At 46.1% G+C, this 60995-nt stretch overlaps 3 protein-coding genes across 5 annotated transcripts; 1 reads left to right on the top strand and 2 right to left on the bottom strand.

The window, feature by feature from the left end:
* Positions 1–3404: 3404 nt before the first annotated feature.
* On the top strand, positions 3405–27708 carry CD80 (CD80 molecule). 3 transcript variants are annotated; one of them, XM_035540353.2, is made up of 6 exons: positions 3405–3816; positions 14903–15244; positions 17807–18088; positions 20077–20202; positions 22988–23111; positions 24769–27708. In XM_035540353.2, exons 1-5 carry the CDS (start codon positions 3732–3734, stop codon positions 23092–23094), a joined length of 942 nt encoding a protein of 313 aa, XP_035396246.1. In that variant the 5' UTR covers positions 3405–3731; the 3' UTR covers positions 23095–23111; positions 24769–27708. The 3 variants fall into 3 exon arrangements, 2 of the variants coding, with proteins under 2 accessions (XP_035396246.1, XP_035396247.1); XR_007708211.1 differs by having other exon boundaries at positions 3461–3816; positions 23008–23111; XM_035540354.2 differs by having other exon boundaries at positions 3464–3816; positions 26924–27695.
* A 1401-nt stretch (positions 27709–29109) lies between these two features.
* TIMMDC1 (translocase of inner mitochondrial membrane domain containing 1) lies at positions 29110–36261 on the bottom strand. The gene is made up of 7 exons (XM_035540355.2): positions 36147–36261; positions 35698–35863; positions 34743–34831; positions 32829–32896; positions 31803–31881; positions 30673–30783; positions 29110–30120 (listed from the first exon to the last, which is right to left on the bottom strand). The coding sequence occupies exons 1-7, from the start codon at positions 36221–36223 to the stop codon at positions 30021–30023; spliced, it is 690 nt and encodes a 229-aa protein (XP_035396248.1). The 5' UTR covers positions 36224–36261; the 3' UTR covers positions 29110–30020.
* An 841-nt stretch (positions 36262–37102) lies between these two features.
* Positions 37103–53097, bottom strand: POGLUT1 (protein O-glucosyltransferase 1). The gene is made up of 11 exons (XM_035540562.2): positions 52961–53097; positions 52358–52448; positions 49765–49908; positions 49184–49319; positions 46472–46593; positions 44892–44951; positions 43870–43969; positions 43019–43077; positions 40540–40707; positions 39951–40007; positions 37103–39320 (listed from the first exon to the last, which is right to left on the bottom strand). The coding sequence occupies exons 1-11, from the start codon at positions 53049–53051 to the stop codon at positions 39164–39166; spliced, it is 1185 nt and encodes a 394-aa protein (XP_035396455.1). The 5' UTR covers positions 53052–53097; the 3' UTR covers positions 37103–39163.
* Between the last annotated feature and the right edge of the window lie 7898 nt (positions 53098–60995).

Here is a 60995-nt window from a genome sequence, read left to right as displayed (position 1 = left end):
GCCTGCCATTGTTTCCTGAAAGTTCTGTTTTTTTCTGTAAACAAGACCATACTTAGGCTCTAATCTGTGCTGAGTTGAAGCATTTAACTTCTTCAAATCTTGGCAGCTTTATAGTCTGAAGGTTGGGGACGGCTAGGGGGAGAAACGAGAGCAAGGAATCTCTTGAGCTGTGGGGTTTTTGTTATTGTTATTTTCCTTTATAAGATGAAAGTGATTTTCTGTAACCCGAAACTGCTGGATTTTCCTCTTTCCCCACAAAGTGTTTCCCTTTGTTATTGCCATTGCGTAGGAGACAGCCTACCTTTGTCTGAACAGTTTAATTTCTCAAGACATTAGGACTTGTTTAGTAAGGCTGCCTTCTGTCTTTCTCTTACAGGAAAAAAAAATAAAGTCATCTACTTCCACTACAGAACAGATGAGTGTTATCAGCTGAATTCAGTTCATTACTCCATGTACCTTTTATTTCACATGATAATGTTGGAGCTATCGAATGCTGAGAAAAAATACTTCCTAGAAATGTTAATCTGCTTTGAAATGGGGGTCATTTCTCAGACAAAAATGTTTTTAGGGCACTTGCACAATGATTTTTTGGTGACGTACATCTCTGTAAACACATCTTGGATACTTCCCATTCAGCCTGAACGTCCTTGTACTAAAAGCACACAGGCGTGCTTTTAATTCAGATTAACAAAGGTGGGAATGTCCATTCTTCATGTTAACACCAACCAAAGGGATCCCAGTGCTGTAGCAGGGAATGTGATTATGAATCCTCACTGGAGAGCAGGTGCTGTGTGTTGTTTTTCACTATTTACCCACTTCTGCTCTTTCTGATATATTTCTGCTGTGAGATGTTGACTGAGAAATAGGAGGAGGTGGTGGTTTGGTTGTTTTCAGTAATCACTAAGTGATGAAAATAGCAAAAGTCTGATTGTGCTGTTTCTGCAATGGAGGCCCTGCCATTCGGAAAAATCCTCAGTGGTTCAACATGAGAAATCTAGTAGTGATGTAACTGAACAGTCTTCCTCTCCAGTGTCAATGATTTCTACCACAAGTGCTGATTAGTGAAGTTAATTTCTTCCACACAGCACATACGCTGCAAAATTTCACTTGTCTTTTCTGCTTTTTTCCTCAACATTTTGTGTGAAAGCAAAGGAAAAATGTGGTATGTATGATGTTCTCACATCTTCCTCTTTTCCACAGCAATTGTTTTTAGCAGAATTTAAAGTCCGTTTTCTTATTAAATACAAGCTTCCCTTTTCAGGCTGCCATGCTTCTTACACATGTTTAAGCTTGACCCTGGAGCACATATAGTTAAAATGCTGAAGGCTTATTAAAGTGCATGAGAAAGCTTATTCCTACGGGACTTCCGCTGTAAATTACTGGGCTTATAGTACCTACTATCGTGCTCACATAAAGGAGCCTCTTTTGAACTGGGACTTCAATACGGGTCCTTCAACTTTGTTAGCACTCCTAACTAAGACTGCCTAACACCCCTTCCTTGAAGGGCTGGCTTCTGAGAATCAAGGACATGTGCTTAGGGAAGCTTTAAGTGATGGACACATTATGACTTCTGCCTCTGATCAGAGCAGAACAAAGCACTTGACTGCTGTGCTGTTTCTGTTATTGCAATCACCTCGCAATCAGGGAGCTTTCTATACGACAAGATACCAACAGCCATGATACTTAGAAAAGGAGAAGAAGCCCTGGCCAAGAATAACAGAGTTCGGGTTTCTGTATCAAATCCAGACAGCCTTAATGAGGCAATGAGCTGCTCTGGATTGCTCGGTGGGTAAGAAGGGGCACAAGGCCTTCTTGCTACAGGCTGGCAGTTGACGAGCGGGACCCAGCAGAAAAGGCAGGGTGGCCAGGAGCGAGGCCTTTCAGGGGCTGGGAAGCTCAGATACTTTCCCTGGGACTGCTCATCTAAGAGCAGGGTTAAACCCCAAGCAAGAAATGCAGATGTGGATGTAACAGGCTGGGGTTTCTTTTTAGTTGTGATATGCTAATGGCAAAAAAAATTTTTTTTGAAAGCTTGAATTTAAAATGAAAGTGAGATGGTAAATTGCGCAGCTATAGCAGGGCTGCCAGTAACTGTATAATGATGCAGGATACGTGATTAGACTAGGAGCAGAAAGTTGTGGGGGCCCATCTGACTTGCAGAGAAGCTCGATCCCAATTTGCCTAAAATGCTGCACTGCCGTATGGGAGTGGTGGGGAGGAGAGGTGGATTGGTAAAGGGAGCGTTGTGACTGTGACTGAGGAAAACAGCCTATGTACAGCTGAGTTCATGGTATGTTTTTCCTTCCCTGACTACCAAGAAAACACTCGTCTGTAAGCATTTGTACGGTCCTAGTGTCATCTGCATTTTCAAACTGTGCTGATGCCCCCATTAGAATATGCATGGGCAGAGTGCAAATGTACAGGATTGAATTCAGAGCCCAAATCACAAAACACGTGTTCAAGAAACCCCACAGCGGACAGGCACAAAGTCCCACTCTGATTCACCATCGTGCTCCTCTGTGCCATTTCATATAGAATATTTTTTTTCCCTATGAAAAAGGTGTAACCTGTTCTTGGTCTGGTATTTGATTTCTCTGTAGAAATACCACCTGTTTTGTTATGTCAAAATAAAACTGATTTGTATTATGGTCCAACAAGCCCAGTTCACTTCTACATCAGTCCCTCTAATCCACCTAATTCAAGGCAGCTACACTGGAGAAAAACTGAAGCAACACAGTGGCAAATCATCTCTGATAAAAAGAATGCATTTCCTTTAAATCAAAGTAATTTGAATCAGCAAGCCAGAAATCTTCATTTAAATAATTGCTTTTAATTGTTTTGTGTATGCACATTATTTTTTTTCCCTGAAGAAAGGCAGATTTCCATCAGTGTCTAAACCTTTCACTGTGATTATTACCACTAAATATAACCCCTGATTCTATATCTGGGTTCATTTTATTTTCCCATAGGCAGGTGCACTATATCTGTACAAATCTACGCCACTCAGCACACATTTACTCATTTGGGCTCTTACTTACTAAGCCATCTGTTTTTATGCTTAGGATTTGCTTCCGAGTGCTCGGAAATCGTAGTTGAGCTAAGACGTACATCAAAAACATCTTTAGTGAAACAACACCTCTCGCCCCTGCAGAGGGTTTGGGCACAAGGAGGGGACATTTATCAAAAATGTGCTTTGCATCTGAAAGTGATAGAAGCAGTGTGAGGAAAGAGCTAGCTGACCCCGACTTGGGACGGCCCTATGGCCCTCACCTCCCTCACCCTCCCCTGGGGCGGGAAGGGGAGCCCAGCATTGCCCCATGCCCCATTTTGGGGCCCTTTCCTTCCCTCCTGAGCCCTAACACCTCCCGGCCCTTTGTTTCTGGGGGTGCCCCGGGGCGCGGCGGGTGCTCGGCCTTACACACGCCCTGTGAGGAAGCCGTGGGCGGGCGTGAGGCGGCTTATCAGGCCCAGCGCCTGCGCGCCGCCCGGCCTTCCCCCAGCACCCCGGCGGGGAGACAAAGTCCCCGGGCGAGGCCAGCGGCCACCGGGTGCCCATGGCCCGGTGCTGAGCCCCTGCCTCCTCCCTGCGGCACCGGGAGGCCTCGCTCGCCTGGCGAAGCCCCACAGTGACGGGGACGGAGCGGGAAGCTGACTTGAGTCGGGTTTTTGGGGAGGCAGCAGGTGTCGGGAGCTCGCAGGTGCTGTGGCTGCCAGCCCAACGCGGCACGAAGATGGGGTGCCTGGCAGTGATGGCCAGATGGCTGCTGAAGAGGTGGCTCGGACTCACGCTCGTCGTGCTTCACCTTGTTACTTTGGGTAAGTAAAAACAACCGGCACCGTGGCATCCCCCACGAGGGAGATGCTTGCAGGTGCCAGGCCGGTGGTGCCGGGCGGTCTCCGCACCCAGATGGGAGGACGGAGGGTGTTGGCGGGGTGGCTGATGCCCACAGGAGCACACGGTGGGACCCCCGGCCTCCCCGGCAGGGAGGAAGTGGTATGTCGGCCCCGAGGGCATGAGCGAGCTGCTGGCTTCTGCGGCAGGGTGGTTTCTGCAGTTTTTTGGCTGAAATTGAGTTTGTGGAGGGGAGACAGGGCAGGGCAGTGGGCTGTGCTGATGCATGGCTAGGGATCCCTCTGGCAGCACAGCTCTGTGTCGGAGGACAGCGAGGGCTGTCCCTAAGAACTGGCCACAACGCTCACCAAAGATCACAGATAGCCCTGACCTCAAGAGGGTTAGGGTTGAGTCCTCTATGCTGTGTGAAATGCTAACCCTGAAACCACACGAAGCTTGCTCCCGAGCTGGGATTTGTTACACGTGCGAAACAGGCTGTGCTTACCGGCGGCCCTAGTGTTTCACGGCAGCTCACAATACCTGGGAGCAAACCTGGGCTGAACCGGGGCTCCAATTAAAGATGAAGTGATGCAGATTTAGGAGGTTTTCATGGTGGTGTTGTGAAACTGTGAGATATTTGATGTTCTCCGCTGAGTTTCGTTTTGACTTTCAGTCTCAGAATCTTAAAACAAAACTCGGAGCATTGAGCAGGGATGCAATCACAGGGCTCGCTTGGGAAGAAGGCAGCCTCGGGCCCCGCTCGTGAGATCTCTGCTCGATGCTTTCCCCTGCGCTCCTTTGCTGACCTCTGCGCTTGCAAAGCACATGTCAGACACGGGCATGTTTTGCCCGTATTTAAGTTGGCAAATAACCTGCCATGTGCAGAACTGCTTCTCCCTCTGTAATTTAAGAGCTGGTGTTTTAATGTAATAATGAGCAGGCAATAATTCGCCAGTCCTGCAGTTTTTCTAGAAGGGGTGCTGATTCCAAGACCAAAGACGGGCAGCAGATGGATATACCACTTGATGCTAATAAGCAGTACTGGATATAGGGGTTTGATAATATTAGCAAACTAGGAGTCCCTGCAGTTACTGTACTTTTTTTGGTATGGTTTACTAAGGGAACACTAGTTCATCCTGCTGGCTGTCTCTCCATCTGTTTCTCAGACCCCTACTTATAACTTTTGAGCCTCCAGCCCAGTTTTGACCAAATCCAACAGGAAGGCAGAGCTTTGGTGTTCTTGCCCGCTGCGTGGAAGCTGCGGGCCCCACGTTGTGCCCAGCCGACAGAAAGGGCAAGTGGCAGCTATGAGGGGGCTGTAGGCAGCACAACGGCCCCGAGGGCCTGGGAATCACCTGGGAGCGGTGGGGAGAGGTGCCTGGGCCAGGAGACACAAAGTGTAGGCGTTGGTCAGCCTCTGGCTGAGCTGAGTTACTTCTCTAAATCTGATTGATTTCAAAATTCCAGGGTTTAACTTGGCAAGACGCAGAGTGGGCAAAAAGCTATTTTGGAAGTGTTGCATCTGCTTTCGGGGTGTAATTGTTAGATGCTTCCCACGCGCTGAGTCTGCAGGGGGCCTGGTGCCTCGGGAGCGGGTCGCTTGGCAGACTGATGAAGACAGCACAGCCGATGCACTTCTTTCTCCCTCTCTATGCAAGCATACACACCCTGCCACCTTTCTCTCCCCAAAGAGGTATTCCTGCATTAGTGACGCTTAAAAATCCATGGTACGGTACCCACATACGAGCAGTTTTGAAAGTTTCACAGGGACTTTTAGGCGATGTCTTCCTGAGGGCACCCACAGGGACCACAAGGACCAGCTTCAGACCTTCTCGTGGCAAAACAGCGAAGCTCTGGAAGTGTGCTGTGGCCCTGCCAGTGAGTTCCCCTGCCCTGTTGAGCATGTCACCAGGGCCAGCATCTTCAGAACCGACCCCGTCTGGGACTGCTGATCACCACGGCACGGCACGAAGTGGGCACCCACAGCCTGTGGCTACATCATGCACCCTTGGGCTCGGCCCGGGTGTCCTGGTGTTTGCACACCTTCCTGCTGTAGTGCTCTGAAAGGCCAAAGAGCATGCTAGGGTGAAAGTGGGTGCTCTCCCTATGCTGTATGTCCATAAAATTGTAATACTGGGAATGCTAGGCTGAATTTTTACATGGTGACAGTAGAGGGCATTAAGGTGGGGATTAATTAAAGAGGATGATTTGAAGACTGTACCATATAGGAAATGATGCATGCCCAAGCTGCCTACATATATTTGTTTCCCCCTACATTGAATTTTGCCACTCTGGCGTTCACCTGAGGTGACCCCCTGAAACATCACTGTAATTTAGAGCTGCTCCTGAGATGTCATCTGCTGCTGGAGACGCTGATGAGCACGAACGCCCTGCCGTCTCAGCACAGTGGAAAAGTGGCAGAACAGCCTTGATTACATCCTTGATTACAGCACAAACTTACTTATTTATGGTCTGAATGCAATGCTGGTATCCTCATGGGCTTGCTTTTCTCCTGCCGTTCTACCTTTGCACCCACCTACTAATCGCAGGATGGCCATGGTCTCCAGCCCTATTTGCGGTTGTTATAATGGGAAAACGTCACTTGAAGTCACCCGCAGTGACCTTTTCCTGCCCTGGGCACAAAGCTGGCATAGGCACTGGTGGCAGGGACCCAGCCGCCCCCGGCCTGTGTCCGTGGAGTATTCCTTTTAGGCTTCCCTGGAGTCTTTTCATCTGACCGGAGGCAGTCCCATTCTCGGTTTCTTCCCAGTCGTGAAATTTTTGGGAAGTTCTGAGGAAAATCCCTAAGGCTTTTCTGAGTTATTGGAGAGCTGGGGAGGGGAGGGGGGAATATTCACTTCCCTCGGCATCGCGAACGAGTGTTTGCCCACAAGTAACTCACTCTGGGAATCCCCTCTCGCATGTTAATACCGATAAAGTGCTCAGAGTGGAGCTAGGTTTTGGAAGGGGGTAATGAACCTTGAGATTAAGAAAGATTACCTGTTTCACTGCCTCTCCCAAATATTGAAGCGGCTGGTACTGAGCTCCAGGTGCTTCGCAGCTGATTTCCATGCCAGCTCCGGTACAGGTTGTGCTGAGGGCAGATTGCATGGTGGAGGTGGCAGAAATTTTTCTTTATGTACGAGCTTTGCCCACTTCGACACTGGATGCAAATTGAGTTTCTATCTTATCACTCTTGCTGTCTTCAGCTTTTTTTTCTTTCTTTTTTCAGACCAGTTTCTGTCTCCTCCCCCCATTCCAGATACGCAGAAAAGAAATGTCTTTGGTTAAATAGCAATGGCAGCGGAACTGAGGAACTCCTTTCTCTGTCTGTCTGTCTATCCAGAAAGAAACCTGCTGTAACAGCCTGTCTGGAGAAACAGAAACCCATCTACAGGCTCCTGCTTTTGCTTATAGACTGCTTTACTATTTCTGGCTTTTTTTAAATGAGAGAGCTCTTTGGGGGGAAAAAAATAAATTGAACAGACAAGCGAAATTCCTACACAGTCAAATTATAGTTATATGCACGTATATAGAGTTTGTAAAGTTAGCCGTGCAACATTTCTTTCACCCACATTGTTTCCTTTTTCCAGTTAGATCAGAATGAACACAAATACCTCCGGTGAACTCATTACTCTGAGGCCAAAACCTTTTTTGCATTTCTTGGATCGCTGAGGCCTTTGTAGCCCTTTTACAATGTGAATGTCAGACATTCCTGCATTTAAACATGCAAAATTTGGGGCCAAAATTTGTGCACGCTGAGGTCGGTTACCAGCAGAAGTGGCTGCCCTGCACGCCCTCACACCTTTCCTGCTCAGTGCTGCCTCAAGCCCCAGATACAGGCATGGTCAGTGGTGTAAGTAATAGGGACTTAAACCCTGCTCCTCTCCCCACTGCGCCTGGCAGAGTTTCCTTTTTTCCCCTTTTTTCCTTTTTTTTTTCCTTTTATTTTTGGTTTCCGTTTTTTATCCTTTTTGCTTCCTTTTTTCCCTTTCATCCAGCTGCACCCCGAGGTTGTGCCAGGCTGGAGGAGAATTTCCACCTTCAGAGAAATGCTCCGTCCTTCCTAATGCGTTTCCTCCCATAGGCACCGTGTGCCTTCGATGCGGTATTCTTCGTGATGTGGCAAGGCAGATGTGTTAGACGCATTTAAATCTGTTTGCTTGATGAAAGGAAGTTGGTTTTGTTTTTAAGGATATGAACTTTATGTCGAATTGTAGCCGTTCTGTCCCCTTGGAGGGGCATCAATATCAGGAGTCTCAGGAGGTCATTTGAGAATATGTAAATCTTTCCCAACACGGAAATGCCACGGGCTCTGCTTCTGCTTTTTCACTGTTATGCTTTTAAAATATCATTCGTCCCAGGGGACTCCCTGGCTGAAAATAAAATTGCTGACTGCTGGGTGGCATCTCTAGCTGCACTGCGCTCAAAAGCCGTCCGTGCCCCAAATGCCCCCGTGTCGTATAAAAAGCTAGAAAAGACCATCCAGGACGTTCCCTCTGCGCGCTGCTGAGCTCTCTCCATAGCAGGTACCCTCCGGTGTAGTTTTACATGCCTGACAGACCAGGACTTCATCCCTGCTCCTGGCACGCTGCTCCCCAAGCAGACCTCGCCGTCAGCCGCTGCTTGCCACCAGCGGGGAGCCCCGACCTGCGATGCTGCCGGCCGTTACCTGCAGTGCCTGAGCAGTCCCTGCCCAAGTGTCATTTCGCTCCCTCTGTGGTTTCTGCAGCTTTCAGACACCCCTGGGCTGCTCTGTTCTGGTTTCATTAGCCATCCTTCTCTTTAATATCCGTTTGCCAGGCAATGCTTTTATCCAGGGCTGTTCAATCTTTGCTCCAGCTGAGGGGCTATGACAAGCTCACCATCCACAGAGCGCCACTGAGTTAGTGCCGGAGCAGGGACACCGCGGTGTGTGAACAGGATCTTGGCTGGCAGGCCTGCGGCTTTGTTACCGCACAGGTACACACATATTGCTGTAGCTGCAGGCAAGTACTTCAGAAAAATAAAAACTGCGATTTTTCTAATTCTGAGCAGGCTTACGTGAAAGGTGCAACACTTGATTTTCCTGGTCACTGTGTGTTTTCACCTCCTGTTAGTTTCAAGAGGGGCTGGCTACATGGGGAGCATGTGAGACAGCGAGATTTACGAGCACCAAAGAAAACTGGGGCCTTAAGCGGTGGGGGGACCTTGACTTCAAAAGGTTTGCTGTGAGGACAGCAGTACTGATGGCAGGGGCGCTGGAGGAATTCGGAGAATGATCTGAAGACATCTTCAGCTGGGAGATAAATATAGAGGAAGTACAAAGAGATCCAGTCAGCAAGGGACAGAGACTCCAGGGGAAAAAAATTAACAAATTTATTTTTGTCTTCATGTGCTACAAATCTCCCCCAAAGGCCTGTCTTACAGAACTGCCACATCTAGTTTCTGCCCCAAACTGGGAAATTGTAAGAGTGCTGAGCCAGATGCAGGGATTTGAGTTTGAAAGGAACTAAAACATGCAAATCCTCCAAGGGCATCCAGATTTTGTGTTTCCCCTGCCCTTTTTCGTCTAGCTGGGTCACCCACTCCCAGTGCTGGGAACGGAGAAAGGGGGAAGGCTCGGAAAGACTCTTCCCTTCTTTCCTTTCCCCAAGTCAGAAATGTCCTTCTGTCCCCACCCCCAGCATCCTCCTGGTATGCACTGACGGGAGGTAAGCAAGCCCTCCTTCCTTTCCTCCCCAAGCAACATCCATGCAGAGGGCTCCATGGCAAAGGGGAGGATATCAAGAAACAATTTAGTCATCATCATCGTCCCCCCAAGTACTTTGACTTCTCCTCTCCAGCTCCATGCTCGGAGGCAACCTCCTGGCTAGCACTAAGATCAGAAATTTGCCAACTGACTTGTGATGTGAAGAGTTGCAATCTTACTCATCTTATAAGCAAAGCAGACTGGACATACCCGAGCGGTGGGCTTGTCCCAGCGCAAGGCACTCGTGACTCAGAGAGCGGCAGATTTTTATCTCAAGAAGTTCCGAAACAGGACTTGGGCAGGGCAGGAGCAGGGGGGAGGAGGACCAGCTGGTTGGAGTTGCCCCAGCGCTGCAGTGAGCCCCTTCACCAAAGTACTTCAGATTCCCTTTCGCCTTCTCAGTTGCTAATTGCAGATCATGGAAGTTTTCATGATCGGTGGAGTTTCTTTCTCTTCAAGGCCAGGTTTTTGTCAGAGCAGCGACTCAGTTGCAGAGTGTCCTCTCACCTGCTTCTGGTTGGTTTTCATGGTATAAAGATAATCAAGAGGGAGTGAAATCAAGTTTCTGGTGTTTTTGTCAGGAACCTGCCAATGCAACTCTAGTCAGAGGGAGGAAGGCCTCGGCAGGCCCTGATGGGAGTGGTGCGTGTCCAAGAAACCAAGCCCACACCTGACAGCACACATGTTACGACAGCCGTGTGAGCTTCTCTGAAGCGAGCGTTGCCCACAGCACATAACTTCTTACCAAGGTGTCGTAAGGGAGACAAATAAGACTGATACTTTCCCATTCGTCATCACTAGGGCCCCGGGTTAACAGCCTGCTGGAAAAATGGGCTTAGTGCACATCCCCTGAGATGTGCTGTCTTTCTGTCTGTAGGTGCAGAAAGGTGTCCTCTGCTTTACACAGTTGCTTCGTGATTCCAAGGATTTCTCCTCTGAAGGAGAAACAAAATGTAAAAAAAAAAAAAATTAACATTAAATGGAACAAAGGCTGCTGAAGGAGTGGGGCACAAGAAGTCCACAGACATGCCAGGGACACTAACACCGTTGCGAAATCGAGCTGTATAAGGCCGGGCAAAGCAAGGTTGGTGTTTTGCTCAGCAGGACCCTGGCTGTGAGGATGGAAGCACACAAAGGTAGGAAGCACAGCTGAAACTGCTGAGCAGGGCACCCCCGAGTTACGGCTCAAAATCAAGCAGAGCTGAACTTTCAGAAAACCTCCTCAACCCCTCTCCCTGCCTCAGGCCTGACATGACATCGTAAAGTAGGATTAATCCTGGCTTGCCCTGCTGCAGGCACACTTGCCAAATGTGAGCACGTGTGAGGAAATGAGACTGAATGGAGGCGCTGCCAGATGAAGTGCGTGGCAGCTTTTCTTCAGGATGCCCTTAACCCTCCTCTCTCACCACATCTGGGATGAGTAAGTGAACACAACCTACCAGAAGGTCACCGTGACACCAGCTAACCAAACTCGGTTCACAGCTGCTTTGCTTTGCCAGAGCAGTGCAGAGCAGCTGAGGGATGGATAGCAGTGGTAATTAATTCATCGCCAAAGGCTGGGCTGGAGTTTATAAAAGGAGAAGGGAGCATTCCTTCTTTCTTTGTGTGCTGAGACCTCCCTGCCTGCTGAAATGAAGTCTGGGCGGCAGGGCCCTCAGAGGCTTCCCAGACACTTGTGTGCAGGTTAGTAGCCGGTCCCAGGCCCTCTGAAGAGGGCTGCCAGCACCTGCTTTTCTCTGTTTCATCCGGTCTGTCTCATTTCACGGGGTCTTTATAGTGAAATGCAGAGTGAGGCAGTGATTTTGTCCCAGTGTCTCCACACAGAAGTTATCAGAGCATCTGTTGGGTTCTTTTCAGTATGTTCCCAGTCTGGGTTAGCTTACATATAAGGTATTTCTTCCAGTGTTCAAGTGTAGCACAGGATATTTGCTGAGTTTTATCTTCATGGAAATCTTTGAAAGAATCTGATCCATCACTGGTAAGATTTCCTGGGGTAAAGAAAAGACCAACGGGGAGTGTCCCGTCCTTTAAAGACTCAGCTCTTCAAAATTTCTCGATTTTTAAACTAATATAAAAGCCTGACAGTTTGCTTCAGAGCTTTTTGTAGAAGTGTCAGCTGGAAAAACGTACAGGTGCACTGTCTTATGTGCTGCTTACACAGAGGGGCAAGGGACTCCAGGTCCACAACGAAGGACCTTTCCCTCCATGTGGGTTGCCTTGTGGGCTGTGTGTGGAGCGAGGTAACACAAGGTAAGACCGAAAAAATGTCAAAATGGCTCAGCAGGATAGAGAAGTGGTGGGTGGAAGGGAAGGAGAATGGCTTCAGGCTCTCCTTTCCCAGGGAATTAACTGAAGTTTCCAGCAGCCCAACACTGCTCCTCTAAAGCCTCGTGTGGTCTTTTGCTGCCTTTTACAGGCAAATGTCTCAGCAGCGCTCTGCCCCAGAGGCAAGCCGCTCTCCTGTGCAGCCTGGCCAGCAGAACCGAGCTCTCTGTGGCGGGGGGAATTTCTGAAACCTGGCTGTGGCAAGGGATGAAGGAAAGGGGGAAATCTAGTTAACGATTTTGTTAAAGAATTAAAGATTGTTAAAGTCTTTTCTTAAAAAATGTGGGCTCAACAGCCTTTCCACCCTCTGTCTCAGAGTGAACAAGGAAGGATGCTTTTCCTCTAAATTAACCTTTCTCTTCTAATTAGCCCTGATATGCTTAGGAGTAGTTTGAATGAAACACACTTCTTCTGCTTTTTGGTCAGCCCTTTCCTTGATCCAGCACTGCAGGCTGCCAGCGGAGAAGCAACACGAGTGCCCAGCGAGCGGGTGGGCTTCGCTGTGTGCAGGAGGGTGGTTTATTTCTTTTTCTAGAAAAGTCATTAAAAATTATTTCCATGGTGGATACCTCCCCCTCAGCCTGGTTATGGAGAGCATTCAGCGCAGAACTGGGACAGAACTGAGTTTTCATTTTTGCTTTGCAGTTCACCTTTAAAGTGAAAGGGGACTTTTGTGGGACTGAATGACTCTTTATGGACCTTGGTTCCTTCAGGCCTGCAGCATTCAGGTTGCAGTTTCAAGGGTGCAGAGCCTTGTAAGGGTAGATGTGACATCAGCAGGAGTTTCCAGCCCCTGCACATGTACTGCCGAGGAGGTTTTTGTTCTCCTTTTGGTTGCAAAGGAGACTCTTTGGGGCAAGGCGCGGAGAACCTCATGCAACTCATGATGCGATGTCACACTGACATTTACTGTACGCCTACTCTTCCCCTATTGCTGCAGAAGAAAATAGAAAATACACACTCGACTGCATTGTTATCACCAGGATCCACAGTCCCAAAGCTTTGCTGGCTGCTCCTGGAGGTCTTGCCAGCAATAGTAAGAGCTGAACTGTGAGAACAAGTGAAGAAGTGGTCGAGGAAAAACAGACACAAACACACACAAGTGCACAGCAGGAGGAACTTCAAGAATCACCATCCCAAATGGGTCGCTTTTAAAGTAACCAGAAGGAAATGTTTTTTCACACAGCATGTAATCAAGCCATGTAATTCACTGCCATGGGAGTTTTGCTGCGGAAGCCAAAAATACACGTGCGTTCCTGAAGGGGCAAAGTCTATTTGTGGAAGATAGTTCCAGCAATAGCAACTAAGCTGTCAATCTCAGGAAGCCCCTAAATTTGTGACCACCAAAGGTTGTTGGGGTATGCCAGGTCTCATCCTGTGTAGCGTGCAAGAACTGCTTTTTCTACCCTTTTGGGCCAGTGGCTTTCTGCCACAGGTCAGTGGGCTGAGTGGGCCTGTGATCTGCCCCAGTCTGGTTGTAGTCATGCCTGTGATGCATTGTAAGGGGAAGTACAGGTGGGGGGAAATGGGGTCTGAAACTATCACATCGTTCCCTTTGGAAGATGAGCAAAGTGGTGAGATAAAGCTGGCATAAAGCGTGCAGGAGGGACAGGAAGAGCTGTACTGCAGGGGACGGGGTGGGAGCTCATTTCATGCTCTGTCTCAGGCTCTCTGTCAGGGCTTGGGACTGCTAAACTGAGACTCAATGCCTCCAGTGGTCGGCACCGCACTTGGAGAGCTCTCCTGGTTCAGGACCTTCCCAGCACCTCTCAGATGTGTTTCCTGAGGTCTGCTCTGCAGGGAAGGAAGAGGGAGTCTGAATTTTCTCTGCACCCAGCTGATTCCTTATTTCTCTGCTGTTAGTCAGTGGAGTGCAAGAGGTCGATCTGTCTCCCCCCTCTACTGGAGATAAGTACCTAGGCAGCGAGGCCTAGGCAAGCAGGGCAACCCCAAAACAACCCAGCCTTCTGGACTAGGGTGTGCAGGGGATGAGCATCATCCCAGAGGCTGCACAGACCCAGGTAAAGGCAGACCCATCTGCCCTGGCCTTGCACAGGGCTGCACGCCAATACTGTGCTGCTCTTCCAGCAACTGCAGGAGCCCCTGGCTCGGTGGCTCCCTTGTGTCTGCAGACCGGTGCCCATGAACACCCACCCACTGAAAAGAGGAAGGGCAGTAGTAATGCGAAGCAGTGGGATTATTGCCAACTTGGTCAAATGTTAGCAATACTGTACATATTTCCCTCTTGCAAGAGTCACAGCTTGTCACTGAAGGTGCACACCTGTACGCTGAGTGCCAGGAGGGAGTTTGGGAATACCTGTGCTGGTTTACAGGCAATCCCAAGGGAGACCAATGGGCCTTTGAAAATATTAATTTGTTTTAGCTAGGCTAGGAAAAAATGTTTGCTTGCTAATATTATGATAAAAGTGTGGCTCTAAACACAGTTTATTATCGTAGGATTGCTTCTAGCTTCTGGGATCTTAAAAGGCTGTTTGTGTGTTGTTTTTTTTTTAAAAATAAAAAATTAAAACCAAATCCCCCAGTCTAATCACCCACTGTGGCCGTGTTTGGGATGCAAGGACCACAACAAAGTTAAAGCACAGACTTTCCAAACACTGAGCTCTGAAAAGGGAGAATGGAGGAAATAGCAGCTGGAGCACGTATGTTTTTATCCTTTCACGCGACTATAATCGCAATTCTTCACTCTGAGGTGTGGTGGTTAAAGCACCACCAAAATTTATTTTCTGGCAAGTAAGTCTCCTGCCTTTGCCTTCAGCAATTCGTGCTGAAATCATTGCACGCCCGCTGACCCAGGATCCTAAGAAGGACTGGAGCACTGCATAAAAAGGCACTGCCAAGGTAGTCCTCCCCTCAAGGAGAGCTGAAGCTGTAGGTGGGTAGAGGGGCGAGGTAGATAAGGGGGTGCAGACAGAGCCGAGATAGGTGAGCTCTCCACGGCAGGTCCTGCCCCAGGGCTGCACCTATCTCACTGCCTTTTGTTTGCCCCCAAACAGACTGTGCGCTGCCGAAGGAAGTCAAAAGTAAAGTCGGGGAGAAAGTTGGCCTGCCTTGTTGCCATGAAATTCCCAGCTCGGAAAGCCTGCGCAACTACCGGGTCTACTGGCAGAAGAACACCAGGGAGGTGGTGCTGGCCTACTCGGAGGGGGAGAAGATCTCGGATCACGACCAGTACACGAACCGGACGGAGATGGACAGCAAGAACCTCACCCTGTGGATCTCCCCCGTGGAAATCCTGGACAATGGCACTTACCAGTGTGTGGTTCAGCACCTCAGATTTTCACAGGACTTTTCACCCCGCGTTGTGTGTGATGCGCCCGTGTCCCTCTCTGTTACAGGTAGGTGGGCTGCCTCCCTGCACCTGAGGCTTTCTGGCACCAACCCCCAAGGGAAAAGGACACTCCTTGAAGCTTTAGTCATAGTGTAGCAGATAGCCTTTCATCAGGAAGCCTAAAAGAGCACCAGAAAGTCTAAGTCCCCTGTATTTCCCTTCCAGCAGCCTCCCTCCTGTCTTTCCAAAGCTACCCGAGATACAGAAAATTGCCCTTTCCTCTCCCACCACCACGCTCCCCTTGATGACTCCCTCTCGGGAAAGGCCCTCTCCCAGGACACCTCCCCAGGTCCCACTGCCACTGGGTGCCCTGGGCCACCTCTGCCCCCTGCTGTCTTTTGGGCAAAGCCAAGACCCTTGGTGCATGGGAAGCGCCCAAGCCAAAGGTGGAGTGGGGTGGTGCTGCTTCTCCATGGCCTCAGCAGCATCTCCTGTGGGGCTGGCCCGTGTGCGGGCTGCACGGCAGCTCCACAGCCTGAGGCTGGAGACTTGAGGCTTTCTACCTCAAAGGCAAAACCCAAGTTCCTTTGCTCAAAACGAATCTGAATCTGTTATTGGAGGCTGCAGAAAGTTCCGTTGACATTATTTTCCACTTGCGCCGCTGTTTTTGTGGTGGTTGGTTTCAACCAAAAGCAGAGATACTGGTAACGTGTGTATATATATATTTAAACACATTTGAATACCTTTAGCAACAGAGTTCCAGAAATCCTCCAGACAACTACTGAATGAGCATTCCCTACCTTGAATGAATACTTGGCAGGAAAAAAAAAAAAAAAAAAAACCACCACCACAAGTTCTTGAGGTTTGGCCACTGCCTACCTACTTGGGTGAATGAATGTTGGACATACATGCAATGAGACAAATTCAGTGATCCTTTTGGGAACCAATAAGTAAAAAATGGAACTGCACTGCTGGAACCCTCTCTAGCAGTGGAGGAAAGTATCGTTGAGGGGATCAGTTATTGTGTGAACCAGCAAAGGGAAAGCTTCCTTTGCCACAGCTGGAGTCAGGCTACCCTGAGCGAGAGAGGTGGAGCAGTGTTACGCCTTGATGACTGATCAGGGAGCTTCGGTGAAGCAGACTGGGAGGTTTGAAGGGACTTTCCAGATGTCAAACTGGATGTCAAGGGTGTATTGCTCAACAGCGGGCCTGGAAGGAGAGCCGGGTTTTTGTCTGCCACTGGTTGGCTATACAGTGTTGAGCAAGTCTATTTCACTAGTCGCTTGGTGGCCTAGACTATGGTTTCATGGTCAGCTCAGGCCATGGAAGACATGCTACGACCATAAGGGACCGTTTCCCATTTCCTTGCCTTTGTACGCAGCCCTCTGCCTTCTGCGGGTCCTGTCAGTCATGTGGCCAAAGGGTGAGTCAGGCAGGGAGCGACTGCAGACGCAACCGTAGCTGCTCCAAAAAGGGCTGTTTTGCAGTGAGATAAGCAACTGCTGCAGCTCTCTGCGTAGCCTGGCCGTGGCTGGGGCTGGAAGGAGTGGGTGGGCAGGCTGTGGACTTGGAGCTGACAGAGGCGGGAAGGAGAGAGGGGCAGTTTGGTCCCTTTGGAAGCAGTGGTATCGGTGGATGCACACCCACCAGGAAGCTACACGTTGCACTGCTGCTTCTGACTGGTCCCTGTCTTGCCAAATCTGTGGTCCCGCAGAGGTTTTGTCCCGTGGAAGAGCTGCCTTAAATAGTCCCTGTGCCACCCTTTGCCTCTGCCTAGGCTATTTATTGCAACCCATGGGCATCCCCAGTAGTGCCGATGCAACTGTTTAGTCATGCAGTGAAGCAGACTGGCAAAGGGATCCAGGCTAACAGTGAAACCACCTTTTTCTCCATCTTCACCCATACCTGTTTTCTCACCTATATGACCATGAAGCCTCAGAAACACTTGCACCAATACATCTAAAGCAGAGGGAAGGCATGGAACAAGCCGTGTAGGTGGGAAAGCTCTGAAAACCAGTTTTGCCAATACCAAAAGTCTGGTGGGAACACAGTCTGCATTCTTCAGAGGTGGACCTATGGATTGCTATGCATTTTTGAAATTAGCAGTATGACGGTCTTACTCTCAGCTGGGCCTTCTGGGCGCTCTCATAAAGAAACCATAATTTATTCTGGTGCTGGCCATCGTGGCTGAGAGGCCAACGTGTGACTAACTCTCCCCCCCACTAGAGATGAACCCTCTATGAGCTCCAGGGTGGGAAAGGACAGGGCAGAGTGGTGGGGGGGAGGAAATAGTCTGCCATTGCCTCTAATACAGATTTTTGTTCCGCTGCTTCATATTCAGTCCAGTTTTATGACTCTGTTGCTCCACAAACTGCTGTATGTAGAAACAGCAGCACTGGATAGGTGGCATCACAAAGTTTGTGACAACTGGCGTAGTGGTCAGGAAGGAGAAGAAGCAAAGGTCAACACTATATCCTGTCAAGGCTGGGGGGAGAATGCTAGGGCACAAGAAAGGCCAAACAGATTACAACAGAGGGTGAGTGTCCCATGGGGGACTCATTGCTTTTACCATAGGTGATCAGGACTGCGGGGAATCTGACAGAATGGTTTCTCATCTTTCTTCCTTCAGCTGACTTCAGTGAGCCAAACATAACATCAAATGTCATTAATACTACTTGTGAATCAACGGAGATGGTGGTAACGTGTTCTTCTCATGGAGGTTTCCCCAAACCCAAAATCTCCGGAGTCTTCAACAACGGGTCCCTGGTGTGGAATACCACCTGGGTGTCTGAGTCCAGCCTCAGCCCCTACAATGTCACTGGGAAACTGCATCTCAACGTGACCAAAGACGTCAACCTCACTTGCTCCGTTGAATACAATGGCTTTGTCAAGTCCACCAGTTTGCTTCTAAGTAGGTTTTCATAATTGTATTACAAAAATGCTTTGCTGAACCTGCTGATTTGCCTCTGAGAAAGCGGTAGATGTTTGTGTATCTGTTCATGCAAGGATGACCAACGATCCCACCTGTGAGTTGCACACCAAAATATTTCAATGGCTCTAAGACAGCAGGGATGGGAGAGCAGTTATGACTGTGGCTGGTGAGCAGACGTGGCTCTGGCTTCCTGCCACTCTGTTGTGGGCCACAGCTGGGCTGACAGGATGGCCGGATCCCACAGCCTCAGTGGCTCCCACAGGTTGGGATCGACTCCATTCAGTGCCTCTCTGTACCAGCACAGTCTTGCTGCCAACTGTGTGACACAGATCAGGTATCTGAATGGAGGGACTTGAGAAACGTGTGTGCCTCAAACGCCACGGGCTGTGCTTACAATTTCCTCATTTAACAAGTGTGTTTGTTCTTGCTTTAGTGACAGAAACCGTCAGCTGTGGTCTAGACAAAATTCTGCTTTCATACATATATTAAATATAGGGTTAAGTTATACAGATAAAATTGCTTGTGCTTGGCTTAAGTGATAAAATAATAGGTAAGTGTATGCATTGAAAAACTTGAGGGACAAGTGGAAACAGCATGAGGCAAGGCAGCGTGCTACAGTCCACATGTTTTTGCAGTAGAAAGAGATGCGCAATAAAATTCTTAAAGCCAAAAGGATTGTTTTTTTTTATGTTGTTACCAGAAAAAAGTATTTTAAAATATGTCTCTGGGTCTGATGGTTTCACGGTAGAGATACAGGCATCTTCAAGGGAAACTAGAGAAGTGCTGTTGTTTTTCCTAGGGAATTTTACCTTATTCATCAAGGTACCTTATTCATCAATCTTACTAAAATCAAAGGGGCTCGTGAGGAGAGGTGCCATTCAGCTTCAGGATGAATGCCAGAAACTAGTGCTTTAAGAATTTTGGTTATTACTGGATGTAGCGCATAATCTCCCTAGAGATCATAATAGAAGAAGGTTACAAATATCATACTGTATAGAAAAGGAGAGCAACAAAAAGAAGTAGTAATAACAATACACTGTTGTCACGTTCTCAGAAAAGGGAGCAATCAGCAATGAGAACAGCAGCCGCAAAAAGCCTGCCTTTTGGCTTTTAAGAAGTGCAACCAGTCCCACTTTGGTACAATGCAAATGGTCTGCCAAACAAGTTTTCCATGAACACAGAGTTCTAGACAGAATAAATATAGCTTCTGGTAAACACAGGAGGCAAACCCTACGGTGGAGGGCACGTGGGGCTAGATTGTACAGTGGATCAGGCTTGGGTCTTAGGAGTTGAATGAAGCTTAATTGTGCTAGAAGCAGAAGATGAAAATCCGAAGACTATGAACATGTACCTAGTGTGTCCTTTCCATTGGATTAGGGTTGTCCTGTATCCTACACAAACGGCCTGTTACCTACTCTCATTTCCAAGTAGCAGAACAGTTATCTCCAGTGGTGAAAAGCAAAAAGATGCTGATCGCTGAAACTGAACTCTGTCCCCAACCCCTTTTCCTTCCATGATGGGACTGACACCTCCGGTCTATTAAATACGTCTTATTTTCCATCACCTGTGAATTCAGAGGGGAAAAATAGGCATAAATCGGGTGAAAGCAGTAAGAAAAACTGCAGAGTACTTCTGAGAATGGAAACTTCCTGGATATGGGCTCAGCCTTTTCCACCAAGCCTAACCAGTTTCTTTAAAAGGAGCTTATGAGCCTGTCTCAGTCCTGCTCTGCACAGAGATCCAGCATGCTAGATGTGGTGATGTGTTAAAATTTCAGCAAAAAGCAAATGTGGGGGAATGGGAGGGCCTCTACAGGTTAGGTGCCAGCTTTGTCTGTTTATTGAATGCGTGATGAATATCCCAGTTAGGATTTGGCCAGAACCACCAAAATTCATATACCTGCTCTTACATGAAAATGACAAAATGTTGTCGGGCCCTTTACTTATGTTTTGTTTCTTCTATCTCAGCAAAAACAAATGACTGCATTGCCCCTACCATGCCTCCATCCTATAATGTCATTACTGCTACAAGTATCATCTTTATCATCTTTCTTTTGGCTATCACCCTAGCAGCAAGATACTTCCCAAGGCGTGGTAAGTATAGCTCCTTTTTCAAGAAACAGTCCCTTACTGTTTATGGAGTATCTATGTAAAATACACATTTATAGAAACTGTACTGACACACTAGGTATTTTTGTACCTCCTTCTCATTTCCTTTTTTTTTTTTTTTTTTTTTAATGCACAATCTACTGTCACAAAACCTAAGTCCAGCTCAGGACTTTCCTATATTTTGTCTGCATGCAACACTAGCGCTCTAGTTTGAGAGTCCAGGTGTGTTGGTGGTTTTGTCTACAGATCAGAATATTTCCGAAGAACAGGGGTACAGAGAGCTGGATTCACGAAGGTCCATTTTTATGTATTAAGATGCTTGAAGATGCCAAGAATCTTGGTCATCACCATACATACGCCTAAGCACTATCAGTTTCAAAATGGGATCGATCTGACCACATACCCTGCTTGGACAATCCCTCCGAAAAGTCACAGAGCCAAAGTTACAAAAAGTGTATAGTGCTAAGGCCACGGGAAGGATGTGAGTACAGCAACATCTCACTTTTAGAAGAACCCCAGTCAGGAGACACGGATTTGTCCACTTTGTTGGTCCAAAAAGGGCAGAGGTGAGGTGCCTGGCTCTGTGATACGAAGTTTTCAATAACTTGAGACACATCCATGATTTTTTTGATGGCAAAAGGGACCTCAAGCATCTCAAGGTTAGGTGGCAGCTGAGTAGATTTTTTTTTGTGTGGCTCAAAAATCTTAACTGTTAGCTGTTGCTTCTTGTGTTGTCTAAGCTGACCTAGCCAGAAAGGCCCTGAAGATGTGGGTAGGCATCTAGAGGATTTACAAAGGCAAGTTGGCATCCAGCCGGTACTGAAACTCAACAGCAGTACACGTCCTGTCAGTGCCCTGTTAGTAGCTTTGAAAAGTAGTCCTGGAGGAAGCCAGCAGGCCGTGCAACATGCTATAAATATCACCCAATCGAGCTCTGTCAGGTCTCTGGGGAAGTGGAGGCAGGAGACAAGAATCCCACACCGAGACCACTCAGCGTTCAGCGTGCTTGAACCAAAAGCCACCAGTCTGAGCGTCACAGCCCATCACGGTCACAGTGGTATCTATCCCCCTGCTGGAAAGAGGTCATTTGTTAGGCAACAGGGACTTGGTTCACTCGGCAACACGTGAGTTTGTCATGTTCCTGTCTTCTGCTACCTCTTACAATTTCAAGCAAGGTCACTCACAAGTCAGGGCATGGAGGTGGTGTTGCTATGCTCTTCCCCTCGTCACCAACCACACCCTTTCAAAAACCAATGTGACCACTATGTCAGGCTGGGCTGATTATCTTTTGGCGCTTTATCACCAAGAAAGGAAGCATCTGGAAGGCAGGAACCCTCTTAGCCATACCTGTGCACCTCCCCATTTCCCACTCACGTCCCTCTTTGACACCAGTGCTGGCTCTTCCTTGGAGCTACGTCAATGGGTGAGCAGTAACCATGCTGAAAACATGAAAACCACAGCCAAACACAGCCTGTGCTGTTAGCTGCATGGACAATGAACTTCTAATTATGGAAAAAAATGAACTGGAATTGAAAGATCTGTCTCTAAATAAGTGCAGGATGGAAATTAAAAGGTTCCCTGCTATTAGCATTCTGAGGTAGCCTTTTATATAGAAACCAGTTTGCTTTTAAGGTAGATGCAAGAAGCATACCAATGCGGTAGAATGAGATCACCTGCACAGTCAGGAGACTTAGCTGCGTAAACTCACGTTTCCTTTTTAGTCCCAATTTCCTAACACGCACAGGGAGCAGATCTGCCGAGTCAGGTGGCACAGTCACTTTCCAGACTGCGTGTGAGATGTAAGAAACCACAGCTAGCGTTTCAAACAAACTTCCCAGTTTGTACAGTTTGCCGCACTTCAGTGCTGCTGTGCGTTACCACCTGTTTGGGAAGGGAAATGTCTGTCTTGAGAGTGCTTCCCACTGGTGCTGCTGCAGATCACCTTTCAAGAGACGATGTGGGAGCTCAGAATAGGTCTGAGAGTATCTCCGCTGCTCTGACATAGGGAAAGCTGGACCAGGAGCTGCCGTGGTGCTCAGAGTCGTTTCTGAGCTCGAAAAGCCATGCTTCAAGGAGCTGAAGTGTGGGAGGGAATAGAAAGAGAGAGCAAAACGGAAATAAGGGTTCTCAGATGTGTGATTGTGGTGGTGACCAAAACATGTAGGTACTTTGTTGAGGTTCACACCCCCTAATCTGAGGAGTTTGGTAAGCTGCATTTAGTAACGTGTATCTTTCACCATTATTTCCCTACTGACATTATCTTAGCACGTGGTGACCTGTCTTTGTATCAGGCTGAAGTTCTAGCTCTGTGCTAATGAGAACATTTTTATCCATATGACACTATATAGATAACAGCTCTATATAATGGGCCCTATGTCTATGGGCTAACCATGTACTGCAGGGATAAGCCCTGCCAAGGAAAAATAGACATAACTAGATTTAAAAGACTTTTTTTCTTTGCTTTACTTTTTTGAAGAAGACATTTAGATCAAACACTTTGATCTGTAGTTCACAGAATCACAGAATGGTTGAGGTTGGAAGAGACCTCCAGAGATCATCAGGTCCAACCCCCCTGCTCAAGCAGGGTCACCTAGAGCACGTTACACAGGATTGCATCCAGGCAGGTTTTGAATATCTCTAAAGAAGGAGACTCCACAACCTCTCTGGGCAGCCCGTTCTAGTGCTCTGTCACCTGAACCATAAAGAAGTTCTTCCTCATATGGCAATGAACTTTGAGTTCCAAGTGCTAATGAGGGATCTTCTCTTTCAGCCTGTTTTCATTGTTCTAAGAATCAAGATTCAATGGAAGAGGATGAGAAGGAAAGTATGAAGCCACCCACGATCTCTAAAATGACATCTGAAACATCATCACTATGACCAGATCACATTTGCAGGTAATTTTGTTCACCACTCCTCTCTTGGCAAAATAGATTCTCATGCAATGTTAGCTCTCAAAACCGTGCATGGTTTTGATATGAGTGTGCACCTTAGCATAAAAGTGGTAGAGCCCTACCACCAGTTCAGACCCATGGTATTTCCCAGCCATGGGATGAGGCGCATGTTGCTTGTGGGGCATTGCCTTCTAGAAATTAATCTAGTGAAATATGTTAGAGGACCTAATTTCCTGGTCTACTAAGTGCCTTCCTCTCTGGAATGGGCCCTGCATGGGTGTTACACAAGTTTTTGTGGCATTCATTTCTGTAATTAACAATTTTTTTTAGGGACTAGAGGGGGTGAAGAGAGTTAGAAGAAAAGGAACCTTTGACAAATTTGACTGTTAGTGTCTCCTCTGGAACTGTCTAAGGAAGCTGGCTAATATCTGAGAGGTGGGCTTGTAGCAAGATCATCTGTCTACTGGGATTTGCAGTGATCCCCTGCCACTGGGGGGATCCCCACATTTTAAGGGCCTCCCAGCTAAGAACTGGGCATCTTTTAGTTTCTGTCCTGTTGGACTCATTTGCGAGTATACGTTAGTAGAAACAACTAATATTAAAACACTAACTAATATTAAACAGTAATATTAAAAGCAGTTACATTTGTTATAAGGTGTTGTAAAGGATGGTATAGGAATGGCTGGGGAACAGTCTGGCTTACCGAGGGTTTATGACTACAAAGCACTGTATACACTTTGGTTTGAAAACTCAGCTGTGTTCAGGGCTGTGTCCTCTAAAAACACATTTTCCAAGTCAGGAGGCTTAAGGAAAGATTAACAGCTAACTGTTACTACTTGTCTCATTGCCCAGGTGACTGTATTTCCTGCTCTCCCCCCAGCATGCTGAATTACCAGGGTGATGCCATAGAGTAACAGACATAGAGTCCTAGAAGTCATGAATTTGTCACACTGTGTTGCAGTAATCTAAAGGCTTAGAATTTTTGAGACAGAAAGAAGGGGAAACTATCGTTCAGGCCACTCTTCTCATTTCCAAACTTGACCACCCACTCATATTTTCCTCTGGGGAAGGCCCTATCTGGAACAGATACTAAAACCTTGGTTAGCACGAATCCTGGGGGGTTTTGTGAGTGCTGTTAACGGGTGGGAGTTCACCTACTGGATAAATCCATTCTGCCACATTCCTCTTTTGTCATAAAAGTTTTCCACGCTTTTTTTTTTTTTTTGGTAAGCTGCTGTTATTTCCCAACTCCATTGACTGGAACAGCTGCTGTCTGTGGACAGGGATGGAAGCTATACATCAGGGCAACATATTGCTTCCACAGTGGCAGACTGTAATCTCGTAACTTTGTGATGCACTGAGCCATGTCTTATTGCTGCTTAAATAGGGCAGCACATTCATTAGTCACCCTCTCTTCGCTGAGGGATGGCACCTCTGTACGGTCCAAAGGTTTTCACAGCAAGCAGGTGCTAAGTCAGTCTGTAGTTCACTGTAGGGCCCATCTTGAGCTGTCTAGTTCTGACCAGCTGTTTTTACAGTAATAGGAGCCCTCTTGTGGACTATAGAAGGTGATCCCAGTTTTTCTCGTCTGCAACATTTTGACTTACATTTAGGATTAAAAAGAAAGGGGAAAAAATAAGTGTTTTTTTGTGTCCCTCAGGTTTCTTATCCTGTGTATTCTGCACTGCAGTCCCCACCATTCTCTACAGCAATGCTTATTGCGTTGACCCTTTGGCTCTCTGAAAGGGGATGACAGCAGTAGAAAAATTTGCTCAAGAAGACGGACAGCATAATCTTTTGTGACTGAATACAAAAACCCACCTACGCCACAGAAGCTGTGGGGTGGTCCTGTTACAATGGGATCGCTGGAATTCCAACTGGGAGGACCCTCCGTGTTCCTACAACAGGTAGAAGAAGAATGTCGTCAGCATTGTGCTGCTCCAGCATGCCAGTGCAAGAGTTTGGGATACTCTGACACTGCCTCTATGAAAATCAGGGGGCCTGCAGAGATCTAGAAGGTAGCCTCCATCCACCTACCCCTTTAGTAATGCAGAGCTGGCCCCAGACCCCACCACACAATCTCAAGTCAGGCTGCACCCCCATGGTGCAACTGGGAGCAGCTACAACTTACATTCAGCCTCGCACCGGTATTTGCCAGTACCATTCTTTGTGCTGGACGAGTGGATTTAGACTTGACCATGGTGGATATGTGATATGATATTCCTTCTTCCCCAAAGAGGCAATAATGCACACACTTTTCAGGAGAAAGCACCTCGAGGTGGAAATATACACCTCATGCTTATTTTCAGCGCTGTGAGACTTTGTAGGGAATGACAGATACTGACGGCACACCTAACAGCTAACTAATATTGCTTACCTACAGCAGTGGCACAAGTTCTCATAACCTTTCTCCCCTGAAAGGATGGCCTTGCCAACCCGGGTATGAAGACGCAGCTCCTCCATTAAATTACTTGGTTACAGGGGCACATCTGACACAGTCCACCCCACTGGTGGTGGTGCATGTGAGCACACACGCGTGCACACATATACAAGCTCTTATATGCTTGTTTTATATGCTTCCTACCTGCACTTGTTATAAAGCCCAAATTAAATGTCTGTAACACTCGGCGGTTAACTTACATGTACCTACAGGAATGAAACTTAAGTCAGGGCCTTGCTCCATAAATACGGGTCTGCTTGTGTTTGTACATTTGCCTAGCAATAGTCGTTAGGGTAGGGTCTCCATTTTTTTGTGGGGGAGGAGTCTCTCATAGTGACATAGGGATTTACCTTGCTTTGAATGCTGCTGCTTTCGGTCAGCATTCTCTCTACCCAGCCAGGACTCGAAGGAAGTTCCCTGCAGGATGCTAACATGGGATAGGCCTCATCTGATCTGGGTGATATTCTTGCCTACTGTGTAGGAAAAAGTGGTTTCTCATTTTGAGGGGAAAAGAGGAGAAAAACCCCAAGCCCCAGCAAGCTTCCTAAGCAACCATGCATACTAACCTAACTCAGAGAACTCATACTCCTGAGTATGCATACTAACTACGCATACTAACCTAACTTATACTCATACCCAAGTATGATAGGGCTGTTTTGTTTTCTCCTTCTGTTCTGTCCTACTGCAAGTTGTACCTGTTACCTTATTGCTTCATCCATGTACATATTTTAGCAGGGTAGACCAAAGTCTGAAAGTGCCACTCCATCATCTTTGTGGGATGTTTTGTTGCTCAAGCTGTTTATCTTGCTAGGACACAGCACAGAAATATTAATTTCACTTATTTCTAGGAGGTAAATGCTGAGAGAAAAATTGCTGGCAGAAGCATGAGCGCTAACACCAGTTTATAGAGGATTGAGCTATGAGAGGCTGAGGGATCAGGGCAAGTCACTAGTGAAAAATAAGACACTGCTCCAATTTTACTCCTGCAGAGTCATGCTGCCCCATCAGCATTTTTCCGCCTTCCCATTCTATGAAGTGAAATGGGAACTTCAGAACATTCTTACTGAGGGGTTTTTGACAGATAAAAGGAGATAAGCTTGCCACAAGGCCCTTAGCAGATGACAGGGAACCAATGTTCTTTGCACGTGTGCACTCTAGTTGCAAGCAGGACAGGGGTGGCACAGAAGGCAGTGCTATCAAAAAGGCAACCTGACCTTATCACAGGAAGGCTGCCAGGGAAATGCGGTCTCATGCTTCTATTTCTTTCAGCCTACATTTGTTCTTTCCAGCACAAACTACCAACTTCTTGCAGGCTAACACCCTCTTTTTAATTTCCATCATTTCCAACGTTTCCACCTTGCCACCCACACTGCAGCTCTGACAGCGGTACGCACACAGCGTCTTCCCTCCGACCGTCCCATGCTCTACTTCTGCTCCTGGCTGATAGCACGGGCCTCTTGAGAAGGGTTTGTCTTTTGCACAGTGCCTACATCAAACCGACTCCAGTGACACTTTAAATAACTCCTTAAAAAGGAAACAAAAACCTTCACTGACAAATATGTCTAGTACCAGTTTGTTTTTATATTCTTGATGGGCAGGTTGTTTGGTTTATTTTTTTCCTTAAGCACTTACATTATGAAACATGTTTTCTATTGCTTTATGCTGTATTCAGTGAATTGCACACAAATGGTTTCCATGAGACCTTTTCAGCTTTATATCTGGGTCGTTGTACCAGGTGAGCTGCTCTGTTTATCGCAGGTATTTTGTATATAACGTTTTTTCCAGGGTTTCTCCTTTAATTGTATTAAAAGTGAAATGGTGAACTCGGTGTCCTTTCCTCAGTAATAAAAGATGTCTGTTCTACATCCTGGGAAGTGGTAGAGCCTTTCAATTATTCACACGAGCCCCATCCACTATGTCACAGCTACTAAAAGCGTGGGCTGTGTAGCACCAAGGTAGGTGATGCAGCTGGATGATGAAGCTGTTACACTGGCTACAGCTGGCATCAAGACCCAGCTCTGTTCGGTGTGCTCAACAGCGATGACAAAGAGCACTCAGGTACCCAGCTCCTAACTTCCACATACCTCATGTTTGTGGAGCTGCCAGGGATTAACTGAGGAGCTTAGCTATGTGGCAGGTCTTCCCCCCCCCCCCCAAAAGAGAGTTTCTCTGCAAAAGCAAAATCTGGTGTAAAATGTTCCTACTACATCCCTGCTAATTGTGTCACCTACCCTGCCAGTGGACGACCGGTAACTTCTGCATTGTGCTTTTCTGGAGGTGGGGGGGGTGAGGAAACCCTTATGTTTGTGTTTGATGAACACTGAACCAACTCTTCCCACAATCTGGACAGTGACTTTGAGTACAAGAAATGAGGAACTAACTTTAGCAGGAAACAGAGCAAAAAATGGCTGCCAATCCTGAGTTGAATGTAGATGAAAAGTCTGTGCTTCCCCTTGCTGAAGGGCTACGTAAGGACATCTAGTACTCCTTCCTTCTTTACACGGAGAAAAAAAAACACATAGGACTGCTACATCTTGGCTCTGACTGCTCTCCCAAGGAGGAACATCTCCGCCTCAATGGTCACAGACACAAGAAAATTAGTATTCCTTAGATATCACATAAAATAGCCACTGAAAGAGGCATAGAGGAAAACTGAGCAATGACACAGCTAAACGTCATGAGAACTGCAGTACAGACAATAAAATGTGTGGGTTACAGGGTGGGGATGTTAAAAAAAAAAAAAGAACAAAGACAAAACATTCCCGTTTAACTACAATGGCAAAATGTGACTCAGAAGGGTCTATTTTGTCTTTTGAGGGGGCAGAGGATAATCACACTAGTGCTACCAGTGTACATGGAGTTTAAAACCAGAAGAGGCAGAGACCGCGCCATAGCTCGCTTCTTCAGATCCTTCACTTACACAGAAAAGGGAAATCAAAGCTCGGTGATGAAAACCCTGAAACATATGCACTTCTTCAATGGAAAAATGAACTACACTGTGCTTAAAAGAAATAAAATGATCATTTCAGAAGCTAGAAAGCACAACACCTTCTTGGAAGCAAGCTGTGCCAAAAAGTTGTTTTGGGTGGGTGGAATACACTCTGTGAAATCAACTGTTCCTATTTCATTCAGCAGTAATTAGCTGTAACAGAGGAAAGCATTCACGGACCGGTAGGTGGGAAGGAGACACAACCCCCCGCCTGGATATAATTCTCTTTAATAGGAGAAAAACCCCAACAAAGAAAGGGACGCGGACTCTGACTTCCTTCTGCTTTGAGGGAAATGGTGCTAGGCCACCTGGCCCTTCTAGGTGCGGGCCATTGATGAACTATCTTCAGCCCTACTCACAGGTAACATCTTAACAGTTAACTTCTGGTACTAAATAATAAACAGAGCTGGCACTCTGCTGGTTCTTGTTACCGCCTGGGCAGAGGAAGTCTGACACTGCCACCAGACTTACTTGCTTCCTGGTGGGATCTTAGAAAGAGCTCTTCTCATGGGACATCACTCCAGTATGTTTCTCTAATGTAAACGTTGTACTAAGCATACAGAGATTACGGATACAGTCACCACTGCCAGATGGCTTTATTGAATGTCACGAAGCCCAAATGTCATTTCCCCCAAACGCAATCCCCTAATTTCCAACCTTAAAAATGAAATTAGAGAACTTTTTATTGCTGTTAAATCTGTCCAAGGTGTCAATTCTTCCACCATGACCACCAGAAATAAAAAAGGAGCCTTTATGTGGCTCCTCTCAGCCACACTTTAACTGAGCAACCCAAACCGTGTCTTTTTCAGGGTATTTCCTTCTCTCTCCCAGCTCCTCCACCCTTCCTCAGCACTGATTGTGAAATACCCTCAGTAGCCAAGGAGACGAGCGTGTTTTTCTGCAAAAAGCCTGAAGAAACCACCATCAGCAAAAGAGAATCGGTCCCTGCCAGGCAAAGTCAAGGTGTGGGAAGGTGATGGTGAGAGCAGAAGGAACGCTCGCTCCGGTGCTGCTCGTGCTGTGCTGACAGCAAAGTCTTCGGGTGCTGTCTGTAGCACAGCTCGCACCAGAACACGATCAGATTTTTGGAATCGGGGTACCTTTAGCATCCGAACTATTAACAGGCTCCTTTACCTTCAGTATTTCTACATCGCCAATGGCTTGGACACTGTCAGCAGTGAAACAGGTTCTAGAAGAGGCCCTGGGGCTGCCCTCATCCCCAGCCAAACCTAGCTGACACTTGCTAGTCTGGAGAGTCTACACGTCCACTTTCTGAAGTGGAAGAGGTTTGGCCTTTCCGAGCTCTTGTGCAGTGATGTGCATCCACGAAAAATGTTTGGGGCAAACTGCTTTTTCCAAGGTGCAATGGATACATCTGCATTCACATGCACACAGAAGACTTCCATGACCCCTTCACTGAAGACTTTTACAAGCAAAATCAAAATACTTTGTAGTTGCTTATCACAGAGACTTTGGGGAAGACTCAGCAGCTCCTAGATTCTTTTGCTGTCTCCATCTGCGGTCCTTCCAGGGTGTTGCTTTCCGTTTGGCCCAAGACTTCAGTCACACTAAGCCTGGACTGCCTAAAGAGGATAAAGAGAATGCAAGCATATTCCTGACAAAGGCATCACTGCAGAATCCCAACTCTTAAAAAGTTTCTTCTAGAACTGGCACTAATTTATGAGTTTCACATGCAATCAGTGTCACAGCTCCTTCTCCCCAAGAAGCTGTCCTTCTTTTTTCCTCTCTTTAATGGGGATGGAGAAAAGGTAGCCATGAAAGAAAAGCGAGAGTTCTACCCTCTCTCAATTTTGGTAAAGAAACGCTAATGTGCATTAAAACACATCCACCTCTCCTGCTTGTCTCCTCAGACACCTAAAAGTGAAAAACGGATGCAGAGTTACTGGGGTGGGGAGCATAAATTCTGAACAAAACTTGCTACAAAGTAAACAACAACACCTAACACTGGGAAGGTTAAATCAGCAGTTCACAGACTGACGTGAAACGAACCAAAAATTAAAGAGCAGAAATGAGGTTTACAAAACCTAGCATGTCACGGTTTCTCTCAATGCTTGAACCACACAGACCTAGACACACTTCTAACCAAAGACTTAACAGGCAGCACTGTCCCTTACCACTCTGCTAACTTCTGCTCATACTGCTCCCTGCGCTCACGATTTCTCTTCTCCTGCAAGGTCTCACCAGCAAGTTTTTGGATGAACATTATGAGCCCCCCTGCAGGGATCCTGGAGAAAGAAGGAGAGAAGTCAAATGTCACCCAGGGGACACACATTAGTAATAACTTACCGGCAACAGTAAAAGGAGCATGCGGGGGCCAGCCACCAAATCACTGGAGCGTAACTTTCCCCAGTACTCAAATCACTCCACAGACTAAGGTACTCTATTCTAATGTCAGTCACCAAATGCAGCCTGTCTTCAGCTGTGACTCACTGTAGCCCCTCTGATAATATATTTGGAATTTACTCACTAGCAGGCACACCTAAGGCAAGGGGGTGAAAGGTCTTAACATGCCCAAACAACAGCTACAGATAACCTAATCCATAATTTAGGCAGTCATACCCCTGCTTAGCTTCTGTCCGGCTCTGGAGGTACTTGTGTTTTCACTGAGAGAAATGATAATGAAAACTTGTGTTTCCCATTTTTATGCAGATTCCTAACCTACTGGCTGGCAGCTCCCAGGGTGCCCCGCTGTTCAGAAGTTGCCATCAGGTCATCCAACACCCCTCAGGTGTTCAGCTCTGGGTTCGGAGCTGCTAGAGGAGCAGTTGCTGATGATGCTGAGCAGGAAGCCCAGAAACATCTCTTACACTCCTGCCTTCAACCCCAGACAACTCAGATCCTTAAAAAAGATGTCAAACTGTTCTGTGCACAACCAATTGGCTTGTTAGGGACCACGCCAAGGAAGGGACACAGAAGACACTTCTATAAACCATCCTCATAGTTTCCCATTTAGTAGTAGTTAGCGCAAGCAGCAGAAAGATGCACTGAGTTCTTATTACTGAGTTCTTATTACCGAGAAAAACAAAACATAAATCCAGAAAAAAAAAGCAGTTAAACATCTGGAAGAAAAATCATCATCTTGAGGTCCCAAGAAAAATACAGAAAACCCCTCAGGGCAAGAGAGGAAGGAAAGCTTCTGCAGACCCACCTATGATTCAAGGCTTGGTGTGGGAGGCCACCACCGAACACCTACCATACCAGTCACATACCGTGACTCAGCCCCTCACTGGCAGTCACAGCTTACCCAAAGGCCGTTCCAAAGATGAAGCCACCGGCCAGTCCTTGCAGGCCCAAGTGCATTCTGAAAAGGGCTCCTGTGAAGGCTAAAAAACACAAAACCACTGAAACCATAAACAGCACCCTCACCAGCCATGGCAGACCTGCTGAGGGAGATGCTCTGCCTCATTTCTGCTCTCCATGAGCTGACATCCACTTTTAACAGAGCAGAAACCAAGCACTGTTGCCAGTGGGAGGGCCCCTCACCATACAATCACAGCAGCCTGAGAGGCAGGCACTTTAACAGCCAGAGCTGAGCTGCTGTTGCAATACTTCCCCAGGTCTTTATCCGCATGCTCTCTGCACTGAAACATTGCATGAAGCTCCTTCTTCTTCAGAAAGACTCCCCAAGAAATGCTAAAATGTCAAAGTTAACTGTGAGATTAGAATTGAGTTCTCTCCCGCCTGGAGCATGATCTCCCCACCTCTTTTTTTCCCCTTCTATTCAACAGCAGCTAATAATAGTAGCTGCCATGTAAGGCAAAAAAGAACAGTAAAGCACGCACCCAACTGCAAGGGCAATAAAGCCTCTAAAACTCAACAAGCAGATCACTTACCAGGAGCCCTGTTGCCAAAAGCAGACATGCAAAATTTGGCACGAAAATGGTAGTTTATAAACAGCACACCAAACTGTTATGAAGAGAGGAAATAAGAAATGCTTTCCCTGCTGAAGAGGTGGTTGCGAGAGCAGGTTATGCACTACATGTTGCATTTAGGCCATGCAAGCATTTTTCACACAGAAACTACAACAAGTATTTAAGATGAACTAATAACCACAGAACTCCTGAATGGTTTCAGAAATGCACTGGTATCTCTCTGTTACACTGGCAGACAGCAGCTGAGCAAAGTCACAAAGGCACTCAGCAGAACAGGAAGCAAACCCCAGAAGCTACAGATCTGCTGAAACCCAAGAGAGATGGATTCCTGCTTAGGATATTTTGTTTACGACTTCTGCTCCAAAACAGAGAAGCACACAAAGATATAGCAGTCTCACCTCCTGCTGTAGCATAATTACCGACGGTGGTTTTATTGCGGTACGCAGACAGACTGGCGCTCACAGAGCTGGAAGGATAAGGCACAGAAGAAGTCAGCAGCTACACGTGAACAGGGCAGGTAGCAAACCACAGCTTGAAATGAAGCTGGATTTCATTAAGCCCACCCTCAGGATGCTTCTAACTGCCTTGTTCCCGATCTGTCCAGAGTACGCACACACCAACCACAAATGCCTTGACTTCTGTAACTTCACTGCATGCAGCTGTACAGCCAGAGGCAGGGGAGTACCACCTCCGGACCTGGATTTTGGATATTCCTTTTTTCTTTTTGTAAATAAAAGATATATGTTCTTTTAAATCCATCATATATTCAAGTCTAAAAGGAACTGAGCAATGCAAAGGTCCTATCAGTCAGTCAGTTATACAGGTAACACCAGAGCTGAATCATATTCGTGGCATCAGCAGGGTCACCCTCTCTTGAAGCATGAGGTTTCCAGCCAGGATAGACACACCATCTTCTCCAAAAACATTAACTAAGCCCCAAACCACCCTCTGTTCTCAGTTCAGCAGTCACATCCTTCCCAGCATATCAGCAAGCCTCTGCGTGACATCAACAAGTAAAGAGCAATCTTCCTCTCTTTACCAATGCTGTCATGGCAGCCTAGCCTTTGTATAAGTAAAGCTTAAAAACTGTTTTTAAAACAAGAAACTTGAAATTCGCACAATTTCAGGACAAAATCTTCAACTTGGACTTTATGGAAACAATTAACACTGAGTGGCAAATATCTCCTTTCAAAGCTTTTTACAAAGGGGTAGTGAAAAAGGACGATGGATCTGATTGCAAGGGAGACATCTGGTGGACAACAGTGAGGTTGCACGTCTAGTCCAGAAAAATCTAAAGTAATCAAAAGTCCTGAGAGAAAGCAAACAGCATGCTAATGAAACCCAAGATGAGATATCACAGCAAAAGGAGACAAAACACAAGAGAAACCAAGGAAGAAATACAGAAAGGTACAAAACTAGGAAGAAAGACAGAAATATAAAGCCAGCTTACTGGGAAATAATGCTAGTCAATATTGCTGGTATTTGAAAACCTAAAGGGGATCTTGAACACAACATACCTAGAGATACAGTTAGTACAGGTCTAGAACTACATGAATATTTACCACTTTCCAGGACAGAGAAGGAGATATTGCTTGTTTTAAAGGGCTTTATTTGGAAGAGCATGCCTAGTTTGACACTGTATTGTCAGAAATACACTGACACGTCCTGGGGAGAAAAATCAGAGAAGTGGAACACTACCTGTGCATTATTTGTGTAGGAAAATTTGAAGGACTAAAGTGGTACATACATATGGTATGTCTGATGATCAATGACTGCGTAATAACAAGACAATCATCTGCAAGTACTTGAGGACAAGTACAAAGAATTGTGAGTAATGCTACTGTATGCAAACTAGGAGTAATCAGATATAACAAAAAGGAGAAAAATTAGCGTGGGATAGAAAGCTGCTCCGGAACAGCCAACACACTGTAACACTCTCCCAGAGAAAAATGCAAAAATACATCAAACTGAAGAGATAAAGCACAAGCAGAAATAAGCCAGTAAGTACTAGGAAGAGCACTGTTCAAGTCAATAATGGTATGGATTAGATGTAACAAAAAGGTCTTTCCCAGTGTTTTGTTTTGGTGTTGGTTCATCAGAACACTGGGATAATTTTAAAAAAGCTTAAATCCTCCTCATGCTTCCACCTTATCAATCAGACTCAGTCAGACTCAGTGTTAACACAGCATTTTGAACCTCAGGATGTCATAAGGAGTCTCCAAACAAACTGCACGCATTGAAGGCTCCTTGCCGCTAATGTTCAAACTTAAGCCATTTTTTCCTCCCACTACTACTACTAAGAAAACACTTACTTGAATATTGCCACAAAAGCTGCTACTCTCCAGCTCCAGCGCCAGCCATAGCGAATGAAACTCCTGAGACCCGCACGATGCGCAGATTGCTAGAGTGAGAGAGGGGAAAGGTTACTGGTCACAGACCTGCTCCTTTTCACCAGCACTAATCTTACTGATCCTGGTGCTGCAACACATCTGGAGGGGGACAGCAACAGCTTTCTGAGGATGATACAGGAGAGGAACAGAGAAGAGGGGACAAACTAGAAACTAGTTTTTAATTATTATGAGTTGATATATTTTAAATACATAAATAATAACCCTCTGTGTTAAAATGTTAGTGGACCATCAAGCTCTACAGCTTAGCATGGGCACTTATAAGTTTGACAATAAGATGCTTTTTAAAAGCTGCAATAAAAAGAAGCTTCATAAAAATTAAAAATATTTCAGTTGATATCAAGAAAGAGAATAAATTCTCATTTCCCGTGACTGTGGTGTAAGTGCTTAGCACTGGTGCAGATACATAGGAGAGTCTTCAGGACTGAGCAAAGCCTGATATCAATGCCGTGTAGAAAGCTAAGTCAGGGATCCCATCCAAATACGGATGGATGTAAAATTAGGCAGATTTTTAAGGATTTTTTTTTTCCAAATAACTCAGGTAACCAGCACCCCGCCTGCCCACGAGGAAGGGCAGGCAGTGAGCGCCCTGAGAGCGTCTGGGCGCTGGAGATGACTTTCCATCTCTAAATGACTGTATTTCGTGTCTAGCTCTGTGGGCCAGTGCCTGCAAGAGGCAAGCCAAGTGGCCCAACACCGTCTGGCTTTGGCTTTGGCCACCACGCCCAACCTTTCCTTGAGGAAGCAGGGGACCACGAGCATGCTGTGAGGGCAGGGCGATGCCCAGTGCATCCCTTGGGGCAAGCCGTGCCGTTCCCCGGGTTAAATCTCCCGGGGCTGGGGTCACGAGGTGCCGTACCACCGCATCGGCTTGGTTCTGGAAGAGCTCGCCCTGGCTGCGCTCGATGAAGGCCCTCCGTGCCTGGTGGAAGGCGGGCACGCCGCCGTACACCCAGCCGACCACGCCGCCAGTGAAGGCCGACTTGATGATGTTCACCACCTCCTCCGGGTACTGCTGCTGATCGCTGGGAGGACACGAATCACAGAAGCATTAGGGTCGGGAAAGCCCTCCAAGGTCACCTGGTCCAACCACCCCCTGCCACCAATGTCACCCACTAAGCCACGTCCCTAAGCGCCAGGTCCAACCTCTCCTTGAACACCCCCAGGGACGGTCACGCCACCACCCCCCCGGGCAACCCGGGGCTGAGCGGCAGCACCGGGACAATCCTCGCCCCCCCGCCCCGCCGCCATCCCGGAGAGGTTCCCCCCGCCCCGGGGCCACCCCCGTCCCCCCGCCCCGTCCCTCACTCGCGACTCCACAGCTCCCGGAGCCGCTCCCAGCCCGTCTGCGGCGGCGGCGCCGGGCGCCCGAACCCGTCCGCCATGGCCGCGGCGCTTCCCGGGGCGGCGGCAGCGCCCCCTGCCCGCCCGGCGGGGCACGGCGGGGCCCGGCGCTGTCCCCGCGGCTGTCCCCGGGCTGCCGCCCGCCCCCGCGGCGGCGGAAAGGGAACCGGGGAGGGCCCGAGGGCGGCTGTTTTTCTGTGAGGGAGCCGCCGGCCTGTCCCCGGGGCCTGAGCCGCTGCTGCGTGTTCAGGTGGGCTGTCGGTGCCCCTTTGGGGCATGGTGCCTGTCGTCCACAGCATTTTTCAAACTCTGATGACCCCAAAAGTTAGCCGGCTGGCATGCTGAGACTTCTGCCGTTCAAATCCAGCTTTTTGAACCTCTTGCCGGCTTTTGTTTATGCCCACTCGTTTCTTACAGCTTTAACTGGTTGTGAGGTTACAAATTCTTGTATTTGTAACTCAGGAGCGTTGGTCTCCAGCACTACTGCAATACAAGTACTATACTCTCAGAACATCTTCCACATCCCACCCCATCCTTTACCTAAATCCTAGTCCTGATGGAGGTCCCATCACCTCTAGAAGTGACCTGCCTGCCACTTCAGGCCTTATCCTGTTTACAAAGACTGGAGACAGAGGGATCAATTAGTCACGGCTGTTCTAGTAAAGCAAAAAAAGAAGCACACTGAGAAGTGACCAGTCCGTGCGAGCTGTCGACCAGACAAAGTTTTCAATCAACATCACCCAAGACTTGCAGTGGTGACTTGGACAGAAGTAAGATTCCACCGAGACACCCTACATATTACTGTCGAAGAGGAAAAAAACAGAAAGACACGGTTCACCTTCTCCAGTGAAACAGCTGGGGGCTATCCAGACCTTTTCTTACAGTTCTGATTAAGAAATGATGCATCCAACAAGACTTCATTTTTGTTTATTTTAATCCAAAAGCACATCATTAAAAATGGTTTAAAAAAAGTATACATTGTTGTTTCAGTTTCTCAGGCTGCTGTCTCTTCATTGGCTAAGAATACAAAACCAGAAAACCCCTTCCACTCTTATACAACTCTTTTCCTCAGAAACCAAGCCATTTTAATACTCTAATTTATTTTCTTTGCTCGCTGGGAGAACCCAGCCAGTGGTCACATAAGTGGTGAGCTGCTCCAGCAGCTGGTGCTTGACTAATAGCTCTGGCAGTTATTTCCCTGTACCAGGGGTTGGCAGTGCTGCTGAGGCCTCCGAATGCATACGTGTTGTGTATGTACTCAGCATTATTGTTCTTGGTAGCGTGTTCTCTCATCCAAACTGACTACAGACAAAAGTATGAGCTATAATCATCCCTTCTATTACTGTGCTGTTTCCCAAGACATGAGTGGGGCCCTGTCATAAGCAAGGGAGCTCACCTGGGATGCCACGCTGTTTCTACTGTTGGCTCAGGCCAGTGGGAGCAGTTTGCTTCAGCTTCTGAAGACTTGGGCACCCATATGCCAGGTGTGCCAAGGACTGTGCTCAACTGACAGATGACCACTGACATCCAAAGGACATGTCAGGGACAGTGGCCGCTCTGACCCTGCTGATACAGACAAGCTGCAGCACAGGAGCAGTGATCCCAAAGCATAAGGGCAAGCAGCTCACAGTGGAAGGGACCAGACAGGCTAGGAAGCAGCGGTCTAGCTCTTCACCACTAGAAAACTTGTTTTAATGCAAGGCTTTGACATTACTGAGCAAACAGTAAGTAGGAGAAACTAAGCCTGTCTAGATGCCAGAGAATGTGCGCTTCCTACCAGGCCTCTCAGTTCAGGGACAACAGAGCATTTTTGAAACTGCACTCCTTATGCGCTGAGCAGCCTGTACTTGGCATAAATACAGTTAGCCTGAGAAACCTATGACTTGAACTTAAAATGAATAATATAACGAGTAGCTGCCACTATGTGATTGAAGACATTCCCTCAACCAGACTGAGGAAGATCAGAAAAGGAACATAACAGTTGGGTGAAAGAAAAGAGAATGATGAAGTGAACAGAGGTGTTACCCCCTTTAAAACAATAAAAGAAAAACAACAGTAAGATTGCAGAAGGGGAGAAGGATCTGCAGAAGGAGCAGAGAATCTGTGAACATCTGGGGAAAAAACAAAAACAAAACAAAAAACTAAGAGCTGAATCTACCTCTGTGTATACTTTCTCTAGGTTCTTAAGGGTCCCAGGATGTCTGGCCAGCGGACCGGTGAGAGCTTGCTAACAGGGGCTCAGTTTTGCACGGCCATGCATCCACCTCATTGCCCCCTCAACAGAGGACAAACACTGCTTATCTCAGCTGCTTGGCTGTCTGCTACTCAGACTAAGTACTGTGGTAACATTATCATCACCAGACGTTCTCCTATGAGGTAGGTAATTTATCTGTGCAAGGATAATTTGTCCTCTTAACAGCCCATCAAAGCCTTGCCATCAACCTCTTTAAAAACCTGACATAAACATCAGAAAAGTAAGCTCTAAGCTATCTAAAAAGGCTACCCCAAATCCCAGTACCTGCTTCTGTCAGAGAACTCCTAATATCCCAAGTGTCATCACACAGATGAGAAAACACTGACCACTGCCAAAAATAGATGTGCATCTCCCAGTTGAGTGTAGCGGATACTACCAAAAGGTCCAGTAAATTTAACATAAAGGCTTCTCATTGACTGAATGGGATTTAGGATCATTCTTAGACAGGTAGTAACAAAGTCCCAAATGCTAACTATGCTCTTCCAGGCACGAGCGTAACAACGCCACTAAATAGCCATAATCCAACATTCTACTTAATGTTCTTACGGCGACAGTAGAACTGGGTCCCACTGCATGGCTGCATGGGAACAATTTTAAAGTTAGCCTGTTGCTGTTCTCTGTAGTTTTAGTACAAAGGATAACAAATCTGAGAACGAGAAAGAAGATACACCGATGTTCAGATTTCCAGAGAGATCAGTTTGAGCTGAAGAGGAAAACGGAGAAGTCTCTACAGTTCTGTTTTCAGCCATTCAGAAGTGATCTCACTGTAGTTCTTCCTCCTTTTCACTTTGTAAGTCAAGGCTTGGGAATATTCTGACAACAGATGCTCCCAGTAGCAAGAGACATCCTCCATCTGCAAGTGTTCAGTGATGAATTGGCGTCCCCTAGAGACACACAAGGCACAGTCAGAACCAATTTCCAGTTCCTGCAAGAGTCTTTGGTTCTGTTTTATATGTATATCAACTTTCACTCCTCGGTTTTTTTCAAATGAGAAACAACATGCATTGCTCTGTACCGTCTATTTCAATTTCACAACTTTCATTCAGTCTCATAGCTCTGACACTTGCAGTGCTTTTGTTATCCTCAAGATGGTATTTGTTATCTGGGATAATAAATATCAGATTTCACGTATCAGATACAGCCTGAGCAACAGTGATGCATGCTGCTTCAGAAGCCAGTCCCTGCCAGCCTGGGTATATAATAGTTATAACGCAGACACAGTTCCCAGGGGTCAACTTGCTTCACACCGAGATGAAAGCTCTGAACTTCTGACGGCTTTCAGTGGGGTTCCTGATATGGGTCACAACTGAACCAAAGACCTAAACATATAATCTTGTTATCCAGTTCCCCTTGCTTGTTTTAAGTTCTCCAACCCTCCTGCTGTTATTGCAGAAGAAAAATATACTTTACCGTATTAATACTAGGCTGTCTTTGACAGGTAACCCCTTCAAAAGCTGCCTCAGAAAATGTTTTAGATAAGAGTGCTTCACAGACAGAAAGGACACACAACTTACCTCTCTGCAATTTCTTGTGCTATGTTATCATTTTCCTTTACAAACTGCAACAGCTCCCTAAAGTAACAACAACAAAAAAACGCTATGAAACAACTAGTTCAGTGGAGAACTATTGTTAAACTTAGCTAATATATTGTGGAGGATGAAATTAAAGATTCAGAGCTGAGCAAGGGATTGGTGCTCCTCATTTCAGTGCACAGAAGAAACCTGTCACTGCCAGTTGTTCCATGTAAGCCCTGGACAGCATGCTTGAAATCCAGGAGCTGACACATTTTTAGCCCAGTAATATGGTCCTCTTCCCCTTATCTGTGTTGCAGTGGCCACTTGCAAAGATATTTAAGTATGTAGTGCCTGCTGATTTCAGTGAGGCCGCGAAGACCTACATACCCCAGTGAAACTGTATTGTGTAAGTAATACAAGCAAAAGATTCTCTGGGTGTGGTAATAAAGAGAAAAAACATGACCTACAAGAGCATTTGACTGATGCCTAGCAGTGGAGGCTCTTCCTAGTGTAATACAAACCAAATAAATTGTAGCAGTGTTTTCCCATGGCATGCAATGCCCCACTGAGCACTCTTAGGGTCTCACACCTGACATCAGAGAGGTCTGATCTGACTGGGACATAGTGGACCCAAGGCTTCAGCTGAGGGTAGAAGAACTCCAACCACTCTTCTCCAACGTGAAAGACGAGCGAACCACACAAGAAGAGGTGTTTCAACCGGAAACTTGCAGCCACTCCCCGGAAATTAAACAGATACCTGTAAAACAAGAAAAGAGAGGAGCTGATTACCCCTGTTATTTTATGGAGAAAGGCAGTAAGAAACTGGACTCTGAATAGTGATGAACCTTCTCTCACAGGTAACGTGTGAGGGGGTAGGGGTCTCCCTCACGCTGAGCTAAGCACTTCTCACTAAAACAGAGGGAGGACGTTTATTTGAAGCTCCTCGTTGCGCAGGTGAGCTGAAGTTATGGAGGTGCTAGGAGAGTTTCCAGTGCCTGTCAAAACTTAGCACGTGAGGCTTTATCTCCAACAAAGACACCTGCTTATGACAAACCAACGAAGGCTTGCCTCACAGACCACTGCCAGAAAGGCACGGAAGGCCACAACCTGGATGCTGCTCCTGGGACTCTATGCTGCTTCAGAGACTCTGTTCCCATGAAGAGACTTTTCCCAATTCTGTTGTCTTGCAACGAGCTTTTTCATTCATTGTTCTTCTTTGACATTATCTATTCAGCCTTTTTGTCTTCTGGGATCCTGCTTTAATCTGAATCTAATTGTTTCATATTAACTCGGGAATGTACCCCTAGGAGGTTAAACAGGCTAGCACAAAACAGATGGACTTTGCAGATAACAAAGAATCAACAATTCTGTTTTCAGTATTTTCTGCCAAGTTAGTAAAATGGGCTTGACTGGGGGAGGGGGACAGATTTCTCTTAGCAAACTGTATCTCAGAGGCATGTTTGTTGGTTTGCTTTCTTGCTTTTTCAAACCCACGTTTCTCCAATTATATGGAAAGCTGTTTTTCCTGTGGGTAAAACCCCTCAGTACATGGAACTAATCTTTGAAGTCAAACATTTTGGGCTGGGGGAAGGGACTTCTCCCTTTAACACAGCTATTTTGGGTGAGATGGGGACTATGGCTAAACTTGGTTCAGCAGTAAGTGAAAGGAAGTAAATCTGAAATTATTTTGCATTCCTTGTATTACATAGGAGCTCGAGGCAGGGATGAGGAGCACACTGTATTAGTAACTGAACAACAAGGACCAAGGAAATACCTCTGTCAAGTTCAAGCCATGGCTCCCATTCCCTGTGACCTCAGCCAAGTCACTAAAGGCTGCTCTCAGACTTCCGTATACACTTCAGTACAGCACTGAAGGAAACAGTGAGAAATTCCTGTTGACCCTACCAGACCCTGCCTCTCACAGCCTATGGACAGATGGAGGTGCGGCTTCTAGGTTAGGCAGTCTGATTACAGCCCCTCTTTCTGCACCTGCGATTCTCCAATGACAGTCTGAAGTCAATAATACACCACAGGACCACTGTAGGGGACAGTCGTCCATAAAAGACTCCACGGAGCCCATATGCCGCTGCTGACAACAACTATTGATGATTATTCCTAAATGGGGCTATGACAAAAGTGTGAGAGAATGTCTTGGCCCATACTGCATGGAGGGGCTGAGGAGGCATCAGGAGTTTGGGGAAGTCTATGTGTAACAGAAGGGAGAAATCTGGGCAACAGTCCAGTGAAATATAAAATGAGACAAGTCAATCACATTTGCACAAAAACACAGCTTCAGCCAAGTGACTGAGCTCTTGTAACAGCAGATTCTAGCTGGTGGAATTGTAACTAAATGCAAACTTTTAAAGCAAAAGAAAAATCAAAACATCAGACATACAAGTACATGCAAGCCAAATCTGTATTTCTACAGAGAAAGCCACAAGAATATTACACCAACAAAGCCTCCCGAAAGTAGTTAAAAAATAAAATCCTTTGTAAATCAAAACCACATTCTCCCAAGCAACATACAAAGTACGAATCAGCACTATATCTGCTCAGTCATATTTCAGGTTTTCTCTTTTACTATATACATTCAACAGCAACCCTTGCACCAATATGCATAGGAAGACATGATTCCTTCCTTCCTTATGTCCTCGAAGACAATAATGCTATCACTGTAGCACCAAAATGAAACAATTTTGAACTCACAGCTTGACACAGGAACATAAAGAAAAATTTATAGAAAGTCTTTCTGATCAAAAAAAAAAGAAACAAAAAAACCACACACATAAAAATAAATGTATTTTCCATCTATATATTAATTAGTGATTTAAGATCTTTACTTTCCTCAGAGCACTTTATTTCTCCTGACATGACAGGGGAAAGCTGACACTGACGCAGGCCGCAGTAAGCTCCCAAAGTTTCAGCTGCTGTATGTCTGTTCACAAACCTCCCTGTCTGCATGGAGCTGGTTGCTGGAATTAGATCTTAAAATAAAATGAGACAATACACCATGCAAGGAAAGAAATAACCCATAGCCCTTGAACAGCTTTACTTTTCAAAATTCTTACTTGTATTTGCAGTGATCAACCAGTGGAATTTCCTTTGCAGGAGGCTTCCCTAAGGTGTCCTTAAAGTAAAGAGAATTTTTTTAAAAATCGGTAAGTTTTATATGGTTATTTCAAACTCATTTTCCTTCTCAGTTACAAATAAATCTGAAGCCTCAAAACTCTCCATCTCACTTCTGAGAAAACCTTCCCTGGTGGGCTTTTAGAAGTATAATGAAGAATTTGGAGCTCTTCAAACAAGAAAAAAAAGGTTCAGTAAATTACACATTGCCTGTAAGCAAATGCCAGTGCAAACACATTAAATGATAATGTTTAGTTGGCAGCTACAGAGCTGAAAACAGCTTGGGACAATGGACTCTGTGAAGCCAAGTGTAACTGGATTAGCCAAGACTGTCTGGAGAGAGCTGGACTGTGCACTAATATGGAGCAAAAAAGTTACCAGCAACAATTATCACAACGTTATCAGCAGCAAGACAAAGAGATGGAGATGACAGAAAAAGGTTTAGAAAGACTGACAGCAACATGTAAGCAGCTTGGGGCTAGAAGGGGAAGTTGGCTAATTTTTCAGTAGTGGAAGAGGAAGGGATTGGCATAGGTTCATTTTCTTATCTGTGCTGGCTTTCTTCAACAAAAAGCATAGATGGGAAGAAAAAAAAAAAAAAGGTGGCCCTGGCAGGCTCTAGAGACTCCTTCCTTTCATCCACCAGAGAACTCTACCCTCAACAGAATTGCAAGCCTCCCCCACACTACACCACTCACAGCTCTCCAACAAGATGCATCTCAATCATCAAAGCCATCTTGCAATGCTACCCTTTCTGGCCCTCGTGCTCAGAAGACAGGCAACACCCACGCACCTTCTCAGATTTCCAAGCCTGATTTTTAGTGTACTCAGCATCAACAAGTTCTGGGTCTTCTCGGGACAGCAGAATGAGGGGATCTCTCTCAGGGCTTGTTCTGCAAAAGAAATGACATCAGTCATTGCCAAACCATCTCACCCGACACAGCTACCCAACTACAGGACTCGAGCCCCTGCCTCTTTATAGAACTGACCTCAGTGTGTCCCCAGAAAACATTACTGAGTGCCTACGATACAGTATATATCTATCCAAGGGTATATTAGCTGAAGAAAAATGATCTGAGGCCACATTTCTTTGTTTCACTTATGAAAAAATAGTAAATGTTTAATAGTATTATTTAAGCAATTCCCAGGACATATCAGCAGAGATGCTGTTTCCTTTAGGCCGTAAACTGATGGGTGCCAAATACTTCAACTCCCTAAGTCAGAGAGAGCTAAGAGATGGTAAGCATCTTCAGATCTGATCCCTCTGACCCCTACTGATAACCAAGGTTATGACATCCCTGAGGCTCACTCCTCATCATCTCCTGAAACTACCTATTAATAGCAGGATGTCAAGTCCATCCCTGAAACTCAATGATGTTGAAGGAACAGAGAGGAGCAGGGGTTAATATGGTTCAAACTGTCACTGGGGAGAAAAATAATCTATCCTCTTAACCCCCATCACTCAGGTAAGTAACAGAAGAATACTTGTTGATTCACTGATAAGCACTTGCACAGAGAATAAAGTATTCACGTTGGCAAGAGGCATGCTCATCAGTATCAAATCTTTAGATTTACATTATGCACCTGCAGTTCCTTTCACAGAACAAAAGAAGCTGGTTCTAAGAAACTTTTACTCATTAAGAAATAAAGCAGCAAATCCATCATGACCTCTGTTTTAGTATTAAGCTTACTATAATAAACTAGTTGCAAACTGTAACTCCTATGGTGGTGAAATATAGCTGTACAAGATGCCTCACTTTCCTTACTTTTAAAGAAGATATTCTAGGTTACACTTGCTCAGGAAGATATGCTCACCTGGAACCCCGGAAATATCCTTTAGAGATTTTTTTCATCCATGGCCATTTTTCTGCAGATCTGAAATATTGTTTATACGTGGCAATAAATGATTTAATAAAACCATGAAACAGTAATCTCATCAGTTTTCACAGCATGATCTCATTTTATATTTCTTCATTTTTGATGGAAATCATTTTCTTCACTATAGCAGAAAAAAACTCACTGCCAGGTCCAATGAAACCTGTTTTCCTGTGAATACTGTGGTCAAGACCACATGATATAGGCTACTTTTCGGAACACTTTTCAGTGAAAACAATAAATTACACGCACACACCCCTACCAAACCTTTGCCTTTAAGAGTATTAAAATTAACCTAAAATTTTAATCCACTTTTTACATTGTTGCTTTATTTTTCTCTACTTCACTGACTACGGATAGTGCAAAATGACTAGAGAGTTTTTAGCTATTGTCATTTCCCACTTAGAAATAAAAAAGCCCCATGTTTTGAAAACACAGGGGCTCGTCGTTTCCCCAAATAAATTTCATTTTGAATTTAAGTGAGCTCTTCAAAATAACTGTTCACACGCCTTATTTTTGTCAATGTAGTCGCCTGCCTCCCTCTAGGGAGCTGTTTGTTGTATGTTTCTGTTGCACCTGGCTTGACATGTGCATCCTGATCTCCAACCTGATCTGTGCAGGTTAAGCTTTGCATCTGCTTGTAACCCAGCGACATAAGTGGGGTTCCGTGGTGAAGCAAGGATAAACAAATACTTTGAACCTTCACTGTGTTATATTATAGTACATTAGGTTTAGGATTTTGAAGAAGGAAACATTCAACCTCACATTCTCATGCTGTTTGACATCAAGGTGTTGCGGTTTTGTTTTCTTGTTATGTTTCTATGTTCATTCACTGTTACGTACTTTATTTGTTACTCTCCAGGGGAAACAGCCCCTTACTCTGCTAATAGTCAAAGATCTTGTGAAAAGAAAGACTCCCAATCAGAAACATATTCTGTCTTACTCTCAGCACAGTAATCATTCTTGCTTTGCGGGAATGATTCCAGATTCCTCTATTGTACAATACTCAAGTAAAAGCAGACCTAAAGCAGGCTTTCCTTTACCCTTTCAGAAGCTTACACAAACAGCCTGGATCATCTCTGCAGTAAAAAAAACACAGCTCCTGGAGAAGAAGGTGTAAACAAAGAAAAATATTTCTATGTGTCAGGAGAGATGTCTGCAGGCAAAAGATAACTTCTGCTTTATTGACAAACCCTGTTCCACTGAAAATGATAGTAATCTCGCCCTGACAGCATGTACAATGCGCATACTTTGTCCTCTGCATTCCTTACCAAAGTGTTGGAAACAGGGAAGCTAATTATAACTTTTAGTTACATCATCCAAGGTTTCCATGGAGAATTCTTATACAGCAGATAGGCTGTATGTAGTTAATGAGGCAGCAGGACAGATGACCGGCCGACAGACCTATGGTCTTAAGACTTCAACATTGCCCTAATCCTGCTCAGTAATAAGACGGCTTTCACTGTGATTTTTGTTTTCCATTCAGCCTCCCCCCCAAATATTCATTTTCAAAACATTACCTTCTGAGGTCCTCTCTCATGAGGTCCCAGCGCCCTAAACCTGTCGGGTAAATTGGCCAAACAGCCGGTCCTCCTTCCCAAAACGTCCAGGCAGGATACATGATATCATTGTATTCGTATGTCTTAAGAAAAAGGAGAATAATATAAGAGTGGCATTTACTTCAGTTTACTGAGCCCACCAGCAGCGATGTCCTTTCACGGCATTCTGCCTGGTTTCTCCCTCACTGCTCCCTCCATAAGCAGCCATGAGAGCTTTACGGTCACCTCGGGGTTGCAAGGGGCCACATGAACACAACCCAACAGAAGAAAGCTGGTGTATTTCAGCAGGCATACCTGCTCTGAGTGGGCCACTGGACCAGCTGACTTCTGAAGGTCCTTTCCAACCAAAATGTTTCAATGATTTCAAAAAGGCTACGCCTTGCTACATGATAACATGGGACTTCCATGTTAGAAAGCAACAAAGAAGGTCCATGATATAGCTAACTAGTAAGTATTTTAAGACCTGAGCTCCCTACACCGTTTAACTTAATAGGCATTATCACCTCTGTGACAGAGGCACTTCTAGGCCCTTTGACATTTAGGTTTCCAGTACTTCATATCATTCCAGCCTTCTCAGAAATCACCTGACAATTCACTGTACCAAACATCCCAGTCATGTAAGAATTTCAATTCCTCATTCCTACCTGGATGCTTAAATTCTCTGTTAATCAGGGGGAAAAACAGTACCTAAGACTAAATTCTTTCGTGAAACCAGACTATAGGCCACTTCTCTGCACTAGTAATAAACTTACTATCCAACTTATCCATCTGTCTGACACCTGGAAATACTGGAGAGCCAAGTCCACCAAAGTAGTTAGGAGGCTGGTGCACAAGACATATGAAAAGAAACATGAGAACTGGGTTTGTTTATGCACAGGAAGGCTTGCAGGAATCTAAATGCTGTCTTCTGCAACCTAGTGGAAGAATTTAGAGAAGATAGAGGCAGAGTCTTTTCAGAAGTGCACTAAGAATGTGAGGCAATATACTTTGATTACAAACAAACAAACAAACAAAAAAAAAACAATTAAATATTGGGAAACCTGTTTTCATTCTGAGGGAAGTGAAACGCTAGGGCATGTGCCCAGGGGAGCCATGGACACCCTCTTCTTGGAAATGCTCAGAACTGGGCAGGATGCAACCCCTGGCACCCCGATCTAGTAGGTTCTGCTATGAGTGAGGTGCTGGACCGGACCACCTCCTGAGGTGCCTTCCAACTTAAATGAGCGTGTGTTTCTACAGTCTGCTCCTTCCCAGCCTTGCTATAAGCAGGCATTGGTAACAAACCATGAAAACTCCAGTCACCACCCTTCCAAGATGCAGAATACGACAATCCTGCAATCCTTATGTTTCAAACACCATGGACCAGCATCCTGGACCCTCCTCATTCTGGCAGGGACTAACACGGTCTGTTCAAATAAACGCTGTGCCTGGGTCACTGGGTTTCAGTTAAGGATAGGGCTGAGATTACAGTTCAGATATTGGACAGCAGTGACTGGGAAACTCAAGTTTCTTGCAGAGTCCTGCAAGGGATCCAGGGGCAGGGTGATGAATACGACTGCAGAGATTAAACTCCTGCAACCTGGTCTGCATTCATTTGGGTTCTGCTGGCTAGAGTTTAGGACATGCTATGGTTCAGGGGCAAGACAGCAACCTCTACTAATACATCTAGCAGTGAACAAAGTTCTTGAATGACAGCACTTGCAACTCTGTACTGAAATTCTAGAGATAGTTTTAGGACAGCTGGGGACTAGGCAATGGTGGATCACATTAGAGTTCAGACTGCATGAGCTGAAGACCTGAGTTTAGGGTAAGATACTATAATTTAGCAGAATCAGAATACAGCCTGAGCTAGCAAGAACAAATGATTTATTGCTTCTATTTGTGCCCTACAGTCTGCTGGGCTTCAGCCAAGGACAGGGTCATGATCAGGGTTAGGTGCCAAAGCTGTAGAATTTGGGCATGTTGAGCATACACTAAGGCACAGAAAGATTTCCTGAAGTCTGAGGTGTAAGGATATTTTATTGGAAATGGTGAGACATTGTCCAACAGTCAGGTTTAACAATGGAAAGGCAGGAAAAAATACAGGAGTTCTCTCCAGTCTGGAAATAGAGAAGCAGAGAGCAAACGTCTGTGTGTTCGTCTGCCTCTGTGTGTATGTGCATGTTTGGAGATGGAAAAAGAAATCCACAGGAAAAGAGTTCACAGGAGACAGCACTATTACAGAAATGAAGATAAGAAACACTTATCTGTGGTGCCAAAAAAAAAAAGGACTGAAATATTCATATTAACTGAGATCAGCTATGACAGCTGACTGATGATGAAAAATCCTTAACAATGCTGATAAGCTATGTCTATGATTTTAACGGAGGCATTGTAGCAAATCACAGTGATGCTGGCACATATCCCATCCAGCTGTGCATCATTCTGCTGTAGCAGAGGTACACATTTTGACCTGGAAGAGGAGCTAATGAGGGGAAAGACCGTTCCATTAAATAAATCTGTAAGTCTGTCTGCCAGAAAACTGGAAGCAAAAAGCAGCATAAAGAGTGAAAAAGAGCAAGCAATTTTGACACACAGGAAATCTAGGGGGAACCATCCTCAAAAATATGTGTTACCAAGAAAAAGGAGGAAAAACATTTCCCAGAAATGCTCAACTTTTAAAAGCGTGCGCACCTTACTGAAGGAGAAGACCGGGATAATGGGTTTCATCCACTTGGGGACCTGGGGGTAGTCTCGCACATTGATCACCATTTCCATGTCAGGGAGGCGGTTGATGATCCCCCGAAGGAAATGCTCGACTCCACTGCATCTGTGGAGAAATGACACATATGGCAAAGAACCATAAGGAGAAGCAGAATCCCGGAGCCTCTTGCGGGCCTCCCTCTCTGCACAGCAGCAGAAGAGATGGTGAGCCTGAGACACGCCATGGTGCAGGCTGGGGACTGCCTACAGCTGCCTCTAAGCCGCACTGCAGTACAGACACTAGTGAAGCAACCCATCCTCTTAAACCTGACTTGGTCTGCAGCTTTCTCTGGGACCCCAGAATCAACTAGCTCTTTCTACGCTGAAGTGTAACAATGATGCTCACTTCCTGCTTACATTTAAGGCTCATACATAATTTTCTAGGCTCCTGCCCTGGTAAGGAATTGGTAAGGAAATTAAATACCATTGTGCTCAGTGACTTTCAACGTGGCAGGGTTGGAAGTACTCCTGTGTCCCAGCTAGGGACACAGGATCTTCTGCACGGCTCTTACCTTGCAGGGAACATGCAGTCATGCTCACGGTACAGCTTGTTCTTAATGATTTGGTAGTGCGTCCCAAGCTTGCGGCTCACCACATCTGACATTATCTCCTTGGAAATGCCATCTCGAAAAGGAGCCAGGTCCTGCTTCCAGACACTGAAACAAAACAATCAGCCAAAATTAAGTACAGCAGGGAGGATACTGCACATAAATTACTGCAACATACAGGAGAGGCTTCTAGCTCTAACAAGTTCCATATAGCTTCCAGCTCTGCTACAGGTGGCGTATCGGAGGATTCAATTTCAGTCACTTGAAACAGACACTACTCAGAGACTCAAAGGTCCAAGCTTTGCTCTTTGACAATCTATATGCTGTTTGCCTCAACAGAAAACCCAGCACAGGCTAAATCAACACAGTCAATGGTAGTCATTATCCCAGAAAACACCTTACACACCCTGGCAGGTTATGGATAAAGCCTTCGGTTCACTTAACCAGAGTTCTGAAGCTTGAAGATCTCCAAGAATGATGGGCCAAACCAAGACCGAATTCCTCACAAAAATGCTACTTGGACATAGAAAAGAAGAGTCCACTTGTGAGGAGCACCACCACCCAGTAATGCTGTATACAATGAAAGCTAGTTCAGGAGAACAAGCATATTCAAAGTCTGTTCTGTTGCAGCTGCACATCACCAGTGAGGTCCAGGAATGCAGTATGAAAATATAACCCTAACCTACACAAGAAAATACAGATAGAGGATACAGTTTATATTAATTCACTCTAATGGCCCCCAGATCTAACTGTTTGGAGCAGTTAGTAATTGCTGCTGGACTGTAAGAGCCATGAAGACCTCTCCACTACGTTTTGGTAGACATTGCATCATTGCCTTAGCTTCATACAACACTGCACAGACACAACGGGCGAACCCATGAGCGTGATCAAACCCTGGCACATGTTGCCCAGCGAGATTGTGGGGTTCACATCTTTGGAGGTATTCATATCCTGGCTGGACATGGTCCTGGCAACTTGCTCTAGGTGGCCCTGCTTGAACAAGGAGGTTGGACTTGATGATCTCAAGAGGTTCCCCTCCTACCTCAATGATTCTCTTATTCTGTATCAGATACAAAATTGTAAACTACATAAAGAATTGTCCCAGTACAGATGGATTGATCACAGGATAAGCTGTGTGACAGGGATGCAAATCTAATGAGCTGGAGATCATGAAAAAAATTGGAGAGTTTTATAGCACATCCATGTCATTCTAGCCTATATTGCTACCTTTCAGCAGTCACTGAAAGTGAAAGTTCTTTTCAGTTCTTGGCCACCAGAAAACCTGACACAAGTAGAATCTGTTATCTGGGAAAAAGTACTGGCTTTCAGTGTTCTGCTGCACACTTATATATCTCCAAATCAGCTATCAAAATGAAAAGAGCCTCTTAGTTACACAGTGTATACATGCTGTATCATCTTTCCAGATTCTTTTGTAAAGCCTGTCACTACTGAATAAAACTGCTCTTTAAACAACCCTTAAATGAAATGCTGCTGTAATGAGAACTAGGTTTGGAGAATCACAGCAACTGTAACTTTCTGTTACTATCAATTATCATGTTCTGAAGCAGGTGTGGAAGTTATACCCAAAGGCGGGTAGGAGATGGTGGAGTGTATGTTTAAAGATTAGGAGATGTCTTTAGGCTGTGTTTGAATTGTAACTGAGGAAAAAGACTGGAAGACCAAACTAGAAGCAATGAAGATCAAAAACTCCAAACAGTATACAAATGGTTGACCCAGTATGACTCATCTGATATTAAAAGCCAGTCTGGTGCTCAATCTCACCTCCAAAATGAATGAGCACATCTATTTTTTAAACAGGAGTCTGAAAATGGTACATCTGCATTTCTGCATTTGGAAGCCTAATCCTAAAGACAGAGGAATACTTCCTGAATGACCTTGTCTTGGATCATCTTAGGTCATGCGAAAGTCAGGCAGTTAAATATCCACTGCTACTCCAGTTCTTACAAGCAGTGAACTAAACTCCCTAGAAAGAGTGCTCTTCCAGTTCTCCCCTCCCTTCCTCCCCTGGAAGCCCTGTTGTCCAGGCACAGGCAGTGCACAAGGTACAACACAGTATCACACCAAATGAACATGCTTTCTGTAATGATTCTTCTTAATCTACCTATTTTAAAATATTTTGCATGTATTTGATTTCTTCCACTTTTAAAAGCCCATCAGAAAAACTTGTTAGGAGCGCCCCACTGAGAGAGAAGGCAGAAGGGGATTTTTAACACAGAAATATCACCAACTGTGTATGGGATTATTGTGTACTCATGTATGAGATGCTGACACAGTTTATGTTGTTCAATCGCAGACAACAAGGACAGCGATCAATCTACAGGTGGACACGCCTTCTACTGGAACTATGGAGGCTGGCCTATTTCACACAATGCAATTAATAATCTCCTTTTTGCAAGCGTTGTGATCTATGACGGTTGCAGATACGACACTTTAGAGCCCAAATATTCTATAGCTAACTCTCATCCATCAGTGGTGCCAAAAGTATTCCCAATCATGGCCCGAATCCTGTCCAGTAACAAGGAAACCAGTGTCTCACCTTTGGTGGCAGCTGCAATTCTCCTTTACACATGGCTTATAGACTTCCACAGCTTTGTTAATTTGGTCAGTTCTTGTTTTCCATTTGGCATCTGAAACACACAGGAAGAAAAAGTCAAAGTTAATTCATTAAACCACCAGAGCGACCAGCGGGAGCCGAGCAGGACTTCTGGTCCAGCTGGCAACAGCTTCACAACACGACCCCACGACACACTTCAGTACTGCTGAACTGGGCAGCAAACCCAGCCAGGCCTCCCGAAACGATGGGAAGCAGCTGAGGACCACGCAGCCCAGTGACACAGTCCCCAGAGAGGTGGCCATGGTCCTTTTGGCAGAGACTGGCTGATGGCAGCCTGCAAAACCAAACTCACAACCGACAACCACTGCTGTTAAACCGAGTTAGCCGCTTTCTGCTACCCGACTACAAGGAAGCGGCAGACTCTCCCCGACACCTCGTGTTTCATTTTCTTTCCAGAACCTGGAAATGGGGGCACGGAGAAGGGCCGAACGCCAATCTCCTCAGCCATCAGAGACCAGCATCATCCAGCCCGACCCCAGGGCGGCCGCCCGCCCGCCCGCCCGCCCCCCCTGCAGCAGCACTCACCTGCCGGGCCACCCGCCGCCACCCGCGGTGCCGGTGCCCGCAGCGCCCAGAGTGCCAGCAGCGCCCACAGGGGCAGCGCCACCCGCCCCATGCCGCCGCCGTGCCGCCGGGGGGCGGAGACGCCCCGGCTACAAATGGCGGCCGCGGCCACCACTAGCCCCCCCCCAAAATGGCGGCGGGCGTTGGGTGCTGTGGGAGTTGTAGTTTTTGCCGTGTCTCGGCCCGGCTGCGCTCTGTGGCGGCGCTGCTCCCCCACCACCGCCACCACCCCGAGCCCCTGAGGGCTGCGTGTGGCCGGGACCCGGTGGGCAGGGTCTTTTGTGCCTCCCCCTGACATGTTGTCCCGGGAGCGGGTTGTTCCCATGGGCCAGGCGTGGTGTTGAGCCATGGGGTGGCTACGTTGAGGTGCCTGGGCGCAATCTGCCCTCTCTGCCCCAGGCACGGCCAGGGTTAGCGGGGAGTGGTGGCCGCTGCCCCTGAAACCAGCGGTGGAGGTGCTGGTTGGCACTGGAGGCTGCCCTCCAATGCGTGTGACCCTCTGTGGGGCTCTCGTGGGTCACGTCATGGCTGCAGGCAGCAGCTTTAACCCACAGGAATAAGGGCGCTGATGTGGCAGAGAGACTGTTGTCAGGACGCTGGTTTCTCTAGTGTGAGACCTGCCTATTGCATGGCAGCCATCCTGCTGTCTGTTTCTCCTCAAATGCAGGAACTTCAACTGCATTACTTAGAGTAAAACAGAGCCATCTACTGAAAAAATAATCAATGCCTAGGGAAGAGCTGTGTGTATTTATGATACTTTCCCCGAATCTCTTAGCTTTACTCATTTGCAGCTCAGGAGTCTCATGAGTGTTATGCAGCTGTTGCGTATCTAGCAGACCTCAGTCAATCTGAGGGTTTTCTGGAACTTCTGGACATGTAAATTCATCAAACACCATCCAGACTGTAAGTAAGAGGCTCCTTCTCCTGTTACAACTTCAGGGGCGGATGGGGAGGGGGAAACAGTCTCAGATGAAGAGTGTGGAGGTGGGTTTTACCACAGAGTATATCTGGAGATGGTGGTTTTATCAGCTGTCTTCGCTAATGCTTATCGGTACCTCTAGGCTTGTTCTGGCCAAAGACTAACAGTTGCTGCCTTTTTGTATGGTAGAATGCCTATAGGAGCCAACAAGAGCTGCAGGGAAGTACCCAAGAGGAAGAGGGAAAAAAAAAAGCCCATGCTGTTGCCACTGCCTTATTCAATTTGATTGCTTATAATTAAGACACAGTTGTTACTGTTTAGGAATAATATTTGAGATTGGTTTGTGTAAACTTTTCTGCAGCTTCGGGAATGTGGACTAAAAGAAAAGAAGGAAACAATAGGACTGAGTGCCACCAACGACACATGTAGGACCTGCTCTATTCAGAATGGTTTCTAAGAATACAGTCTTTGGAACCACCTCCCACTTAATGTTTCGGTCAGCTCAGTCATATTTATCCAGCCTTCAGGAGATGGGCTCATTAATCCACTGCTGGATATAATAACCATGCTGATAAGCAGCCAAGTTAATATAGGTTACAGTGCTTTGGGCTAAGCAGACGCTATCCTAACATGAATCCAGGCCATTTGATTAATGTTTCTTCCCAGGTTGAATGTGGGAAAGCCTGTCCCATCTTCATTGTCTCTGTGTTATCAAAATGTGAATGCTAAACCTTCATTCTTCCTGGTCCAGTTTTATTTTGGTGTTCTTTGATTCCAGGAGGAGGTGCTGTAGCCCCTCATTAATAAGAAGATGCACTTACATTAGGCTGGTATCTATAGCGTGAAGGCTGAGTGACTATCCACACAAGCCACCAACTGGGCATGAAGGCCTTTTTTTTGTGAGACTGAAATGGTTATATAGGTAACTGTAGATTTGGGTGGAGAAGTAGCTACCACAAAGCAGACCCAAGAGAAAAAGCATGTGCTGAGGAAGAATATTGAAGGTTCCCCAAGGACTAATGAATTCTGGAGACTAGTAGTTCTGCTGGATCTGCAAGAGCTGATAAACTTGGGCACCAAGCATTGGCTAAATCTGTGCAAGGCCAGTAGATGCTATTATCAACAGGTGGTTGCATGACTAGAGGACAGGGGTCCCTATTTGCAGGCAAAGACTAGTGGTTTGTATGTGTGTCCATTGAAATAAATGACTTTGAGGGACTTTCTGAACAGCTGCATGGACACCTGTGTGTCAGCACAACCTCTGAGTGTACAGCTGGGGTTGTCCTCCAAGTGTTGTTCTGGCTGGGTAACTGGGTGAGTGTATGAGTGAAGTATAAGGGAATAAGTGCATGTTGTATTATCTGCTATTGGTAGTAATAGCTTCTTAGAGTGAAAAGCTTGGGTACTTCTGGCTGTCTCATCCCAAACTTGTGCTGTGCAGCCAAAGAGCTTTTGAGCAAATGAGGGAATTAATTCTTTCAGCTATCTGCTAAGGTCCCTCTGTTTTTCTTTCTGCATAGGATCTACTTTCTTCCTTTTCCTCTACTGGCCCTTCTACAGCTACAGTAGTTGTAGATCCCAAATTGGAGGCTAGCCTTAAGACTTGCCCAAAAGTATGAACCCTCAGTAAGTAGCACAAAGCAAAAAATGCTGAAATACGTATATTTGCCTCCGATGGTCTCACTCAGTTTTAGCCATTTCTACAAAAACTAATCCAGACATTATTTCTAGCATCGTTTTCTGTCTCCCTCAAGTTCCAGACCTGATTTTCCTGCTTCTTCCCCGGCTCATTGATGGAGACATCAGTGTGCTGTTCCAACACTCTGGTTGTTTCTCACAGCTCCCCGCTAGTCTGTTACACAGCCAGTAGGACTGTTGTAGTTTGCTCTGTAGCAAAGGTTATTTCGGGTGCTTTCTCCGAGGCAAAGAGTAGGAGTGGTAGTCAGCATAAATGTTTAATAGGCCCTGAGAGCTAAGACTTTAAGATGAAGCTCCTTTTGAAGCTACATTTACAGTCTCTGCTCTCCCAGCCTTTGTATAATGAAAGCACCCCAGGCTACTGTGGTGTGGTTTTGGCATGTGCTGCAGTTTCCCCCAAGCACGTTGGATGGTTGTAGGCTTCAGAACCCCTCAACTCTCACTTCAAACACACCTTTTGCCTCACCTTCTCTACCTTCTTAATTTCCTGTAAATCCAGAGCTCTGTGAAGGAGCATCTGGCTCTGATCTTTGATACCTTCCCTCAATCACAGTCCCTCCCTCATTTTTTTTCCCTGCCAAATCAAGCACAAACACCCACAAATTTACTTTCATCGTGTTCCATGTGCCTGGAGTGGAAAATCACTTGGCTGTAAGTCTGGTGTCCTTGCTTTACATATTCAACATAGGTTAGAAGAAGGGTGCTTGGGAAAGAGTTTGGTTCTCTAAGCTGATTATGAGACTGAGCTAAAGAAAACACTCTTTCTCGATCTTGAGTTTCTCTCAAAGCTAGAGTCTGGCTTTTCTACTTGCTACTCTGTGTGTGCAGGGGTGTTGGTGGAGGATTTTCTCTCTTAGTTCATCCCTTTGTGCTAAATGGAAGTCCTAGATTTTCTAAACTCCTTGAAAAACGGTGAGTTGTTTTTATCAGTCCTATTCCAGTTGCTGTCAAAGTGCTTTTGAGGTGGCAGAGCGTTACCAGCTTCCAAAGCTCATTAGTTGAGACAAGTTCCATCACTACCACCTCTTATGGCTCTGAGAGTGTGAGCTTTTTAATCTACCTTCCCCTCTCCTCCTGTGTTGTCAAGATGGTGTGCTCTAAGAGGATGTTTGAGCCCCAGCATCTGGGTCAGGTACCTTTACAAGATTCTTTCTGCAGCTGACTGGAACTGGCTGTGCTATGCGCTAGTTTATGCTGTGCCATAAAAACAACTTTGCTGTGAGCAAAGTTTTCTTAAGTGCAAGGGCTCAGAAGACCAGGACAACACCGCGAGTGAAGGCTGGCCATCCTACCTGCATTGAAGTTCTCCAGAAGTATGGAGAACTAAAGGAGGTTCATGTGCAGATGGCAAAGGTGGTGCTAGTTAAAGGGGAAATACCCAGACATTATAAATGAAGCTTCCAGTAGATGTGAAGTAGCTAATGTATGGTTCTTCCTATAGCTTCTACCTGTGATCATCAGTGGGACTAGCCAGGCGCAAGTGTTATGTGGGCTCAGTGGAGGAGGGAGGCTGATGAGGTTCAGAAGTTGAGATTGGCATTACTAGGGCCTCTGGGGCTGAGCTCAGCCGTTCCCATAAGAAGCCACATAGCAGAAGCTATGTGAGAAGAGAGTCAAGACTGCTCTCTGTTGGAGAGCTGCTCGTGAAGCTTGTTTTCCCTTTGGCTCTACGCTGTGTCCTGTAACACTCCACTCTGTGGCTGGTAGGGTTCAGGAAATCTGGTCACATCTGCAGTACCTGGCTTGGGGATGTTTGCTACTGAATATTCAATTATTTTAAGCAAAGGAGGCTAATTATGAAAGCGTTAGAGCAACTGGAGCATACTGCATGAGAAATGTAGTACTGGAGTGAGACCCAGTAAAGGCTGGGCTCGTAAACTGGGATTCAAAAGTTCTACAGGGGCTGTGGAGCTGCTGAACTGCATTGGGCAAAACAAGTGCAGGAGAACCCAGAGTTCAGTCTTGGTGAAACCCTGTCTGAATCTGCCAGCAAAGGGAGTCATTAACTCAGCCCTCAGCTAGCCCAAGGGTCTGTGAAGAGAGGCCAGGCTTTAGGAATGGAAATGATGCAGGATCCAAGAAAAAGCAAGGCATCTGCAGCTCGAGCCTGGGGTCAATCTAAGGGCTTGTGTATGCACTGGGAACAGTAAACCAACTACAGCTCTTGCTTGAGAGCAGATGCAAGAGCTGCAGTGGTTTCACCCCTTGAATTTGTATGTGCCAGGGGGTGCCTGTGCTTGTGACAGTGATGACAGCATTATAAAGAATATTTCACAATGGCAACAGATTACAGCAGCCCCCAAAAGGAAGGGAGGCACCTGGTTAGCGTGAACTGTATGTGTAAGTGCACTTATAAACGTGGGGTCAGGCATATATTTGAGCCTTTTTATTTGTACACCTAAAAAGGTAACAAGGAAATCCACCTTACTTTGAGTAGAAAGAATTTAGGACTTCATTATTATTATTATTATTATTTTTGCACAAGGGATGGATGAGGGATTAAATCATTCTTGAATGAACAACAAACTGGAAAAGGTACAGGTTTGTAATGGTGGGGCATGGGGGGAGATGTGGTAGATTCAGAAGGTATTGGGTCCTTCCCCTCATCAAAAGGATGCATTCAATATTGAACCCATTTGCCTTTGCAGTTGCATCGCATGGCACCAACACAAACTAAAATTGACTATATTCCTATAGAAAAGGCCTTGGCGTTAGGCCATGGCTGTAAAGACTTTTTAAGATCTGTTTGAGAGGCCATGTTAACTAAAGCTGATCATAAATCACTTTTTGCCATTGCCAGTGGGGATCTGGCAAACACCTTCCTGCAAACAGAACGTCTCTTTCTTTAGCTAGAGTTGTATAACTTGCAAATTGAATGCGAACCTGAGAAAGATTTAGTAGTTGCAGGCATACTCTCAAGTGCCTTTGACAAAAATGCTGTGGAACAAAGTCCCAGGCTAGATTATGTATATGTCAATTGGGGAAAACAAAACAAAAAAACCCAGCCCTGTCGGTTCTCAAATGAAATGCAGACTTTTATTGCTAGTGGTTTGCTGAGGACGAGACACTGCAGGATGTAATTAAGGTTCTACTAGAAAATGATTTGCACAGCTTATTCTGTCCCTGTTTCAGTTTAAAACGATTTAGATACCACTTCTTTGAGGCATGAAGAAAACTGATCCTGCTGCAGGAAAATAGCTTAAAGACACAGAAAGCCATTTAGAGCCTGAAGGCAATGTGAGCCATCTCTGCCTCCCTCTGTGGTCAGAAATACAGGTGAGGGTAGGTGGAGGAGCGTATGCTGGTGGAAAACTCTCACCCTCCAGAAGGAAGGTAACGTCATCTCATGTCAGCTTGATGTGAAAGTCCTCTGCAGCCATTTTCATATCGCTGGGAAGTCTTTACTGGAAGACATTATAGCATTATAAGGGAGCAGGACTATGTATCTGCTAACAATGGACTTCATATATGTGTGGGTGTGCAAATAAATATGTAGATATATTAGTGGACCACAGTTTAGTACAAGTTGACGTTTATGGCAGCTAGTCCCAGTGCCTTTACCTACCACGCTGGTGGAAAGCCACGTCAAAATACCACCAGAAAGGGGGCAGTGTCCATCCATCTGTTGCACTTTCATTACTGCTCAGTTGCAATGGGTTGTCACACCTGTGTTAGCAGAAACTGATCTCATCTGTGTGGGTTTGTTGAGATAAGTAAACAGAAAGTTGAGCAAAAAACTTCGTGGGGTTTTGTAGCTTGGGACTGCCTCTGTTTCACAAATGGTTTATGTGACAGCAAGAGACAGCAATCACAGACAAGGTGTGCTCTGTGGAGGCTTCATGCTCGTGTGAGGCGGTCGTTGCAGACACCCTGTGCTGTGGAGAAATAGATTCACATTTCCCAAATTCCAGAGGGCAGCGGGAGGGTGTAAATTGCTGCCTTTCATGGTGGTGGTCTCGGGTGATAGATGGATCAGGTTTGGGTGGCTGTAGTCCAGAAAGGCAAACAACTAGAAATAGTGGGCTTTCTGCTAACTGACCATGCTGTGGGTTTTCCAGAGGACACAGGAGGCGGCACTGGATGTCTGAGACAGGACTGTTTATGAGGGAGTAGACAGCTTGTATGTATTTGGCATTGCCCATTAGGTGAGTGCAGCTGAATGTATGTTCAAGCCTGGGGAGCTGTAATATTCAGAAGCTCTCCCAGGAGGTGCCGTTGTGCAGACCAGCACCGATAGCTCGAGATCAGACAGTGATTAATGCGAAGCTCTTCAGGGTTCTGGCTCGGGGTCAATCCTTAACAGTGTGGACTGTGGGACCTCTTGCCTGCTAGTTCACCGACAGCAAACAGCGTGTTCCTGCACAGAGCGGTGTGTTCAGAGGGCTCCCCTTCCTCCTAAGGTCCCAGCACTTGTCGCTCCCACTGCCATTGCTTCTTCTACGCCTTTCCTTCCTGAAAACCACTGTCACTGGAGAATTCCTAGATGTTTGTGACTCCGTAGATGTTAATTCATTCAAGTTGTTAAATCACTGAAGCACTGAACTGTTATTGAGTAGCTTTGTTTTAACCAGTTTGGTTTTTTTTGCAGCTCTGCAAAAAATAGTGCATTTCTCTATCTTAACGTTGCTTGAATGTAATAGAATTTCCTTCTGCTAATAAAATGAGGCGTTAAGGTTCTAATTTAGGGATGGGATAAAATGAGTTGTGCTGTGATTTCTAATCATGGGAGAACTCTTCTAATGTGCACACATTCGGTGTTTGTCTTATGAAAACAGTTCCTTAACAATGCCCGTTGCAGCTAATTTGTAACTACATAGTGTAAACATTGATTTCCGAAGTTTTTTTAATAGATCCCCATGCTACTTAATTATCACTAACTGACCCTTGTTTTCTAATGGTGATTAGTTTAGTTTCCTCAAACTTTGTAAGAGATGAGTCTCAAATGTCAGTAAGATGGACAACTTATTTTATATCTAACAGGATAGGAAGGTCTCCGAGGTGTTACTTTGTCTTCCCAGGGGTAGGATCTCCCGTTCACAGTGATACCCCTCATAGCTGGACATCTGGAATGTTCTTTCTGGTTCATACAAAGCTGGATTAAAGTCAGGGAGAAGCAGATTGAAGCCAGAATTTCTTTGGGGTTTAAAAAAAGTCATCTCACTAAGTCCCTTAGTGGTAGGTTTCTTTTAGGTCTGGCACACCTTTTTGTCTATGAACCAGCTGGATTCTTCCGTACCCGTGTCTACATGAGTAGAGGGGAAAGAACAACTTGCTTTCTGAGAACAACTTGCTGTGAGAAAACTCTAGGCTAACTTAATCCCTGTGGCAGTTCCATTGCATTAAACAGTTATCAGAGAGGAATTTCTCTTTTAGAGATCA

Source organism: Cygnus atratus, chromosome 1 (assembly GCF_013377495.2).
Source record: "Cygnus atratus isolate AKBS03 ecotype Queensland, Australia chromosome 1, CAtr_DNAZoo_HiC_assembly, whole genome shotgun sequence".
In the NCBI taxonomy this organism is placed as follows: Eukaryota; Metazoa; Chordata; class Aves; order Anseriformes; family Anatidae; genus Cygnus; species Cygnus atratus.
The sequence above is the reverse complement of the archived record's forward strand: the minus strand, read 5'-3'. Positions and strand labels throughout refer to the sequence as shown.

Bases quoted from the DNA above. Each gene is read 5' to 3' on its own strand.
- CD80 (XM_035540353.2), top strand. From the start codon at position 3,732: ATGGGGTGCCTGGCAGTGATGGCCAGATGGCTGCTGAAGAGGTGGCTC. The intron at 18,089-20,076 runs GTAGGTTTTCAT...CTTCTATCTCAG, and splicing joins GTCCACCAGTTTGCTTCTAA to CAAAAACAAATGACTGCATT. The intron at 20,203-22,987 runs GTAAGTATAGCT...CTTCTCTTTCAG, and splicing joins AAGATACTTCCCAAGGCGTG to CCTGTTTTCATTGTTCTAAG.
- TIMMDC1 (XM_035540355.2), bottom strand. From the start codon at position 36,223: ATGGCGGACGGGTTCGGGCGCCCGGCGCCGCCGCCGCAGACGGGCTGG. The intron at 35,864-36,146 runs GTGAGGGACGGG...GTGTCCTCCCAG, and splicing joins CGGGAGCTGTGGAGTCGCGA to CGATCAGCAGCAGTACCCGG. The intron at 32,897-34,742 runs GTAAGTGTTTTC...TTATCCTTCCAG, and splicing joins GCTTTTGTGGCAATATTCAA to CTCTGTGAGCGCCAGTCTGT.
- POGLUT1 (XM_035540562.2), bottom strand. From the start codon at position 53,051: ATGGGGCGGGTGGCGCTGCCCCTGTGGGCGCTGCTGGCACTCTGGGCG. The intron at 43,970-44,891 runs GTGAGCATATCT...TTTCTTTTGCAG, and splicing joins GGATATTTCCGGGGTTCCAG to AACAAGCCCTGAGAGAGATC. The intron at 40,708-43,018 runs GTAAGAATTTTG...CTTGTTTTACAG, and splicing joins GTTGATCACTGCAAATACAA to GTATCTGTTTAATTTCCGGG.